This window comes from Schistocerca nitens, chromosome 1, assembly GCF_023898315.1.
Source record: "Schistocerca nitens isolate TAMUIC-IGC-003100 chromosome 1, iqSchNite1.1, whole genome shotgun sequence".
NCBI classification, from domain to species: domain Eukaryota; kingdom Metazoa; phylum Arthropoda; class Insecta; order Orthoptera; family Acrididae; genus Schistocerca; species Schistocerca nitens.
Genome location: NC_064614.1, coordinates 716505034 through 716577122, shown reverse-complemented (window position 1 = coordinate 716577122; position 72089 = coordinate 716505034).

Below are 72089 nucleotides of genomic sequence, written 5' to 3'. Positions count from 1 at the left end.
TCCAGCAACAGTGTAGTGGTTTGACAGCTCCATGTATGATTGGTTGTGGGCGGCAGTATCTTCTACGTTGGTGCGGTGAACTCCTTGTTATGCCCCGGTCGGATGAAGTGGAAGTTATCTTGTCGGTGGGTCCGTTGACTGTCGGTCGGTTGGGTTGTTGTTGGATCGTGAATGCTTGGCCCAACTGCTTGTCTCACCTATGCGAACGTTAGTGTTTATATCCAAGCCGGTCCTCGAACATCTGAGCGCCCTTGGGTGTACTGCCTTTTTTTTATTTGTTCTTGTTGTATGTATTTGTATCGCCTCTAGACGATTTTTTTAAAATTAATGTTGTTTTGCCCTTAAGGCGTAAGATTCTTTAGGCCTTCAGCCCAATTTAAGGAACTGTTTCATGTAAGACCTTTGGCATTTTAAAGGTTTTAATGTTATTGAATTTTAAGTGTTAGACCTTCAGCCGATTTGAATTTAACTTGTTTGCTCTTGAAGTGTATCATTCATTGGACCTTCAGCCTAACAAAGGAACTGTTTTAAGATAAGGTTTTACCTTCTAAATTAATATTTTGGTTGAGTTTGGCCTAATTAAGAACTGTTTTACAATGTTCGAGTTTAACTGACAGACCCTTATTTTGGCCCCTTTCCACAATTTAAACCACCTGTCCTGCCCTGCGGGTTAAGCTGGGCGTTTCTACTACTTTTCAAACTGCACAGTGAAGAAGTAATGATACAAATAAAATAAAAGCCCAGGTGTCAGATTTATATTTGGGATCAAAAAATAAGTTTCGCCAAAGACATTGCTAACGTTATGAAAGTGAAGAAGAACTGTAGGATCTGTTGAATGGAATGGTGTAATCAGTAGACTCTAATGTGGCGAATGTAATGAGGAGTAACAGGAAAAACCTTAGAGAAAAACTTTACATGAAAGTTGGTCATCATAAAGCAGAATACATGAAGGAACTCTGTGGACTTTGAAGCAAAGTAACATACGATGGATTAAGCATAAAGGACATAAAATCAGATTAGTACTGGAAAAGAGGTCATTTGACAAGAAATATCTGGGATCGTACATTCGTGCACAGTGCTTTATGGTAGCGAACATGGTCTGTGGGAAAAGAGAAAAGAAGAGAATCGAAGAGTTTGAGACGTGATGCTATGGAAGCATGCTGAAAATTAGGCGGACTGATAATATGACTGATAAGATAAGGAATAAGGAGATTATTCTGTGAGGTTTAGGGATCGTAGCCGAATCATGTTGTCTTCTTGCCACAATATTTCTGCTGGCAACCATTCAGCCATCTCCACGTGAGTGTTCGCCAATGCGCATGCGTCTCCGCCGCCAGTTTTTGCCATAAAGCCGACACTGAGAATTAGCATTTTCCAGTGGCAGACACTCATCTGGAGATGGCTCAACGGTTGCCAGCCGAAACATTTTGTCAAGAAGTCAACATGATGCGGCTGCAATCGCGAAACCTCATAGAATATTCAGTACGCCGGGAAAACTTCAAGAATGACAACGAGAAGATTCTCCACAAAATCGGCGACGAAAGGAGCACATGGAAAATACTTACAAGAAGAAGGAGCCGAATGACAGGACATGTGCTAAGACATCAAGAAATAACTTTCATAATACTTGAAGGAGCTGCAGAGTGTAAAAAACTGTAGGCGAAGACAGAGCCTGGAATACTGCCCATAAATGATGTAAGAAGCTATGTGCCTAAACAATCTTTTGATTTTTCACACAGCATTTCTCCGGCTTCTCTTCCTCCAGTTCACTCCAACCTCAAAGTTTGTATCACGTGGCTTTTACATTTTTCCCTCGAATGATGACAGAACTGTTCTAGTGTAATCAGACTGGTAGCGTCAACCACATGCTGCGATTTCACAGCATGATTCACTTCTTTTTTTTTTCTTTTCTCAACCACTTTGTCGATGGCAACAAGTCAGTGTACCGAACTATTTCAAAACACAGATAACTCCACTCAGCTAAATACCCGTAATGAGTTCAAAATTTTCCACTTGAAAATATACTCTTCGAGGCAGTTTGGCAAACTACATTCAGTACATCAGCTATCGGATCATCGAAAGTTGCGAAACATTACGAACGCAGCGATAATATGTGTGCTAAAAATTAGCATGACAAGCGTGTGATACGGTACACTTTAATAAAGAAAAGTACGCTGAATGATGTGTCATGGGTGACACTTAGCAGGTGTGCTACCCTTTCCCATCCAGCATTCAGCGCGAGTTGTGATATAGTCGCATCAAATATTTTATTCACCGTGATGCAAGTGTAACATTTATATTGGTTCCAGTTACAGACCACGATATAATACAGTTATGTAGCATTTCACTCATAGTGTTCAGTGTAGATAGAAGATTGAATGACGGAAATGGAAGTAATGTTCAAAAGTAGGATTAAAATTAGCTGTGAAAGAATATCAATGATAAGATTCGCTGATGACGTTGCTATCCTCACTGATAGAAAGAAGAAATACAGGACGTGCTGAATGGAATGACCAGGCTAATGAGTAGAGAATATGGACCGAAAGTAAACCGATGGAAGGTGAAAGTAATGAGGACTTGATGAAACGAGATTAGCGATAACAACAAAACTGGGGGCCGTGAAGTTGACGAAGATACGGAATTCTGATACCTTGGAGCCCGCCGGGGTGGCCGAGAGCTTCTAGGTGCTACAGTCGGGAACCGCGCGATCCCTACGGTCGCAGGTTCGAATCCTGCCTCGGGCATGGATGTGTGTGATGTCCTTAGGTTAGTTAGGTTTAAGTAGTTCTAAGTTCTAGGGGACTGATGACATAAGTTAAGTCCCATAGTGCTCAGAACCATTTGAACCATTTTGATACCTTGGAGGAAAAATGACACATGGTGGATGAACTGAGGAGGACATAAAAAGCCAACTAGCATACTCAAGAAGGGTCATTACCAGTTTGCCAGGATCAAACATATAGGCCTTAATACAAGGAAGTTGTTTCTGGGAAAGCAGATGACAGCATTGTATGGTAGCGAACTCTGCACCGTGAGAACACTGGAAAAGAGACTTGATACTGTAGAAGGATGCTGAAGATTAGGTAGAATGATGAGATAAGAACTGAAGAGGTGGTCCACAAAGTCGGCGGAGAAAGGAACGTACGGGGAACACTGACATGAAATGAATTTATGCCGCGGCATGCTCTTTCGGGGAGTTTGCGTTCTTGGCGGAAGCCTTCGTATCTGACGCCACTTCGGCAAATTGGAGCGTGGAGATGAAGAAGGCAACACAAGTGTTAGGTAGCGAGCGAATAAAATCTCCGATCAGGAAGGGAATCGAAACAGGGGCCCCGTGATCGAATGACAGCAACTTTAATCACAAAAGGAGCTGCAAAAACAGACTTGAGACGGTAAACGATGATAAGAAATGTATTAAGACATCGGCGAGTAACTTCCGTGGTACTAGAGGAAGCTGTAGAATTATAAGTCGTAGAAATACAAAGAGATTTTAATACATCCAACAACAATTGAGAACAAAGGTTGTAAGTAACACACCGCGGTAATGTGTTTGGCACAAGAGAATAATCAGTGGCGGCCCGCATCGAATCACTCTGAAGATGACCGTAAATAAAAGACAAAAAATTGTCATTATATGGGGACGACCTTCATTAACCGAGTACACACAGTTTCTCAATCAAATCGAGCAAATATATATAAATATGGTACAGTCAGAAAGTAGTAAGCCGAAATAGCAAACAGAATATCAGTCCAGGTTGTGATTAACTTCGTGACAGTACTGAGAGTTCAGTGTCCCTCCATACTGTGGATCAGACATTGCAGTTTGGTTCGAAGATTCCACTATTGGCCCTTAGTGAACCGTGGCGCCATTGAATTAGTAGACTGTTCTGTCTGGCGCCACTGGCACAGGTGTAGTATCGACCATCCCTCTTGCGGCCCCATTGGCAATGAGTAAGAGTTGGTATCTGTAGGTTGTGCACGTAGAAGGGCTTTGCTTACCCATATGTATATTCGGTCGCCCGAGAGGGAGGCACGAATTTTGGGGATTGGTGGTAGCGTCGCGACAAGAGATGCTCACGAGGTCCGAGCAGTCGAAGCCACGAGCGAAGATACCGGAGTACTTCACGGGTCAGCGTCGGCTACAAGCAGCAGGACGACATCCCGTCGGTTGGTTGGCAACATTCTTGTGGACGACCGCTCGAGGCGTGAATGCCCTCTTCTTCCCGGCTTTCATCGGCACCACTCAGTAACCAGTGCGACGCACTGTGAATACATGGAACTGCTTGCTGATAAAGGGGAGTAACATTCCGTAATCCTCGTGCTGATTTGTGTCATTTTATACCCGCCTTCTTATTATTTTCTAGTCTGTACCCGACCCTCAGAGTTTTAATCGGTCGGCTTTTTGGTCGTAAATAAAGGCCGTAATATTGTACTAAGACACTAGTTGTCGTTTCAAAATTTGTCCCGCTGTTATATTGCCTTTCCTTTCTGGTTTGTACCCGATCATTAATGTTCTTACGCATCAGCTCCCGGCTGTAAATACAGCAGGCACATTTGTACTAAGGCATAGGTTGCCGTTAAACAGAGAGGGACTTTGCGGTTAGATTTAGATACTAACTGGTTCAATTCTTTGATTGTAATTGCGTTTCTCAGTCATTAATTACAATCTGAACAACCTGTTGTACTAAGCTGATCGTTGCTGTTTTTGAAGGACTGCGGCAATATTGATGTATTTTAGCTAAATCTTGTGGTTCCACATAGTGAGTTCTCTTGTAATAAGTGCTGGCAAGTAACGTTTTAAGACGTTCCTTCGAGCGGTCATAATAACTGACGATCAGTTTAAATTTGAAAATATTAACAGCTAACTGTCACCAGCGCTTTTGAAAAAAAAATTGTCAGAAGAGTCGGGTTGGGATCCAGTCGCACCTTGGTTGTCGATTGAATTTAAGAGGTTGGTTACTTTGAAGTAAGCCTTATCACTGTCATATTGTTTGCTAATCTGTTTAACCTCCAAACACAGGTGCTTATCTTAACCACGAACCTTTCGACATACAGCTTTCAAATTAAAAGTTGCGTCATCTGTTTCAAGCAAATGAATCACTCTTGTCATCACTGTGTTTATATAGTTTTCATGTGTTGCAGAAGAGCACTTACTAAGAGAAACTGTATCCATCGCTGTAGTAAACACCGCTGTATCACCCGATAATGGGCGGGCAGCAGGTCCGGCTGTCTTGTAATCATTGTCACATCGTTTACTGTTTTGCAATACAGCACTTCAGACTTCTTTTGCCAAAGGTTATTCTACTGAAGGTTTAAGGTCGAAAGAATTTTACAAAGCTGTTCATTTTGTTAAAGAAAACTTTATGATTGTATGTATTGTTAAATAAACAGCTAGTGTGAAAATAAAGTTACGTTGGTGGGTCCTCCTTTGCACGTTTTCCTTAATTCCAGCAAGTACCACGTATCACTTTGGAGGACTTCCTATTGGGGGGTAGTGGGCGCTATTAAACATGAATAGTTAATATTAATGTGACAGTGACGGCTAACTACCACTTACTACTGAATCAAAAACGATATTGTAAATAATTTGTATTTATTGTAAATTACCTCACGATAGAAATTAGATCATATTGAACAAATCATGAATGAAAACATATTAAACAAATTGTACACTGTTCTTAGATATACTGCACTGGTAAGATTGGCTCTCAGCTCTTAATGTTAAGATGATGCGAAGTTAGATTTAATTATGCCCCTGGATAAGCAAATGGTAAATGCGATCTGACTGCGTTCCTATAATCTCTTTTGCGTCTGAAATAATACGTACTTCGGACACCACCACCAAGAAACAAACCAAACAACATGCAAAATGACAAATAACCAATAACGAATCGTAAGCAAAACTACACAGATGTTCAGTGGATGGCAAGAACACGATCCAACAACTACACTCCTGGAAATTGAAATAAGAACACCGTGAATTCATTGTCCCAGGAAGGGGAAACTTTATTGACACATTCCTGGGGTCAGATACATCACATGATCACACTGACAGAACCACAGGCACATAGACACAGGCAACAGAGCATGCACAATGTCGGCACTAGTACAGTGTACATCCACCTTTCGCAGCAATGCAGGCTGCTATTCTCCCATGGAGACGATCGTAGAGATGCTGGATGTAGTCCTGTGGAACGGCTTGCCATGCCATTTCCACCTGGCGCCTCAGTTGCACCAGCGTTCGTGCTGGACGTGCAGACCGCGTGAGACGACGCTTCATCCAGTCCCAAACATGCTCAATGGGGGACAGATCCGGAGATCTTGCTGGCCAGGGTAGTTGACTTACACCTTCTAGAGCACGTTGGGTGGCACGGGATACATGCGGACGTGCATTGTCCTGTAGGAACAGCAAGTTCCCTTGCCGGTCTAGGAATGGTAGAACGATGGGTTCGATGACGGTTTGGATGTACCGTGCACTATTTAGTGTCCCCTCGACGATCACCAGTGGTGTACGGCCAGTGTAGGAGATCGCTCCCCACACCATGATGCCGGGTGTTGGCCCTGTGTGCCTCGGTAGTATGCAGTCCTGATTGTGGCGCTCACCTGCACGGCGCCAAACACGCATACGACCTTCACTGGCACCAAGGCAGAAGCGACTCTCATCGCTGAAGACGACACGTCTCCATTCGTCCCTCCATTCACGCCTGTCGCGACACCACTGGAGGCGGGCTGCACGATGTTGGGGCGTGAGCGGAAGACGGCCTAACGGTGTGCGGGACCGTAGCCCAGCTTCATGGAGACGGTTGCGAATGGTCCTCGCCGATACCCCAGGAGCAACAGTGTCCCTAATTTGCTGGGAAGTGGCGGTGCGGTCCCCTACGGCACTGCGTAGGATCCTATGGTCTTGGTGTGCATCCGTGCGTCGCTGCGGTCCGGTCCCAGGTCGACGGGCACGTGCACCTTCCGCCGACCACTGGCGACAACATCGATGTACTGTGGAGACCTCACGCCCCACGTGTTGAGCAATTCGGCGGTACGTCCACCCGGCCTCCCGCATGCCCACTATACGCCCTCGCTCAAAGTCCGTCAACTGCACATACGGTTCACGTCCACGCTGTCGCGGCATGCTACCAGTGTTAAAGACTGCGATGGAGCTCCGTATGCCACGGCAAACTGGCTGACACTGACGGCGGTGGTGCACAAATGCTGCGCAGCTAGCGCCATTCGACGGCCAACACCGCGGTTCCTAGTGTGTCCGCTGTGCCGTGCGTGTGATCATTGCTTGTACAGCCCTCTCGCAGTGTCCGGAGCAAGTATGGTGGGTCTGACACACCGGTGTCAATGTGTCCTTTTTTCCATTTCCAGGAGTGTATGTCTGAACTTTACTGCCGCTGCTGCAAGTTTTACTATACCGTCTACCAGCGTGCTGGCTCCGTCGATACTGCTGGGCCGATGACTGCAGCTGCGAAGTCGCTGAATTAAGATCAGTCTCTCAAATATTTTGAACAGAATAAACTACTCAGAAACTGCTAATGCCACAAGCCCTATATTTTCTCTAAATGGTACACAACGCTTTCAAGCCTCGCTCAACAACATTTAAGGTGCAGCCCAGTCTGTCTTGTACTAACGTGCAATACCAGTATGATAGCTCTGTGCACTGCTTGACTGTGTATGTGTGTGTGTGTGTGTGTGTGTGTGTGTGCGTGCGTGCACGGCAAATTTAATAATGTAGGCTACTGCTTAAAATAGAGATGATTCCGTTGTAAATGTCGTCATTTTTTACATTTAATGTGGATTCCGGTTGTTTCTTTGGTGTTTGTATATTTAGAGTGTGACAGTTTTCTGCCTTTAATTTGGATGCGTAGGATACTGATATTCGTGTTGTTGACATGGTGTTTTGTTTCATAAAGGTGGCTAGTTATTGCTGATGTTTGGTATTTTTTGCTTTTTAGCACTGCCATGTTTTCTTTGAATCCAATCTCAAATACTCTACACGTCTGGCCTGTGGAGAAGCAGTCACAGACTAAACGTAAGTTTGTACACAGCCATTTGATGAAGTGACGCAGCTGTTTTTTTAGCGCCGGCCGGAGTGGCCGAGCGGTTCTAGGCGCTACAGTCTGGAACCGCGCGACCGCTACGGTCGCAGGTTCCATCCCTGCCTCTGGCATGGATGTTTGTGATGTCCTTAGGTTCGTTAGGTTTAAGTAGTTCTAAGTTCTAGGAGACTGATGACCTCAGGAGTTAAGTCCCATAGTGCTCAGAGCCATTTTTGTTTGTTTTTTTTAGGTTCTTCTACCCAGTTATGTTGCCACTGGAAAAGGATATGATTATACCTTTCCGTTTGAAGACACTGGAAATCTGATATGTAATACTATCTACGAATGGGGTTGTATAGAAGATATTATTTTCTTCTTCGTTTTTGTCATGTGGTTACTTTACCACTATCGAATGCTGTAATATATATACTATGTAGCTGTTATAGCCATTTGGAATAGCTGTTAGTTTTATTAATTCAATTTAACATTTTTCTGGCATTTTTAATTCGTCTGGGTAAAAATCAGCCAAAATCATACTTATGTGAATATTAACCAGTGAGCTAGAAGCTTTTAAAGATGAAGCTGCCGGCATTGTTCGTGGAACACCTGGTTGTTTTAAGGGTGTTACACAGTCATTAGCACGCAAATGCCACTTGTGTATTAATGGGCGATGGTTTCAGCAACATCTCTAAAACATTATTCATAACTGGGCATTTTAACACCGTCACTGAACATCACTGGCGACAAAACCTGCATGGGCTCCTAGCGGGCAGACGGAGCTTGAGAGCCATTTTTGTCACACGAGAAACTGTTCCTTTTTATGTCTCATAAACTCGCTATGGTTTTGTGTACGTAGTTTCGTCGATCACTAAATAATGCCGCATAATTTTTTTCTGATTACTTATTTCTTCTTAAGAGTTAGAATTAATGACAATACCATCAACATTTCTTGTACATGTAATATGTTTTCGTATAGTCGATTTCGCTAGCGTTGCGTAAGAGCACTTATTCCCGGTTAGGCACAGCTTTCGTCCTATACTCACAGCCACGTTTTCGCTTTATAAATTACGCTTCCATCATCTTCAAAGTGTGCCCCAAGAAGAGAATCATTAAGTGGCACACACAAATCTAAATCCGAAAGTAGTAATTGTGTCTGGTGTATACGGCAGATGAGGTAACAATGTTCAGGCCAATCCGGCGACGTGTTTACTGGTTCTGTGAGTTGCCACTGGGCTGTATGTCGAGTTGGGGCTACATTTCTTTTTGATTCTTGCAAGACAATTCGCAAAAAACAGAGCTTGGGTTTTTACAGGGTCACCACATATTCCATCACATCGACGAGAATGACATTATCACCACCCATCAGGACTTCATCATGATTTTGCTAGCAGGGCTGGATGCTTTGACTTTATTTCTTTTTTGTGAGTGGTGAGATTCCAGTGATTGCCTTTTAAAATGATAATTCGTCACCTGTAATGATCAATGACACCAAGGACGTTCACTTGATTTCAAACTGCTCACCATTTCAGGAGGTGGATTTTGTTTCTAATCTTCTATCTTATGGTGAAAGTTCGCCGAACCCATAGTGAGCATACCTTTGAGTATCCGAGAATCTGTCACCGTACACATATTTCCAATGCTCATCGAATGCCGGGCTTTGATGTGTCAGTCTCCACGAATAACGACATCTGCAATATTCGTGCGGGAGCAACGGCTGTATCATGACGTCCGGACCTTTGGCAGTTATGAATCTCAGTTAGTACTCTTCCTGACTCTTCAACTGTCTTTACCTATCGCCCAACAATACTCCTATCAATTGATTCAAACCATACACCAGACACAAACATATTGGATGCTCACCACCTTTCCGCAATCAATACATGAGTTACAGTATGATCCTTATAGGGAATGACTTGCTTTGATGCCAATTTGATGTTTCACTAAGGGTTTATCATCATCGTAATTTTTGGAAACTTCGCTCGCGTGCAAGAGAAACATCACATTCAAACACCTGAAGGGCCGTTTTTCTACACATATTAAAGTCCGACCACCCTACAAATATTAGGGTGTTTTAATGTCCTTACATCAAACGTTAGGGATGGTGCATCACGTCAGGACCGACAACTTTTGATAGGAAGTAAATCTTCCCTCACCCTTTTCGGCGACGCTAAGCGTCCTCTGTTTTGGAAAACCTTACTCCAGTCCCGATTCAGGTCAGCCGTCTCTTGAGAAAGTAAAGGAAACAATCAATTATTTGAAAAGCAATCTCTGAATAACAATAAGTGTCTTGGGGAACACGGAACTATAGCACAAATACCAAAACTAAATGATAGTAATCTCACACTAGATACTCATTCAGTTATGTTTGACTGCATGTGGACATGAAAAGTAGAGGTTTGTTCTTCAGATATTTTGGTGCTGCTCAGCGCTATTACGCCTGACACAGTAGTTTGGGGAGTCATCGTGTATTACGAGGGGCTTTAATCAGTAATGCAACACTTCTTTTCTCGGCCAACGTAAGCTAAAAAAATGTAAGTTTTGTTGTGGGACATTGTGGAATATTTCCTCTGCAGCATGTGTAACGCAGGTGCGTTCCAAATAGCGATCTGTCATTGAATTCCTTTGACTGAAAACCTGAGCATCGGAAAATATCTGGGGAAAAACTCGTAGTGACAAAAAAGCGCAGTGAGTCTTTGTGCGAGGTGCTTGTCGTCATCCCGACAAGGTCGCATATACCTTTCTGATCTCCCGCGTGGTGGCCGGCCACACAAAGCTGTGACTCCTACAATGTTGGAACGTGCAGACACTGCCATTCGAGGTAATCGATAGATCGCAATCGAACAGCCTGCTGTACATCTGGACCTCTCTGTTGGTAGTACTCAGACACTCGTCAACCAGTTGGTTACTCAGATGTGTGTGCCAACTGGGTTGCCTGCCACCTTGCAAAAGAACTCAAAGAGGAGCGAAGGACCATCCGTGCGGAATTGCTTGCGCGTTTCGAGGCTGATCGTGACAATTTTTTGTCTAACGGAAAAAGAAACAGCAATCCATGGTGTGGCGACACACCATCTCTCCTCCGCAGAAATAGTTCAGAGCCGCACACTCGGCGGGTAAATTCATGGTGACGATCTTTCTGGGACTCTGAAGGAATTATTCGGTTTGATTTCCTGCCTCATGGTGCGACGTTAAGCTCTGAAGTGTATTGTGTATTGTGGAATTACTTCAGCGTGTTCGTTGCCACAAAAATGCCATTTAGCTTCTCCTTCTTTATGATAACACAAGGGCTCACACAAGTGCACAAAAGGGAGAGGAACTCACAAAACTTCATTGGACTTGTCCTTTTTCACTCCCCCTATAGCCCATATCTCGTACCTTCCGACTTATGTTTGTGTGGCCCAATTAAAGTTGATTGGTTGACTCAGGGGAAACGACGAAACAGCGAGGTCATCGGTCCCATCATATTAGGGAAGGATGCGGAAGGAAGGCCTTCACGTCCTTTCAAAGGAACCATCCCGGCGTTTACCTGAAGCCATTTAGGGAAATCACAGAAAACCTGAATCAGGATGGCCGGACGAGCGTCTGGACCACCCCCGATGAAGGATGCACTCTGTGGGAAGCAATACGTGGGTGATGCAGAGGTTATTAATGCAGCAATCCGTTGGCAGTAGAGTGATAGTACCTGGGTTTATAGGGTCTTCGATTAAGGTGATGTAAGGCCGCCGCACTGAACGGAGGCTGTGTTGAAAAATAGGGTTTTTTAACCAAAATAGTGAGGAAGAATTTCGTTTATTGGGGTCCTGAATAAAACCTAACTGCTCTCAGAGAAAAAGTAATGTTTCGTAGCACTCAGTCGTCTGCTGACAGATGCACAATCTTACTCTCTCTGGCACGTTATCGTCTGACTGATACCGACATCCACGCACGCTTTCTTCACGTCGCCAAAGATTTGAAATCACACTGTGAACAATCCGGGCTGTACGGTTCTTCGTCAGACTGGCAGTGTGAGGCCAAGAGAATGATTCCGTCCAAAGGCATTCCTGGTCGTTTTGACTTTATTGCGTGTTGCAGTTTTGCACCATAATATCCGTTCAATGCGACGGCCTTACGCCACTGTACTGGAAGGGCGTGTATGCCCGTATAGTATTACCCTACTGGTCCAATGTCTTGTTGCATCAATAGCCTCCCCAACACTCACGTACTGCCTCCCGCTGAGTGCATCCTTCGTTGGGCCTGACTGACGAAACTGGGAAGGCGCAAGATCCGAGGTGTAAGGTGAATAGCAGAGAACAGCCCAATGAAGTTTTGTGGGCCTTTCGGGTGCACAGACTTGTTGAGGCCTTGCGTTGTCATGGAGATGCCGAAGTATTTTCTTCCATTTCCTGAGGGTAGCACAATACATTTCCGGATTGATTGCTGCACCATGAGGGAGGACAACGTACATAACAAACCTTTCACAGCCCTAGAGACCCTCACTTTGACTGTACTGGCTGAGAGTGTGGCTTTGAACTTTGCTGCGGAGGAGAGAACGTACGGTGCCACTCCACGGATTGCCGTTTTGGTTGCGGTTTGAAGTAATGAAAACGTTTTCAATCGTCTGTGACGATGTTCGACGAAAAATTGTCACGCTAAGCATCGTAACGCATCGGAAATTCCGCACGGATGATCCTTCGTTGCTCTTCAAAGTTGGCCGGCCACTGTGGCCGAGCGGTTCTAAGCGCTTCAGTCCGGAACAGCGCTGCTGCTACGATCGCAGGTTCGAATCCTGCCTCAGACATGGCTTTGTGTAATGTCTTTAGGTTAGTTAGGCTTAAGTAGTTCTAAGTCTAGGGGCTGATGACCTCAGTTGTTAAGTCCCATAGTGCTCAGAGCCATTTTTTTCCCTTCAAAGTTGTCTGTTACGCAGCGAGGAACCCAGCGGGCACAAGCCTTTGAGTATCCCCAACCAGTGGACGAGTATGTAAGTACTGCCAACGGGGATGTCCAGTTGTGCAGCGGGGAGTTTCATTGTAATCTGTCGATCATATCGAATGAGAGTGTCCGTATGTTCCGATACTGCAGAAGTCACAGCTTTGTCCGGCCGGCCAACATGACAGGTTTGCGCGACCTTCTTGTGATAATGACAGACACTTCGCCAGACGACTCACCGTGCTTTTGTCTACCGTCATTTCTCCGCACACATTTGGCAACCTGCTAAGAATATGTGCGATGCTCTTGTTTTCTGCCAAAACAAATCCAATTACAGCTCTCCGTTACAGACGCTATTTTGAAGATAACATATAACGCCGCCACCCATCGGAACTTCACAAAACTATAGTGACTAAAGCGACAATATTCCACTATGACCGGCAGCACACTCAGCATTTTTAAACCGAAATTTTCCGAGAGAAAATGTGTTGCACGACTTATTGAACGCCTCTCGTATATCGTCAGAGATGCAGCATTCGAAAGCTGCCGTTTCTCTGCAGTTCACCGGATACTGTAATCAATTGTACGACGGTCAGAAGACCGCCTGCTCCGTGGATTCCGGCGGTATTTCGTCTTCTCATCGACTCCCAAGAAGATAAACAGAAGAAATGCACTGCTAGGAACAGCAATGTTCTTAATCAAAATATCCACGGGTGTGCTGCCGGTCTATAGTGTCCAACGGGCACAATATTTCGGCGATCATATATGTCGCCATCATCAGGTGAACTGACGGACTGAGCTCCTGTGAACGTGCCGGCACGGAGATCCGTACGCTATGGCTGCTTAGAGGGAACTAGGTTCGGTCGCGGCGGCGGCCGATTTAAATACCCTCCGCCCGCGGGGCGCTCCCTCCGCCGTCCGCGCCCCGCGCCACGTTCGCGCGGTGGAACAGATTGCGACGGCGTCTGAGATGACGTCGGTGTGATGGCTCTGTGCGCCGTGGTCGTCACAACTATACGTTTGCTCGATTTACTCTTGATTAACCCAATCGCTGGTTCCCAAGCCTTGCTAAGATTATAGCCACAGTCACGGTTTATGAGGTCGTCATTGGTGCGAATTTCGATGGCCTCTCTAACAACGCTGTCCCAGTATCTCGACGTCTGTACCAGAATCCTAGTGCGGTCATACTCCATGGCGTGATTTTCCGACAAACAATGTTCAGCGACCGCCGACTTGCTCGAATACATCAGTCGAGTGTGCCTCTGGTGTTCACGGCATCGATCCTCGACGGTACGCATCGCCTGACCAATATACGACTTGCCACATTGACACGGAATCTGGTACACGCCGGCCTTCCTCAAACCGAGGTCATCTTTGGCGCTCCCCACCAGTGCACGAGTTTTATTCGGAGGACAAAACACAGTTCCGACCCGGTGTTTCTTCAGAATGCGGGCGATTTTCCCCGAGAGTGCGCCTGTGTATGGAATAAATGCAGTGCCTACCTCCTCCCTCGTGACTTCATCCATCTCAACAGGTTGTGCTGCAGTGGTTGGGCGGAGAGCACGTTGAATCTGCCACCCATTTTTTCGAAATACAGTTCTCAGATGTTCCAATTACTGGGGTAGACTTTCTGCGTCGGAGATAGTGCGCGCCCTATGTACTAGAGTTTTAAGTACCCCATTCCTCTGTGAAGGGTGGTGGCAGCTGTCTGCGTGCAAATACAGATCAGTGTGCGTTGTCTTCCGATACACCCCATGACCTAGGGTGCCGTCAGCCCTTCTCTTGACCAAGACGTCAAGGAAAGGTAATTTACCCTCCGTTTCAGTCTCCATAGTGAATTTGATGTTGGGGTGTATGGAGTTTAGATGTGTAAGGAAGTCAAGGAGTTTATCCATACCACGTGGCCAGATGACGAACGTGTCGTCCACGTAACGGAAAAAGCAAGTAGGTTTCCATACGGATGACGACAGGGCTTCCTCCTCGAAGTTCTCCATGTACAAATTCGCTACCACCGGCGAGAGTGGGCTACCCATGGCGACTCCCTCCGTTTGTTCGTAGTATTCTCCATTAAAAAGAAAATACGTGGAAGTCAAGACATGCCTAAAAATTTCAGTGGTCTTCTCGTCAAACCTCTGACTAATCAATTCTAGTGACTCTCGCAGGGGTACCCTCGTAAACAGGGAAACGACGTCAAAACTCACCATGATATCTGACTCATCCAACCTGAAGCTATCAAGGCGTTTAACAAAATCCACGGAATTACGGATGTGATGAGGGCATTTACCCACATAAGGACTTAATATTCCCGTCAGGTATTTGGCCAACAAATATTTAGGTGCCCTGATGTTGCTGACAATGGGGCGTAATGGTACCCCCTCTTTGTGAACCTTCGGGAGTCCGTATAGTCTAGGCGGTACCGGACCTTGGGGTAACAATTTCTTAGCGTCACCATCCGGTAAATCTGCGTAAGTCTGCGGAAGGTATTTAAATCGGCCGCCGGCGCGACCGAACCCAGTTCCCTCCGTGCAGCCATAGCGTACGGATCTCCTTGCCGGCACGTTCACAGGAGCTCAGTCCGTCAGTTCACCTGATGATGGCGACATGTATGATCGCCGAAATATTGTGCCCGTTGGACACTATAGACCGGCAGCACACCCGTGGATATTTTGATTATCAAATACGCCGGGATAAACTCAAGAATCACAGCAATGTTCTTGTTGGTTAATCGTAGCCGTGGGATATGGTACGCTGTCGAGCGATCACGCAATCTCATTTAATGTTTGTTCGCTCGTAGTTCTTCCTTCTGAGCCGACAAACTACGTGACAGTAGTGCTCGTGTTCAACTTCTGACTCCCCTTGGGGCGACTGTGTCCGAAATGAAATATGTCAAAGACCTGTTCACATGTAACATCATCCTAAGAATTTTGCGATGGCATTCTGCCTCCGTATGACTCGAGTATGTTGTGCCAAGTGGGCTGAACACAGCATCACATTCATTATAGCCAAGATCCCAGTTCTCGCAACTATATGGGGCCCACTCAACAGTGGTGTTAGGGTCATATACAATGAGGTGATAAAAGTTATGGGATACCTTCTAATATCGTTTTGGACCTCTTTTTGCCCGACGTAGTACAACAACTCGACGTGGCATGGACTCAACAAGTCGTTGGAACTTACCTGCAGATATACTGAGCCATGTTGTTTCTATACCAGTACATAACTGCGAAAGAGTTGCCAGTGCCGGATGATGTGCAGGAACAGACGTCTTGATTATGTCACATAAATCTTTCGTGGAATTGACGTCGAGCGATCTGAGTGGCCAAATCATTCACTCGAATTGTCCAGAATGATCTTTAAACCAACCGCAAACGATTGTGGCCTGGTGACATGACGTCCACAAATGACTGAAAATGGTCTCCAAGTAGTCGAACTTGTGGTAGTCGAATTGTAGTAGACGAATTTCCAGTCAGTGAACGGTTCAGTGTTTCCATGTAAACGCAGGTTACACCATTATGGAGCCACTACCTGTTTTCACAGTGCCTTGTTGATAATTATGTCCATGGCTTCGTGGCACCTGCGTCACACTCGACCTCTATCAGGTCTTATCAACTAAGCAGGCCACGGTTTTCAGTCGTCTAGGGTGCAGTCGATATGGTCACGAGACCAGAAGAGACACTGCGGGCGATGTGTCGCTGTCAGCAACGGCTTTAGCGTAGATCGTCTTCTGGTATATGAGATTAACGTCAGATTTCGCCGCACTGTCCTAACGGATACTTTCGTCGTAGGTCCTATACTTATTTCTGTGTTTATATCACGTGCTGTTGATCGTCTGTTTTCACTGAAACCCCTACCCAAACGCCGCTGTCTCGGTCGTTAAGTGAATGCCGTCTGTCACTGTATTGTTCGTAGTGAGACGCACTGCCTGGAATTTGGCACTCTCGGCACAGTCTTAATACTGCGAATCTCGGAATAATGAATTCCCTATTGAACCCGAAATGGAATGCCCAATAAGTCAATCTCCAGCTACCATTCCGCATTCAAAGCCTTTTAATTCCGGTCATTCGGGCAAAATCATGTTGGAAACCTCTTCTCACGAATCACCGGGCGCAATCGACAGTTCCGTCAATGAACTACCGTTATATACCTTGTATACGCGATGATACCGCCATCTGTGTATAAGGGTTTCGCTATCCCACGACTTTTGTCAGCACAGTGCCAATTATATCTGTTCAAATGTTCAAATTGTGAATTCCTAAGGGACCAAACTTGTTAGGTCATCGGTCCCTAGACTTACACACTACTTAAACTAACTTAAACTAAGAACAACGAGGGAGGACTCGAACCTCCGGCGGCAGGGCCCATGCAGACCATGACATGACGTCCTAAACCACGCGGCCACTCCGCGCGGCAAAATTATATCTGTCCACAGTCTAGCCTGCACAGCAACATCACTGCGCAATGGTTTTTACGTATCTCGAAAACCATTATCCCATGGCTATAAGTACATTTCATGATGTATGGACCAGTTTTTGTCCCAGCGCAAGGCAAATAATTCAAGTGACCATCAGAACTTCATTTCATCATTAGAGCTCCATGAAAGCAATACCAATCTAAAAGCTGAATTTCTAGGTTGAATATGACAATTTATCTAGTCTACATCAATAAAAATTAACTAATGTTCCTTGGAAACGCATCAGTTCTGAACGACGGGACCGATTTGGAGAATTTTTTTAAAAATCTTCGTAATTCTCCGTATAAGATTTTTATTGGGAAAAGGTGCCTGGAAATTGGGAAAATTCGGGAAAACCTGAAAGTGCTGTTTCTACGAGATTTTTGTATGAACGTAAGATCATAACTCACGATGCGTAATTCTTTTTTTTTTTTTTTTTTTTTGTTAGTTATGGTCCTGGAAATAGATTTTAGGCAAAAGAATCGGATGAATTACAAGGTAAAGCTGAAAAATTCACACAAACTACAATCATAATTTTTGTATATTCTCAATCATAACTGACGATAGGACCGACAAAAAAAAATGGTTCAAATGGCTCTGAGAACTATGGGACTTAACATCTGAGGTCATCAGTCCCCTAGAACTTAGAACTAATTAAACCTAACTAACCAGGCAGGATTCGAACCTGCGACCGTAGAAGTCGCGCTGTTCCGGACTACAGCGCCTAGAACTGCAGGCCACCGCGGCCGAGGACCGACAGATTTAGTTGATTCTGTCTTTTTATATCGTTATGCACCCGACATGGGATTTGAATAAAAAAAATATGGAAAAACGCATTTCTGCATCAATTAAAATGAAATTACATTGACGATGGTGTATTGTCTGTGTTGTTGAGAAGAACGTTACGATGTTCTTTCGGACACGCATGCTTGTCTGAAGGAATAGGTTCTGTGATGACAAAAGCCGTTATGAAATAAATTAAATGTATTGCGAATACCGATAACCATCAATCGTGTAAAGGAATGATGACAATGAAACTTTGTACCAGACCAGGACTTTACGCAAGGGGTCGCCTTAACAGCTTTGGCTATCGGTGCAGACACACGGTCAGATCCAAAATTCCATACGTCGTCTTTCATGCGTCGCATCCTGCAGCCGTAGACACATTATGAAATTCCCGTTCAGGAGGGAAGAGGGGGGAATTTTTATTGAAAGTCACTGCCTGGTATGGTAGGACGAATACGATTCTGCAGTGCTTGTGTCGTTGGGAAGAGCGGTGCTGTCCTTCGGACGTGCAAGCATGCGAGCAAATTACGTTTGTTTTTTCAAAGTTGCGGTATGCTGCAGGTATAAAGAGGTCCGCAACTTGTTTTATAATTGTAATTAATGTTTGTAGCTCTAACGTAAGTTGCATTAAGAAGTATCCCTTTTTTTCTTGATGGTAACTAGTTTCGGATATCTGCGTCGATATTCGTATCGTAAGAGTGACATACAGGCGACAGCCTGCGTAGACAAACTGCCCTACAGTGATGATCTACGATATATTGTGAGTTTTTAAGTGACAAGCGGTTATACAGTATCAGTGAAGCGAATCAGCTGTCCGTTTTCAGTTGAATTGTGGTTATTCGTGCCGGACGTTGTGTCGTAAGTTGCACAACTAAAATGAATTGACACAATTTAATTACACTGCAATCCCGCCAATGGGACGGGCAATGTAGGTCGCAGAGCTCGCAATACTACAAACCGAATAAATTTTCGATCTAATCGAACTGGCGAGCAATACGAAGAGCGAAGTGAAATTTAAGCCGCACGATTATCACGAACACATTCACCACGTAGTACACAAGATGAAAGAGAAAAGATCGAAGATGATAGGCATCGAATGAGACACCATCGATCAACAAAAACCAGCCGCACGACAATGGATCTGAATAGTCGTGCAAGTAGAGAAAAAATTGTTGCGCTGAGCACCCATCGGGCTGCATTCCGTTACAGCTGACTGTAGTGCAGGCCAATCTGTTGATGCTCGATCGATCTTGGCTGTCTGCCCATATGGTAAGCCATTGGAGTACAGAAATGAAACCCCTGGATTATATTTTTCCAATGGTAAAGCCGGATTGGTGCCACTGGTCCCACCACCAGAGTCATTGCGCCGATTAGTTTCTGGAACAGGAACAGCTTCCACACATTTCCTAGCACAAATCCTAAAATACAACAGTCGCTTCAAAACGATTTCATCTGGCGCAGCAAATCTGTTTCGGGACAATTTCATGTTCACTTTCAAGGTAACTGCAATACAGTCATCTTTCACATCATATGACATTTCTACGTGGCCGTGCGGTTCTAGGCGCTGCAGTCTGGAACCGCGAGAGGTTCGAATCCTGCCTCGGGCATGGATGTGTGTGATATCCTTAGGTTGGTTAGGTTTAACTAGATCTAAGTTCTAGGGGACTAATAACCTCAGAAGTTGAGTCCCATAGTGCTCAGAGCCATTTGAACCATTTGACACTTCCACATAACACACATTGGCATCATTCGACACTTCCACGCAACATGATTATTCACCAACGCTATTACGGAACGATGAGCTGCAGTGCGTACAGACACGCACCGATCATGTGATGTGTTACTGTATTCCATCATCTTTTGTCGAGGAAAGCCGGCCGCGGTGGTCTACCGGTTCTAGGCGCTCAGTCCGGAACCGCGCGACCGCTACGGTCGCAGGTTCGAATCCTGCCTCGGGCATGGATGTGTGTGATGTCCTTAGGTTAGTTAGGTTTAAGTAGTTCTAAGTTCTAGGGGACTTATGACCACAGATGTTGAGTCCCATAGTGCTCAGAGCCATTTGTCGAGGAAAGACGGTTATCATTTCGCTGTCAAGGTGATTATACCGCTTACGGGTGAGCAGCACATTCATATTCTTTTGTAGTAAGATAAATTCGTTTCATTGAGAAGAAAATTTATTCACAAGAGCTGAAACGAAAAAGAAAGTCAGTTCAATCAACTGTTATTCATATGTGGTTCGTGAAAATTAGGACAATGACACATGAAATTTCTGCATCTGTTAAATTGATATGTCGTCGATACGTTCGTCAAAGTAGAAAGTGAGCGATTGACGGCCATCACTTTGAACCGGACATAACTTGTTCCGAGGAGTGTATTTACCTTCGATATGTTATCAACGCTGATGGAAATCCACGGAGATTCGGCGGAATGAGGATTCTTCCAGCAGTGTTCGTCGAAAGACCGCGACATTTGCGTGAATACCCTCAAGGCGCTTTATTTGTTCGGCATAACGGCACACCATATTTGTTCACCACGTTCACGTACAATCCGCAGTGCACAGAAATCCGACCAGAATTATGCCCTGGTGGCAACTACACATCGCTCACCGTGAGATCTCTGCGAGTGTCCAAACAAAAATTGAAATTGCTGCTGGATTTCATTGTGAAGCATCGTGTTTTCAGCGAGACGCGTTGCTGGATTTACTCAGTACAGTGGAAGACTCTGATTGCCACACGCACGCCCATATTCTCCGTTGGTTGATTTAGAAGATAAGACCGAATGAAATCGATGATCTGATATCAGCGGAAAATCTCGACGAAGATGATCCAGGCTCGTCTGAGGTTGTTACTAAGAACGTGATTCCCTCCCTTGTGAAACATTAAATAACAAGTCTGTGTGTATGGTCGATGGAAAATTTCGAAGTGTTGTCCACGGGAATTAGCAGCAGGTACAACTAACAGAAATGAAGATTGCAGAGCGACTGCCGACAGTGAAATATCAACAATTACACGAGTAAATCAACAGGTCATTGACAATGGTAATCGTTGTATTGTTCAGTCAGTATTCGCCATTACTCTCGAAGACATTGATAGCGCGGATGTCGATTCGTGCCATTCCATCAAATATATCTGCAAGTATGTGACTGAGGGAAGTGACATGGCTGTGACTGAAGTTGGTGTAGAGAATTCCAATGATTAAGTCACTCAGTGTCTCATCGGCCGCTATTTTACCAGTAAAGAAGTAATTCAGCGCATTTTTTCATTCGCTGTTCATCAAAGACATCCCACTTCACTTGGTCGTACACCTGGAGAAAGGTCGAAGAGTGTACATCATTGCGGAAAACATATTTCAACGATGTGATCAACCGCTGACAATACATGAACCGTATGTTTTTTCTTTTTTAAGTGTACCAGGCTGACGAGTTTGCCTGAACGCTGCTTTACTCCGAAATGCCAAAATATTAACCTTGGACTCAATCGTCAAAGTGATTTCAACGACGGAAGGAAGGAAATCCAGCCCAAGTTATCTAGCGACGCATTAGGTCGCATTCATGTAGTTCATCGAAGGAACGACGACTTTTTTATTTGCATCTGCTGTTAGTCAATGTTAGTGACCCAACATCTACGAATTGTTGATGGTGAATTTTGTGGCACATCTAAAGAAGACTGTCAACGTTTACGATTGCAAGAGAATGTCATTCATTGGAATTCCACCCTCAGAGATACTGTGATTCCGTCGAATCCTCATCAAATACGATTAATTTTTTTTATAATTACCTCAACATGGTACTCATTCACACCGATTAATTTGTAGACTCAATACGAAGATGATATGTCTGATGATGTTTTGCATCAGATGTGTGATGGAACTTCACATCCCAAATTGCAACTGAGAGACAATATTCACAACGAAGCATTGATATTAAGTGAGAACATGTGCATGACAATACAGAACGAGATATTACCACAATTAGGCAGGACAGCGCCCAATCGTCCGTTGCACAACGCATTTAACCAACGGTTGAAGGGAGAAAAACAATATGATTGCGATGCATTGAAAAAATCAGTTTGAAAGAACGTTCCTCTGTTGAATATAAGTATGTGTACGACACTCTTGTGAAAGTCATGAACGATGGAATTGGAAGGGTTTTCTTCTTGGACGCTCCAGGTAAAACTGGAAAAACGTTTTCTATCGCATTTATCTTAGCAACGATTCGCTCGCGGAATGAAACTGAATTTGACTTGCGTCATCAGGAATCAAAGGTACGCAGTTGGAAGGAGCGAACAGCTCCTTCACAACTCAAGTTGCTGATTAATATGCAAATCCATGAAACTCCAACGTGTAACCCGTCAAGGATCTGTGTGATGGCTAAAGTTTTGCACCAGTACAAACTGATCGTTGCTGCTGAACGTCTGGTGGTGCATAAAAAGTTATTGGAGGCATTAGACCAAACGATGCAGTATCTACGAAACAATCAAAACCGGTTTGCTGATGCGACGATTCTATTGGAGCCGATTTTCACCAGATTTCGCTAGTGATTCCACGGACAACGCTAGCAGATGATCTTAATGCTTGTTTCATGTCACCCGTTATCGAGCAAGGTTGCGCAGTGGTTAGCACACTGGACTCCCATTCTGGAGGACGACGGTTCTAACCCACGTCCGGCCATCCTGATTTAAGTATCCGTGATATCCCTAGATCGCTTCAAGCAAATGCCGGGAAGGTTGATTTGAAAGGGCACGGCCGACTTTCTTCCCCATCCTTCCCTAATCCGATGACCTCGCTATTTGGTCCCGTCCCCCGAAACCACCGATCAAAAAGGGTTCAAATGGCTCTGAGCACTATGGGACAACATCTGAGGTCATCAGTCCCCTAGACTTAGAACAACTTAAACCTACTTAACCTAAGGACGTCACAATCATCCATGCCCGAGGCTGGATTCGAACCTGCGACCGTAGCAGCAGCGCAATCAACCGATCAACCAATCATGTCATCCGTTGTTGAGAAACTTGTCAAGACATCCAAATAAAGTATGACCATGCGTGTAGAGTTGAAGAACGTCAAATGTCAAGTACTTTCTAAACAATTGCTGGGCTCCGGCAATGGGAAAATTCCCAATGACATTTAGGCTGGCAGCACTACATTCTCCGTTGCTTTTTGTCAATTCACCGAATAATAGTCCAAACTCACTTGAAAAGAGTTCCCAAACATTTCTCAAAACTACGAAAATCATGTTTGGTTGAGCAGAAGTGCTATACTGGTTGCAAAAAACAAAAATTTCGACGAACTATATTTCAAGATTCAGAATTAAATTGCTGGCGAATTGATGGCGTAAAAATCGTTGGATTCTCTTACTTGGCAAGATTATGTGAACTACACAACCCAATTTTTATATTCGTTGGCATTGCCCTGATTTCCGCCTCACGATCTATCCCTAAAAGTCGAATAGATGATCATAATGTTGCAAAATGTCAATTAACCATCTTTGTAATGAATCCAGTTTCCTGTATAGAAACTGATGAGGAACGTCGTCGAAGTAAAAGCTCTTAAAGCAGAGAGGAAAAGACGTTTTGACACTATGCACCCCAACTATTCCAGCAGATATGCCAGTCTACTTTAAACGCTTCCAGTTTCCAGTGCGGTTTGCATTCGTGATGACAATAAGCAAATTGACTGTTGGCGTCTTTAACCTTGAAAATCCATCGCGTAGTCAGTTGTATATTTCCTGTTCCCGTGTCGTTTGTTTGTTTACGTGGCAGACAACAAGAAATATCGTCTATCATAAAGCACCACAATGAACGAAATGATGATGTCACAGCAACCAATCCAAAGAAACCAATTCTTTGTTTTCATCGTTTATTTGAACATCGATCTTGAAGTCGGAATTGAATTGTAAATGAACACCTTGAGAAGGATTGTGATCTCATATTTAACGTAAGAAAATCAATCATTGGGATGACTAAAATTCTAACTTAAATTCTGGAAAAAGAAACACATTCCAGACGCATCACACATACCCAGTTTTTCAGCGTTGCAGTGCGGACAGAATTCACTCTGCATCTAAACTTTCCATTGGCGTGCTCCATAATGCATTCCTCTTCAAATTGACTATCACCTGCCACATTCGTTATTACATACAACGCTCACTCAAAACTACATTTTTTCTCATTTTTACATTGTTTACACATTTCCAATAGCTATTAACGAATTCGCAAAACGATCACAAAAAAATGTGGAGGTTTGGACATTTTTTCGGGTCAACTAGCAACAACTAATCCATTTTGTCTGTTTTTGTTTTGTTTTAACGTTACTTTTTGTGGGTGTCATTATTTCTCCACACTATTCATGTAAAGAAAGAAAGAAAGGAAGATTAGGGTTTGACGTCCCGTCGACAACCGGATTATTACAAACGGAGCAAAGAGTCGGACTTTTTCAAGTAGAGGGAAGGGAATTGTCTGTGTTCTCTCAAAGGAACCATCCCGGCAATTGCCTGGAGTGCTTTAGGGAAACCACGGAAAAAATAAAACAGGATGTTCGAAGACGGACTTAAATCATCGTTCTCCAGAATGCAAGTGTAATGCGTTAACCACTGCACTACCTCGGCTGGTATCCATGTAGAGTGTTGCGGAAGGCATCCGCAATAGGGAAAGTGCTGTCAGAAAACTCCTCAGCAAACCTGAAATAGCTAAACGATACCGCTTCTTGCAGCTCCTTCTGGAGAGAAACTTATTTACTCAAAGACGTCAATTTCTTAACTTACACGTAAGTTATAACTTTGCCAATGCCAAGGATGAAAGTGATACGCGTAAGATTACACAGCAAAGTAGCGCAGAGAGAGAACTTCAGGACCTGCATGCAAAATGAAAGTGATGAAATATTGTACGCTTTCATTGGCACAAGCTCTTTTAAATGCTTTTAATTTCGTTAATGGTCAGTAAACTTTGGTGTTTTACAGCTTTTAATAATGCATGAGTATTTATTTTTTCGTGCAGGATTATTTAATCATATGTGACAGCCCCCATAATAAGCTACGGGAAATAAATCTCACTTTTCCAGAGCAAAATAACAGATTATCGCCCCATTAGTAAAGAGGTACTCCCACAGAGTATGTATGAATTTTTCCGAGACTTAAATGACGTTTACTGAATAAATGCAACTTGCAGCTGTTATTTACACTTTATTATGATGTGAGAGTACAGTGAAAGAAAATCTGATTGTAATACGTGCACGTGTAGCAAAATACCTCTGCATGTGGCCCTTTATAATATCAGATTACGTATACGAGAAAAATACTCGTATTAAAGAAGAATTCAAAGCCCTCCCAGACACTTTATAACGCAGGAACTATCCAACTAAATTTTTCTTCACCTTTTCGTAGTTTATACGTTCTTGCGGGAGTAAGGTGTTTTGGATCAAAGGCCACAAGTAATAATTTTACAAAATTAAGACACTTGGCAGTGTGATGAAGTGGATGTGTCCATAAGTTGCCTTTATGGCGCCTTGAACTGTTCAGAGGGCACGTTAAAGGGGGTGTCTGAATGTCTGTGGAGTAGAGATAACCCCTTCTTCCTCATGAGTTGTAAAGACGGTAGTGACTTTGGACACGGGTCTAGAGCGATGTCGACGTTCTAGCTCATCCCAAACGCATTCCGCTCCAGAGTGAAAATTTCATTCCGGAAACATCCCCCAGGCTCTGAAATATCCTTTCTTCCAGAAGTGCTAGTTCTGTAAGGGTCGCAGAAGAGCTTCTGTGAAGTTTGGAAGGTATGAGACGTGGTACTGGCGGAAGTAAAGCTGTGAGGACGGAGCGTGGGTCGTGCTTTGGTAGCTCAGATGGCACAGAGGTAAACGTCCCGAGTTCGAGTCCATGTCCGGCACAGAGTTTAGTCTGCCAGGAAGTTTCATATTAGAGTGGACTCCTCTGCAGAGAGAAAATTTCATTCTGTAAAACGAATTCACAGTGTGCTGTGGTTGTCACACCGCTTGAGGTTGGCACTACTTCTTCCTGCCAGTCATGCTACATCGCCGGCGAGCGAGTTGTCTATCTAGCGAGCGCGAAGCGGGAAGTGAAGATTGACAGCTGCGGGCCGGACTCGGCGGACATGCGGCGGCTATCGCATCAGTGTGTGGTTCGCGCCCGATCCCACTTGCGGGTTTTGGAGGCGTGAGTGGCTTGTTATATGCTAAGGCGACCACGATATCAACGCTTCTCCTGGCGGAAGATTATTCTATGGTCAAACGGTGGAAGTGGCTGTACTCAGGTGGTGCTTCGTACTAATACTGGTTTACAGTTTGTGGAATAAGCGTAAAGTAGAAGCTTTTGTGAAGCTTGTGTTCTGAATGTTGTAAAACTGTGTTTCCCGGAGGTATCAAACTCCAGTAAAGCTGATGCATTAGGGTTTCCATAATGTGCTGAATTTTAGTCTGATTCAGCTCACGTATTTTACTGTGGTTTGGGCTTGTATCAAAAGGACATGCAATATTGGAACCAATGTAATGTGATGTGGTGACTGTGGGCTAAACAGGTCAGTCCATCAGCGACGCCATTCGAGAAGACAATTACTAAAGGTGCTATCTTGATGGACTTGCTGAAGCGTCTGTTTTAACGATATTCACGTTTATATATGTGTGGAAATCGATCACCTGTAAGAGATAAAACTAGTGAGTTGTTACTGACTTGACACTTAGGCAAGATGCAATTGCAATAGTTGATTGCTAAGTTACCCATATTTTGTATCCAAGGTTCTCGGGTGTCCAGCCGGATCCGATCGTCGAAGTTCCACGATATTTCGGCGAATAACCGTTCCGCCATCATCAGGTGGTGCAGGTGGTTCATCACCTGATGATGGCGGAACGGTTATTCACCGAAATATCGTGGAACTTCGACGATCGGATCTGGCTGGACACCCGAGAACCTTTGGTACAGCACATTCGCCGGGAAAGCCTCAGATCACATACCCATATTTTCTTCATTCTTTATCTGAAGGCAAATTTATGCGACTGTGCAAAGTAAACCTCATCCGAAGATTAGAAAAAAATATTTCGCTTTATAGAAGGGAGTATTTTCCGTTTGAAATGTATCTGACCACGTGTATAACTGAGTAGAGTGTGATTGTGAGTTGTATGTCTGCGTACATACCGTTTTGATGAATGTGACTTGTAATCATCCTGAACATTGTGTGCTCATGTTAACTTAGCTGTTGCAGAAATTTTATTAGGCGATGTGACGCCATAATACAAGTATGATCATAGTCAATTGTAACGGTCATCTTTTACGGTTTTTAAGCTCTGGACGTTCGCTATATATTCGGAGCTCACATCCAGTTATGATTCTGGAATAAACGTACCAGTGTTTCTCTTATTCGTCAAATTTAAAAACTTTATATTTATCAGCTCACAATAAGTAAATTGTGTTTAGACTGCCACCCAAGCTGCCACAGCTGCTCCACCCTTTCCTTAGTTTAGCATCCTGTTCCAACACTTTTCCATATTTAGCCTTTACTTAAGTGCAATTTGGGGAGCATACCCTAAGCACGAAAAACACCCCCCATACCATAATATTTCCCCTTCCGTGATTCAATGCTGGCACTACACGTGATGCGAGGTAACCCATCCATCGGATTTCCCCTGGCTATAGCGTGATCTATTACTTCAAATCAACCATTCACTGCTGAGTGACATCAATCGTTACGCCACCTCAAGCGTCGCTTGGTGTTGACCACAGAAATGTGTGGTTTATGAGGAGACGGTCGACAATTTTAGCCCATTCCTTGTAAGTCACTGTGCACAGCCCTTAGCCCGACTGCTAGTAACACTTTGGAACTCGTCAGTGCATGCTTCTGCCGATTACGTCCTCCCTCCTCAGTGCTTACGGCCCATGAGTGCCTGTACATGAGGCCTTCCTGATCTTCTTCTAGCAATTACGTCACCAAGAGTCCACTTGACAGCTTTAGAAGGCCACTCATGTTTCTCATGGAGTTTTTACTCGGGTGTCATCCAATGGCAAAGTCACGTTTGAAGTCATCGAGCTATCCTGACCCACCAGTTCTGCTTTTGCTGCCTCTCTACTAACGTCACTGTACTCGACGCCTCCTTCTGTATTTTGTGGGTCCACCTGGCTGGTCAATTCTGCATTTCATAAGGGTATCCGGATAACTTGATCGGACGGTGTATTATTTTTATCGCTTTAGAAATCAGTTTACTTATAATATCTCGTTTTGAAAAATGAAAGAGGTACGAGTATATTAGAGTAAGGTGGGAATAATTACGATTGTAATCGGTATGGAAAATATGGAGTTGAAAGTCAGGTGGACATGGTTATACTGCCGCGGCGTCATCGCAGAGTTCTCGTTACCTATTGTGAGTCACTTTTCAATCAAAGAACTTGATAAAGTATACCATTTGTTTGAGGAGGTATAGGACCTTTATCAGCTTTAAAGGGTATTGGAGGGAGACTGGTAAATGAATACAGAAAATGAGGTAGGCTGTATGACGTTCAAGAATTTTTAACAAACTGGTTCACATGACTCTGAGCACTATGAGACTTAACATCTGAGGTCATCAGTTCCCTAGAACTTAGAACTACTTAAACCTAACTAACCTAAAGACATCACACATATCCATGCCCGAGGCAGGATTCGAATCTGCAACCGTAGCAGTCGCGCGGTTCCGGACTGAAGCGCCTAGAACCGCTCGGCCACCGTGGAAAGCTTCAAGAATTTTGAGTCGGTGAAAACTGGGAATGGGTGGATATACGTACAACAACCGCTTGGGAAAGGATGAGAAGTAACAGTTGTCTGAAAGAATGCATAATAGTCGCAGGAAGTAGTCCCATGTTCGCTGGGTTAGTAGTCTCAGGCTACGGTGGGCTTTCTTGTGGATGATTTGTAGTGTAATGGAACTGGAAAAAAAATGTTCAAATATGTGTGAAATCTTATGGGACTAAGGTCATCAGTCCCTAGGCTTACATACTACTTAACCTAAATTATCCTAAGGACAAACACACACACCTATGCCCGAGGGAGGACTCGAACCTCCGCCGAGACCAGCCGCACACTTCATGACTGCAGCGCCATTAGACCGCTCGGCTAATCCCACACGGCAATGGAACTGGTATCGTCCACATTTATTTTGATTTAGAAGTAACTCAATAACGATTTTTGATAGAAGTAATAGCAGTTTATTAATACTATAATAGTGTACTTCAAATTAATCAGAACTCTGTCACAGATTAATGACATTTCATCTTAGGTTTATTATTCACTTATTAGAACTAGTACTGTAAAAACGGGCAGTTTAGTGATGAATGATTTTGTGACAACATCTATCTCAACTTTTTTTCCTAAATACTGTAATTCGATTTTATTAGGTTTTACTCCATAACGAAACAGATGTGGCTAGCTAATGTATTCATTTCGAGTAGTGAAGGGTACAGCAATCAATCGCACTGACATTTATCGCATATCTTGATTTCGACCACTGGGTGGCCATCTTCGGCGCAGGAAATGTAGTTCTTCATTTGTGTGGCCACAGTGTCCATAGTTGCTTTATAATGCACAGTGCTGCAGAACATCGAAAAGTTAGACTAAAATCATCAGAAAAAAATTTGTGAATCTGTGGTAAGATCTAATAGGACCAAACTGCTTAGGTCCTCGGTCCCTAAGCTTACACACTACTTAATCCAACTTGAACTAACTTACGCTATGCACAACACACACAGCCATGCCCGAGGGAGGACTCGAACCTCCGACGGGACGGAGCCGTGCGGACTGTGACACGACGCCCTTAGACCGCCCGGCTACCCCGCGCGGCCGTCAAACACAGAAAACATCAATGTGCTAGCAGACCGCATTTGCCGATGTAAGAGAGAAATCAACCGAAAAAACACCACCACTGATGATGCTTTACTTCAATAAAGCGAAACGCGTCCGATGAAAAAATCACGCATTTTTGTAGTTGCAACAAAAGACCAAAAATACCCTCAAGAAGCAGGACGTGTAAGTTTAACATTAAAAACATCTATATGTGCACATAGTCCGAACTGGACTACTCGTTTCAGAGGCTGAGTTCACTCTGTGATATGCAACAAAAATTCTTGCGTGTGACTGTTGTATCCTTTACCACTTGCACTAATGTTCGGGTCAACATGCAACATACAGGGTGGTCGGAAATTCGCGTTACAGCTTCTAGGACTTGTAGAGGGGAGTGAGTACATCGTATTTTGAATAGGAACCCATGTCCCGTAACGTCATCCAACGAGACTACAGAGCGTCAAAGTTATAGGCGCGGGCGTCTGTAAATGTACGTATACACGGTGTGACTCCGTGATGACGTTACAGACTTTCTAGGATGGTGGAGAACGATAAATGTATTAATTTTAAGTAAGGATCCCTGTACCGGAAATGTCCAAAAAACGTGGGCTCTAAAGTGCGTACCTTAACAGCTATGAACACGCTCAGTAGAGGAGATGTGTTTCACATTAGCGAAGATGAGCGAATGGTCATAGCTCATCAGGTATGCAATTTACAGCCCACGTTTATTGGACGTTTTTCTCGTTTTTGTCCACACCGCCACCACTGAAAGATACCAGCCCTACACTCTTCGCAATATAAGAACCGGTACATGTATTCAATTATCAGAGGTTTCAGAACGGCTTTCGGTTATAATTTTCGAATAGTTCGTCTCCGGTACAGGGATCCTTACTTCAAATTAATACATTTGTCGTTCTCCATCATCCTGGTAAGTCTGTAACACCATCACGGAATCACCCCGTGTATACCTACGTTTACAGACGCCCGCCCCTATTACTTTGACGCTCTGTTTCCGGACATGTGTTCCTATTCAGAAAACGATGTACTCACTCTCCTCTACAAGTCAAGTCTTTAACGGGAATTTCCGACCACCCTGTATAGCTCTGCTGCAGTGTGATCTTGCATAGTACTGCCATTGCTGTTAGAAGCTACAAATACGTGCATTACTCGTCAGCTGGTCAGAAACCCGTCTTGCTGTCTGGTGGTAAAACGTTATCGTAAATTTCTTGGAAGCTTTTTGCCAATGTCGATAACTTCGAAGAGCTGACTTTACTGAACGTAAATTGATGTAAATAATATGCACGAGTAAGTGCATATCGTTCTGTATAAAAGTTAAATTTCCCAAAAATTTTCTCAAGCCACTAGAAATCGAAGAACATTATTTCCACAGATTATAGCTGTAACTTTATGACAACACACACATCTGTAGAAGGAAATGTGACACTATGTAGAAAACAATTCTCGTCATTGAAACTGGGGACATTTGTAATGGTCTGATATACAAGACAAAGTTTTATTCCTCCTTATTCATTTTTTTCTAAGTACAACATAGAGTTACTCAGAATGTTTTGCTGAATGTGTCATGACGTTGGTTTTCCTTATTGATTTGATCTGAAAAGGGAGGTGAAAACAACAGCGGTCCTAGCCCACTACGACCGCACAGAAACAATATTTTCTTTACGGTTTTGTTCTCTTTGGTTCTAGTAAAGCAAACCAGCAGCCTTAAAGGGTAGTACGAGGCTCTTTACTAGATCATTAATAGATATAATTTCTTCAGGACTTGACGACCTACATATTCTGTGTCTTTCTATCTCCAGCGCTTCGTGTTCGAGGATTAGCTGTGGTGCGGTTTCACCATCCTCACCGAATACCCAAAACACAGCGGCTTCTTTTTTTATACCCATCGCGAGTACGTGTTTGTTAAGGTACCCATGGGCAGTCAGTAGCCCTACCATGAGCTTTGTCTCTTGCTGAAGTCCAGGACTACATAACCTCTCTTAAAATATTGACTTGGCATCATTAACTTATCATTAGCTTTCCATGTTTTTTGTTTTTTAATCATAGTCCAACATTGTACATTCTGTTTTCTAATCCAGTTCCTTAGTTTTGACTTAACCATCTCCTTAGTGAAGGCTAGGACAGGTTCTGGTTCAATAAATGTAGCCGTCGCACCTGCCCCGCTCAGCTTCTCAGCTTGTTCATTGCAGCCGATTCGTGAGTGACCAGCATCTCAGAGAATGTTTACTCTACTGCTTACCCGTAGTCTCACAAGATTCATTTAATGCGGTTTACTCTATTGTTTTCTCCTAGTCTCATAAGAAGTTAGACATTTAATGTTACTTGCATCATAATCTATTTGACTGTACCACAAAATAAATTATATGGACCATATAATGTTGGAGAGAATTTTCACCTTATGCAAGATGAAGTTTTAGTTCTGTTTTCACCTGCAGATTTCAGCACTTTTGTGGTTTTCGTTTGCCGTATTGTTGTTAAATCTTAATCTTTACAGAAACTTTTCGCATAAATATTTACATTTGTAAAATGAGCAATTATTGTAAAAAATTTAACATTGTTTGCATACAGTACATATATAAGACATGTAGCACTCAGTTAAGGCATTCTATGTTGTTTATTTACGATAATTCTAAAATTCCAGTTTTGTAGAACATTTGGAAATAATAAAGTAGTTTTATACATTTTTTGACAAACTTAACATGAAGCTATGGGATGTTTATGATAGTAGCTTTAGGCCTACTACGCAAGCCTACAGCTTGTCATCTTGAAACAGTAAAATATTATTTTATTTTTCTGTTTATTATGGATTTCCCACTGAAAATCACTATACATTGTGTTATTTAGAGTGTTACCCACAGTTTTGGATGTAGTGGTGTTCTTACTTTGTTTGTATCGAGTTAACACATATTTCTTTCACTTATGTCGTTACACATGCATTTTCTGCGGTTTGTTCGTCAAGCACAGTCTTCGCCACCCTTACGTGTTGTGCCTCTGTTGTGTTCTTTTGTTTCGTGAAATGTTTATTTGACATGTGGCCACCGTATTTGAGACGTTGTTGACGTTTGTGTTATTTAGTTCATGTGTGTGTGTGTGTGTTTGCGCGTGCGTGTGTTTTTCCAAGGCAGAGAGAGAGAAAGAGAGAGAGATAGAGAGAGATGGGGGGGGGGGGGGCAGAGGGATGAATTTGTGGTTGGGCATCTAGAGTGAATGGTGTGCAGTGTTGGGAAAAGGGAATTTAACTTTAGAAGCTGATCGTCTGCAGTTTAGGGGTGAGTGATATTTAAATAGTTCTTCTATTGTGGCAAAGAAGGTGTTTGATACTTTCAGTCCTTAGGCTCTTCGTTTTTGAATGTGTTAGTTTTCTTTGGTTGTTAATTTTTTGCATTGGCTGAACTAAACATCACAAACGTCAACATTTCAAATCTGCGCGCCCATCTCAGACAAACACGCCACGAAACAAATGAACATTGCAGAGTCACAACAACACGTAATGGTAGCTAAAACTCTGCACTTTACGTAAAAGTCTTATAAAATGCGTGTGTAACGACAAAAGCGAAAGAAATGGGCGTGATACCTCGAACAAGAAAAAATTAAGAACACCATAACATCAAAAATCGTGGTTACACGCTAAATAACAAGAACCATAGTGATTGTCGGTCGAACCTAAGGCTGATATCATAAACGTCCAACAGTTTAATGTGAGGTATGCAGTCAGATGCACACATCCACTAATTCCAAATGTACTACAAAACTAGAACTTCTAGACATATGGTAAATAAACAGCGTAGAATGACCTAATTCAGCGATGCATGTCTCAACTGTGTACTGTATGCTAACAATGTTCAATTATTTGCAATAATTGCTCATTTTACTAATGTAGATATTTGTACCAAAAGTATTTTTTTAAAGGTTAAGAAGTAACAACAGTTTCGCACATGGAAAATGAACAAATAAACACACTGAAGATAGTACAAAAAGCGCTGAAATATGTCTGGGTGAAAACAAAAGGTGTCTTGCATAAAGTGGAATTGCTCTGCAACATTAATGTTACATTAGCAAGCACGGAAATAAGAAGGAGTGCAACATTCACAAGATGATAATACGATTGAATGAAAGGAAAGTATATACAAAATGAAAATTAAAATACCGGAATATGGGGACACCATTAATGAGGACTCACAATACGTAGCTTTCTCATGCAGCTCTACTCTGGTCTCTTTACAGATAAGACGCTTTAGTCTCCAATAGTCTGAAAAGGATGAGATTTTGTGAATTTCGCAATGCTAGCACTATTTGAATGTCTTGAGAACTAAAATTTAAGGCTAATTTGAAGGTAAGATCTGAACATTTTATTAGTTCCAACAAGTTATCATAAAAAAATGCAAAGAACCTTTCGGAGCAGGAATAATTTCTTGGGCACTTGAAGAATCGAGGACAAAAATGGTTCAAATGGCTCTGAGCACTATGGGACTTAACATCTGAGGCTATCAATCCCCTAGAACACAGAACTACTTAAACCTAACTAACCTAAGAACATCACACAACACCCAGTCACCACGAGGCAGAGAAAATCCCTGACCCCGCCGGGAATCGACATCACACACAGCCATGCCCGAGGCAGGATTCGAACCTGCAACCGTAGCAGCTGCGTGGTTCCGGACTGAAGCCCCTAGAACGTCTCGGCCACAGCGGCCGGCCCAAACGGGTGTAATTTCTAATATTTCCGTGACATGATCGTGTGTACCACTATTACAATCCCATTTATTATTGAATTCGAGAAAAGTACATGTGAAAAACGATTGTTGGTGAGTCTCGATATGAGCGCACTAACTTTTATAATTGACATTCATGGTCTTTTCATGGGATGTGCGTGGGAGGAAACAACGTATTGATTGAACCTTAATATCATTTGCTCTCGGAATTTCAACATTAAGCCACACCGTAATGCACAAACCTCTCTTATAGCGTGTGCCAGTGGAGGTGTTTGACGTTCTCCATAAACTTCCGTGCTTACTAACTCTTGACGGAACGTACTGCTCTTCCTTGGATCTTCTCCATTTCCCTTGTCAGTCCTATCTATAACGCATCCCACATTGTTGAGCACTATTTGAGTAGTGGTCGAACGAGACATTTCTAAGGTAACACTTTCGAGGACTGAATACATTTCTTAAGAGTTCTTTCAATGAATCTGTCTGACGTCTGAATTACCTGCGATTAGTATTAAGTGAGCTTTACGCTTTAAATCGCTCCAAATCCCAGATATTTAATGGACGTGAGTTTCTCCGTCGAATGTTCTACAATCGTGTAATTGTGCAATGCAATAGTTGGTCTTTCCGTCTGTTTATCCACACTAAGTTACATTAGCTTATGTTGACGGTAAACTGCCAATCCCTCTATTAAACTTGAACGCTTTACAGGGTTTTCTGCTTTTCACAACAGTTTTCTATCATCCGCGGATACCCTCATCAACTAAGTCGTTTACATATACTGTGAAAAGTTGTGGTCGTATAGCATTCTCTTGGGTGTACCCTAATTTAACTTTTTGTCTCCATGAAGAATGATATACTATGTCCCGTTTACTATGAACTCTTCGGTCCAGTCATAAAACTCATCCGCGATTCCGTATTCTCACATTGTATTTATTAGGCAATCGTGCTAAACTATATCGATATGTCGTCATACGTGAGTATAAAAGTGTTTCAAACTTCTACAAGAGAGTGGCATCAAATCCATAGCTCCGTGCGATTGTTCGACGACGTTTTTTAATACCCACGCGTGTTTTAAGTCACTGGGAACGCTTCGGTCCAATGATGTACGGTAGATTGCTGGTAGAAGAGGAGCAAGTTGTTTCCCATATCTCACACAGAATCGTGTAGGCGTCCCATCAAGACCGTTCACCTTTCCTCCTTTGAACAATTTCAGTTGATATTCTAGTCCACGATTACTTATTTCGATGTCATTTTGACGTTGGTGTGACTGTTTAAAAGAGAAATGGTCGTATGATCTTTCTCAACGAAACAATTTTGGAAAAAGAAATTTAGTAGTTCACTCTTTTGTCTCTCGCCCTTCGTTTCGATGCCATTATGGCCACAGAGAGTCTCAACAAATGATTTTCAACTGTTTACTGACTTAACATAAGTCTAAAACTTTTTTCATTTTGTGTCAAATCGATGGATGGAATTTAGTTGAACGCGTCACGCTTGGGTTTCCTGGCACTGATTTTGACGTATGTCGGCTACTATCTGTACAAGAGGATTTATCTGCGTTTAAAACTTGCGGTAAGGCTCTGTTTGCTTTCGCAATAGCTGTCTAACGCGGCAGGTCTTTTTCATCACACACAACTTTGCTCGCCAGCATACTGTTGATATTTTCCCATTTGTACCCAACACTTTCAGTCTCTCAGGTGAATGTTTCACGTTGAGCGCTCAGGTATTCTGAAATCGTCGCACTTACTAAACAGAAAATAAATAAGGCCACTCACCGAAAAGGAGAGGCGTTGAATTATCGATAGACACACGCTAAAGAAAGAGATCTAGTTAGCCTTCGACGTTATGCTTTTACGAGCTAGAGTAAAATACATGAAAGAAACTCACACACACTTACATACACATACATCTATGCATTTTATGGTGTTTTCGTCTATTTTAATCTAGATTGTAAGAGGATAACTCCTAAAGCTAGCAAGTTTTCTCTCTTTTTGTGCATGACTATAGACAACTCAACAGTACTGCTTTACAATGAATGGTGCCCCTTAATCAAAAAGTAGTTATATTCTACGAGAATTGTCCTACATCGTTCCTAACTTCTCTCCATTTCTTTTTCCTTTATTGTTATTTCATGCCTCAGCTGAGGTGGGCCGGCTGTGGCCTACATAAGCTGCTCTTCAGCCAAGAAACACAACATAGAGACATGGAAGACAGAGAAAACATAAAAAGCATGGTAAATACATAGAGAAAATTGCACAGTAAATCTGAAGTCGTTCGACAGAAGGAACTGTACATGAAGGGCGTCACTAGTTGAATAGACGAAGACATCCAGCTGGAGACGAGAACGTAGTAGAACACCGATGGAAACACCGTACACAGTGGAGAGACACTGACTCATGGTAAACACTGGTGACGATCATTGGCGAAGCACTCACACTGACAAAGTGGGGGGGGGGGGGGCTGCCTCCAGGTGGAAGCGAGAGGTAGGAGTGCAGGAAGGAGGGAGGTGGAGCCAGTGGGAGAAAGAAGGGAGAGGGGGGGCAGGAGAGAAGAGAGGGACTGGAAGCCCGGGCAGTGGGGTTAAAGCAGGAGACGTGGGAGAGAGAAGGGGGGAAAGAGGAAGGTGAGGAGGGAGAGAGGGAGCCCTGGGGGGAAAGGGGGGAATGGGAGGGGAAAGTCCGAGTTGGTAGGAGGGCTAGACAAATGGGAGGGGGAGTTAGCAGAAGCCACCTTGGGAAAGGGTATGGGGGTTGTGTAGATGGAGAGCAGGTGGGATGCAAGAATACATGTGAGGCAGCGTGCTAGGATGGGCGAGGATGGGATAGACAAGTTGGTGTGGGGGGTCGAGCTTAAGGGAGGTGTAAAGGATACGTATCTGTTTGAGGAAAAGGAGAAGGTGCGGGAAGGGAATCAAGTTGTACAGGATCTGCATGGGGGATGGGAGATGGATCTGATAGGCGAGGTGGAGTGTGTGGCGTTCAAGGATTTGGAGGGGCTTACAGTAGGTGGGAGGGGCGGAAATTTCCAGGCGGGATAGGCATAGCAGAGTATGGGGTGGATGACGAATTTATATGTGTGGAGGATGGTGGAGGGGACCAGACCCCATGTGCGGCCAGAAAGGAACTTGAGGAGGCGTAGTTAGGAGCGTGCCGTGGCTTGGATCGTCCAGAGATGAGGGGTCCAGGAGAGGCGACGGTCAAGGGTGACACCAAGGTACTTGAGGGTGGGGGAGGTTGACAGGACGGCCATAGATGGTGACATAAAAATCAAGGAGGCGGAAGGAAGGGGTAGTTATACCTACAATGATCGCCTGGGTCTTGGAAGGATTGACCTTGAGCAGCCACTGGTTACACCAAGTGGTGAACGGATCAAGATGGGATTGGAGAAGGTGCTGGGAGCGTTGCAGGGTGGGGGTGCGGGCATGGAAGGCGGTGTCATCGGCGTACAGGGGAAGGTGTAGGGGGGGGTGGGGGGGGGGGTGAAGGCGGCGGCATGTTCGCCGTGTAAAGAAGGTAGAGAAGAGGGAAGAGGACTGAACCTTGGGGCACACCAGTGGGGGTGTAGAAGGTGTAGGAATCCGTGTTATGGGTGGTGACATAGGATGGACGGTGGTAAAGAAAGGAAGCGATCAGATGGAGGTAGTTAACAGGAAGGACGAAGGTTTGGGGCTAGAAGAGGAGACCGGAATGCCATACACGGTCCTAGGCACGTTCAAGGTCGAGGGAGAGGAAGATGACGGAGCTACGGGTTCTCCATTCCTATTTTCTTTCCTTTATTGAATTTCGATTCCCCCCCACTGCTTGGGCGCCAAACTGTAAATATTGTGCAGATAAGTCGATATTCAATTCGAAGACTTCACGTGAGGCGCACATCGTAGGAGAATCGTTCGCTCTCGGCAGTAATCTGTAAAGCTTGGCCTGTGAGCGGATCGGAGCACTCTAGTAACCATGAAATACGAACTAGATCGCAGGCGCGGACGCGCGCGCCAACTGGCGGTCGCAACGCGAACTGACCTTTTCGCCCGGTAGCGCGCGGCCGATTACCATGCATTAGCCGTTTATTGGCCGGCGTTTATCCCCGCAGCACAGCAAGCGGGCAGTAAGCTAAAAGTTCACAGCCAACCCTGCCACAGCAGCTGTCGCACTTTCGTTGCATTATTCATGAGTGCCGCCCAGTCCAAACAAGCGTGCGTCGTCGGCACGCACGCTCTCACGCACACGCAGACACACACGCACACACACACGCACACACACACACACGTTGCCAAAGGTATGCGTGGCGTACATCGTCCGTAGCCTCTTGACACAGACTACGTTTTATTTTACGAAATTACGTACGCAAACTGCATAGCACGGTTAATTACTTTTATCAGATAAATTCTGCCAGGCAGAATATTCGGAAGCGCTAGAAAGCGCCTATAATAGCATCTACGTTAAATACGCTTTCGGTAGGTTAAGAGTAATTACAGTATAATCTCATCACATGTGCAATATACTACCATTATAAAATGCAACACTCCTGCATTCCATTTTAAAATTAATAACGAACAGTATTCTTAGAAGGAACTGTTATTAGGTATCTAGGATCTACGTTTTTAGTATAGAAAATATGACACATGGAATCTCGGAACCTGCTATCAGCCATGTAAAGGGTTGTACTTCACTAAATCGATATGCATAATTTGACTGAAGAAATAAATTTTCACAGTCTATTTTATAATTAGGACAACCGCAGCAGTTGAAAGGCATAATGTCACGAAGAACTCCGCTTGCAACTGGTACAATTGTTGTTCATTAAAACAAGGCCGATTTCGCGGCTTCAAGCCGCATCGTCAAGTGAACCTACACGATAAACGCCAAAGTACAGGGTCACCACATTTTGTCAAAATTAATAAAGGAGTGACTAAAATATACCCGTAACGTTGAAAGATCATGGTATACTCGTCGCTCCTAGTCCAAATTTACTATTCAAAGAATATCGTCAGTACTATGGCGAGGGAAAGGTAAAAAAAAATCATGTTCCATTCTTTAAAATTTTCCTGCTTCTAAAAAAAAAATTATTTTATAGCGAGAAGAGGCTCAATTCTTTTTAAACAAAAGAGGTCGGACTAGCGATAAAGAACTGTCACTGCTAACATGCTCAGTACAGGGCAAGGCAAAAGCGGCCCACCCTAACGATAAAAAGAGACTAAATGGCTAGTGGAACGGAAGCTTTCCATGTGGTCAGTGTGACGTCATATACTCATGACTAGGAACGCTCGGTCGTTACTTTTACAAGAGGGAATAATACAGAATAAGTGCGCGGTTTATGCACATCACGCGGTGAGGGCCACAGCATCGGAAGCCCTTCAGAAAAATTACAAATACGTCACAAAAAAGAATAGAAACATAATTTTGAACATATTAGAGAGAGTGGAAAATTTTAGCCATAAAAATGAAAACACACAGTTCACGTTGAATAACCGACTGGAGTTAAAGCACCATAGCATTGTAGCTCATTTTGATTGTTTGTATGATTAGGAGTTAGTATGTAATAAAGTTCTGTATTATTCTCGCTAGTAAAGGTAGCGAACCAGCACTCCTAGTCATGAGTATGTTACGTCACAGTGTCGGCAAGGATAGTTTCCGTTCCGCCAGCCAGCTAGTCTCCCTTTGTCGTTCGTGCGGGCGGCCTTTGCCTTGCCCAGCTTCCACCTGATACTTTCCACACAGTAATTTGCATCTCCTTCAACTAATCTTGTTGGCAGTGACAATTCTTTATCGCCAGTCCGGCCTCTTTTTTTAAAATATTTTAGCGCCCGCCCACTGCAAAATATTTTCTTTTTTGAAGCAGGTAAATTTTAAAGACTGAAGCACGTTTTCTTTATCTTTCTCTCGCCATAGAATTGACGATATTCTCTGAGTATTTGGGATCCGTACCAGATAGAGTTGATAAAAGAGATAGAGAAGATCCATCGGAGAGCAGCGCGCTTCGTTACAGGATCATTTAGTAATCGCGAAATCGTTACGGAGATGATAAATAAACTCCAGTGGAAGACTCTGCAAGAGAGACGCTCAGTAGCTCGGTACGGGCTTCTGTTGAAGTTTCACCGAGGAGTCAAGCAGTATATTGCTCCCTCCTACGTATATCTCGCGAAGAGACCATGAGAATAAAATCAGAGAGATTAGAGCCCACACAGAGGCATACCGACAATCTTTCTTTCCACGAACAATACGAGACTGCAATAGATGGACAATTGATAGAGGTACTCAAAGTACCCTCCGCCACACACCCTCAGGTGGCTTGCGGAGTATGGCTGTAGATGTAGAATCGCAAATTGTGACCAGATGCGATGGCTACGCCTACGATCTTTCAACGTTGTGGGTACATTGTAGACACTCCTTTATTAATTTTAAATTTTCACAAAATGCGGTGGCTCTGTACTTTGCCTTTTACCGTGTAGGGTCACCTGATGGGGCTTGAAGCCGCTAAAACCGGTAGTGTTTTAATAAAAAACAATTTTACCACTTGTAAACGAAGTTCTTCCTAACGTCATGAAATATATTTTATCTAGACGAGCCCAGATAACCGTGAACGTTAGCTTGGGGTTCGTGGGATTCGGGGCGACACCCCGGCCGCGGCCTGCTACTCACCCGGCGGACTAACGACGAGACGCTATCTGTCGGCCGGTCTGGATGTGGCTTTTAGGTGGTTTTCCACATCTCACTAGGCGAATGCTGCGTTGGTACCCATAATCTGCACGATTTACAGTACACTCGGAAGCTTTCATATGTGATCACATTGGACACAGGTAGTTGGGCTAAACAAATTGCCCCACGGCGGGGAGGGGCCACAGGGGAAGCAGTGGCGACCGGAAAGGCACCCAGCCACCCTCTGCCACTAACACTGCCACATACAAGAAGCAACATAACCTGTGCACATATGGGATAAATCCAGGAAAAAGAGGGTAAAAAAAGAAGAAATGTATATTATTAAGTTAACAAAAGCGAAACAAATATTTATTTATTTTACCTGATGTGATTTGCGCCATCACACTCTCTCTCACATTGGACCAGGGTCTCACACATAAAGAACCTTTCTTACATCGTAGTTTCCTTAGCTTTAACCTGACAAATAGGATTTAAATGATTTGGGTGTGTGGAGTCGCAGTAGGAGTAAATAATACTGACAAAGAACTAATAATTCTTGCGGTACATGTACTACTGCACGTGCTGTAACTATTAGTGTTTAATAACAATAATATGGTCAATAATAACTATTATGATAGCGACCCATATAAAAAGAATTTAAGATGTACCGAATAGACGGTTTCCGATATAGCGAGTTATCGGTCAGGCAGGATACTAGGAAAAGAGGATGATTTGATCGGCAAAAGGGATGTATGAGAGTAACCAATGCGTACAGGGTAAATATTAATCCTTTTTGTTGCTTTATTAGCTACGTCATTAACTGTCTTCTGAAGCTGAAGACGCTGTTCAGCTCTCTAATGTAATGTGAGAGTTTATTCCATGGTCGGGTTTCTGCTACTGAGAAGGATTTCGTGAAAGCGGAACATGGAGTAGGACAGAAACGATTTTGCTCTCGTGGGAACGGGCGTTTCTGCCATGTTGTTCAGATAAGGGCGTTAAGGTCGAGGAGAGATGTGAGGTACAGTGTTCATAGATAAGACAGTAGAGAAAGCCGAGGGTACGGAAATCTTTGCGCTTGTCTGCATGCAGCCAGGGTGCTCGTGGGTATGTTAAGTAAGATCGAAGAGTCGAGCATTACAGATATAGCGCACACAGGCATTCGTAACCAGTTGCAGGTGCTGTGAGCCTCCATAAGAAAGGCCTTGCAGGATAACAACGTGTAATCAATATTTAAGACTATAAGTGTCGGTACAAGGTCAAGAGGGAATAGCTTTTCATATTTTTGCAGTGTATGTGGAGAAAGTGATATGGAAAGATACTGATGCCTGAGATACTGAGATATTTAAAGTAGTTGTGACAGTATATACTGAATGAAGAAGTGAACAGAAATCAAACAGTCAATAAAACAGACTTGTGCTCAATAGAGTTGTCCAGTTATATACGTTAAATTAATATTCGTAACCCGAAGGTAATAGATCTTAAACAGTTGTTGAGTTGTGAGAAAAGGGCAACAAGAGTTAAAAGTTCTCTTTATTAATAGTTTTGCAAAAATCTGTTACATGTTTACATCCGAACCAGTTTAGTGTTCGGGTGAATGGAGACGTGGAAATGCGATGGAGGTGCAGAGACGTAGTCTAAGAACAATGGGCATGATATACGCAACCAGGCGTTGTATTCCCAAGAATAAAAAAAAATATAAGATTGTGATATAGTCAGTAGTTGCACTCTATTCAATCTGAACAGACATTTTTTATAGTTTCGCCTGGCCACGGCTAGTGCAGTTATCACTGATATATCTGGAGCCGTTTAGGATGAGGCATAGTGCATACAATAATACTGGAAAAACACATAACATTTTAAAAAACAATCATGTATAGTTTAAAAAATGAACTAACGTGAATGTGTACGCGATTTATTTTCAAATTATTTTCCTCCTTTTACAATTTTTGAATAATGCCTGAACTAGAATCATTTATTCCGTGAATTAAGGTGTTGTATTCACATTCTACTGCAGCCAGAGGGTAGATTTAGGACTTTTGTTATGAATTTATATTGCGAAAAAGAAATTTCGTAGGGAATTTTTGATTAAGTCCCTTCCTTGTTCACCGGAGCGAAATTATATGAGCTATCATTTTTGCTGAACTTCAGCGTTGGGGACTGAAGACTATGCCGTAACATGTAAATAAACTTTTCCCCCTGGTAAGAAACAGAACTGTCACCAGGGGTACTACAACATAATAAGTGAAAAAAAGTACGGTACAAATAATTACAACAAAAGTAAGTGGTAAATTCAATGGAAAAATTAATGTACGCCACTGAAATACTGAAAGTAGTTGTGACAGGAATAATGTTGCATATAGAAAATTACAGAAAATACGTGACACCTGTTGAACTAGCGGGTAGCGTAAAAACTGCGTACTGTGAAAAAGGACTGAGTTCACTGCTGGCTGCAACACGTGTTCTTCGCGTTTTGTCGTGACTGCGTCCGTTGTTACACTCGTCGTTTTGTTGTGTGGAACATGCAGTTTAGTTGATCAGCAGTTTATATCTTCCTGTACATAGTGGGTACGGTAGCTAAGCAAACGGAGCAAGTGAAGAAAGCTTTCTATAACGAAATAACCCCACTAATCCAAGATTTTTATCGTCCCACAGGCGGCACTGAAGTTGTTACGTAGATTGGGTTTCTGGAGGCCAATTTGATTATCTTTGTTTGATTATTTTTTCTTCTTTCTCGAATTTGACGTTATGAAACACACTAAATCATTATGTTGTCTCGTCTTTTCTCCTTGTTTCCTCTCATGTATAACTATTGAGTGCGATCCCCCTGTCGTGTCAATGGGTGTCGCCTGGTCCTCTCTTCTTTCTCAAAATCTCATGTTCGCCTCATCTTTCTAATAGAATTTCGGTCCTTTAAATTTCTTGATCTTAATTTCTTAAGACCTTTCTCCACTAGTTTGTACATGTTGTGTCTGATATCTGCCACCACGCTGAGTAGAGGAGCGGTGACCTGACAACATTTGATACATAGGGTTCACACTCTTTACTGCAATGAGAGCCTCAACCAAGAACCTGAATGTGTGAGAATGGCATTCCGGGAAAACGGATACACAGTGTGGCCAATTCGGTATTTCTACGTCGTACACCAACTGTACAATTTTCTTCTGACCACCAGCTGAAACACAGGGGCTGCTTGGTAGTATCAAGGACGATCCTGTTTTACGGAAATCTGGGGTGTATCAGATCCTGTTTCCAAGGGAACATAGGTCAAACGTTGCATACTAGATTAGATTAGATTAATACTTGTTTCATAGATCATGAATACGACACTTTGTAATGATGTGGAACGTGTCAGGTTAATAAAAGATGTCTGTACAAGATATTACATTACACAAAATATTGCATGACACTAATGTTTAAGTTGTTGTTGTTTGTTTTTTTCCCTTAATTTGTATCTAAAACTTCAGCAAATGAGTAGAAGGAGTTGTCATCTAGAAATTCTTTTAATTTAGTTTTTAGATGTTAGTTGGCTATCTGTCAAGCTTTTGATTCTGTTTGGTAGGTGACCAAAGACTTTTGTGGCAGCATAATTTACCCCTTTCAGTGCCAAAGTCAGATTTAACCCTGCATAGTGAAGATCATCCTTTCTCCTGGTGTTATAGCTATGCACACTGCTATTAGTTTTGAACTTGGTTGGATTATTAACAACAAATTTCATAAGTGAATATATATACTGTGAGGTTACTGAGAGGATCCCTAGATCCTTAAATAGATGTCTGCAGGATGACTGTGGGTGGGCTGCAGCAATTATTCTGATTACACGTTTTTGAGCAATGAATACTTTTCTATTCAACGATGAATTACCCCAGAATATGAAGCCATACGAAAGCAGTGAATGAAAGTGGGCATAGTAAGCTAATTTACTGAGATTCTTATCACCAAAATTTGCAATAACCCTAATAGCATACGTAGCTGAACTCAGACGTTTCAGCAGACCATCAATGTGTTGCTTCCAGTTTAACCTCTCATCAACTGACACACCTAAAAATTTTGAAAATTCTACCTTAGCTACAGACTTCTGTTCAAAGTCTATATTTATTGCTGGAGTTGTGCCATTTACTGTACGGAAATGTATATACTGTGTTTTATCAAAATTTAAAGAGAGTCCGTTTGCTGAGAACCACTTAATAATTTTGTGAAAAACTTCATTTACAATTACATCACTTAGTTCTTGGTTTTTGGATGTCATTACTATACTTGTATCATCAGCAGAAAGAACTAACTTTGCATCTTCATCAATGTGGAATGGTAAGTCATTAATGTATATCAAGAACAGTAAAGGACCTAAGACCAAACCCTGCGGGACCCTGTACTTGATAGCGCCCCCCCCCCCCCAGTCTGAGGAATCAGCTGTTGTTTTAACATTACATGAACCACTTATTTCAACTTTCTGCATTCTTCCAGTTAAGTATGAATTAAACCATTTGTGCACTGGCCCTCTAAAACCATAATGATTTAGAGAATTCCATGATTTACACAATCAAAGGCCTTTGAGAGATCACAAAAAATATCAATGGGTGATGTCTGGTTATTCAGAGCATTTAATATTTGATCAGTGAAAGCATATATAGCATTTTCTGTTGAAAAGCCTTTCTGAAAACCAAACTGACATTTTGTTAGTACTTTATTTTTACAAATATGGGAGACTACTCTTGAATACATTACTTTCTCAAAAATTTTTGATAGAGTTGTCAGAAGAGAGATTGGGCGGTAGTTGTTGACATCCGACGTATCCCCCTTTTTGTGCAATGGTTTTACAATGGCATATTTCAGTCTATCGGAGAAAACACCCTGTGCCCGCATCTCGTGGTCGTGCGGTAGCGTTCTCGCTTCCCACGCCCGGGTTCCCGGGTTCGATTCCCGGCGGGGTCAGGGATTTTCTCTGCCTCGTGATGGCTGGGTGTTGTGTGCTGTCCTTAGGTTAGTTAGGTTTAAGTAGTTCTAAGTTCTAGGGGACTTATGACCACAGCAGTTGAGTCCCATAGTGCTCAGAGCCATTTGAACCATTTGAAAACACCCTGCTCCAAAGAGCTATTACATACGTGGCTGAGAATCCTACTTATCTGTGGGGAACAAGCTTTAAATACCTTTCTGGAAATGCCATCAATTCCGTAAGAGCTTTTACTTTTCAGTGAGTTTATTATTTTACTGATTTCAGAGGGAGAGGTTGGTGGAATTACAGTTGTTTCAAACTGCACAGGTATGGCCTCTTCTACTAGTAGCCTTGCCTCTTCTAGTGAAGATCTAGATCCTATTTTCTCCACAACATTTAAAAAATGATTATTGAAAATATTTTCAATTTCTGGTTGTTTGTTGGTACACTTGTCATTCAGTTTTATGGCACTTAAGTCTTCCTGTGCTCTTGGTTGCCCTGTTTCCCTTTCAGTAATATTCCAAATTGCTTTAATTTCATTATCAGAGTTACTGATCTCAGACATGATACACATGATTCTGGACTTTTTAATAACTTTTCTTAGTACCGCAGAATAGTTTTTATAATATTGAACAATTTCGGGGTCAGTACTCCCTCTTGCTGTTAGATACAGTTCTCTTTTACGGTTGCAAGATATTCTTATTCCTTTAGTTAGCCAAGGTATTTTATATGTTTTCTTGGAATTATGTTTAACTATTTTCTTGGGAAAACAATTTTCAAATACCCTTAAAAATGCTTCGTGAAATAAGTTATATTTCAAGTTTGCATCGGGTTCCTTATACACTTCATCCCAGTCTAGCTGCTGTAGGCTTTCCCTAAAGTTTGCAATATTTAGATTGTTAATCGAACGCACTGCTTTGAAAGTCTGATTTGATATACTGCATGGAGCTATGTCATGTACTGTAACTAGCTGCGCACCATGATCTGAAAGACCATTCTCAACAGGATAGTGTTGAAGATCATGCCGACAATACCAGCAGCACAACAGACTGCTGCAGCATAAGAAGCTAACACTAGCGGAATTGCACGGAACGGATTATGACCGTTCTAAGGATCTGACACTTGTCCAAGTTCTGGGAGTGTGTCAGTATGGAATAGATAGAGATTCCAATATGGGAACCGTAGATCAACAGTAGCTACATCCTTAGCAAAGTGCCACGCAGGGTAGCCGCGCGGTCTAAGGGCGTCCTGTCACGGTTCACACGGCTCCCCCCATCGGAGGTTCGAGTCCTCCTTCGGGCATGGCTGTGTGTGTTGTTCTCAGCGCAAGTTAGTAGTAGTGTGTAAGCCTAGGGACCGATGACCTCAACAGTTTCGTCCCATAAGACCTTACCACAAAATTCCAAATATTTCCTTACTAAGGTCTGGCAGCCCATATTGAGATTAATGAGGAAGAGAAAGAGATAACCCATAACGAACAGATTTCAGGATCAGGCATGCTATGGGTGTGAAACATGGACTCTCGGGACGGAGGAACAGCAGAAGCTAAATTCTTTTGAAATGTGGTGCTATAGACGCATGCTCAAAATAAAATGGATCGACAAGGTCACAAACGAAGTGGTTCTGGAAAGAGCAGATGAGAAGAGAAGCTTCTGTAGTTTCATTGTTAAAAGAAGAATGCAGTTTACAGGTCATCTACGTATTAAGACATAAAGGACTCTTGAACACAATCATAGAGGGATATGTCGAGGGAAAAAGACCAAGAGGAAGACCACGACTGAGGTATATGGATCAAATCGTGAAAGATGTGGGATGTAACACCTATAAAGAAATGAAGAGAAAAGCTGAAAGACGCACAGAATGGAGACAAGCTGCCATTGTAGCTGTTACAAACCAATCCTTGGATTGAACACTACAGAAGAAGAAAAATTGTTATTTAACACCTTACATAAGGTGGGCTGGCAGCAGCACAGTACGCTGCTCTACAGCCACAGGTTTTACAAAAGAAAAAACAATGGAGACACAGAATATACAGAACATAGTGGGGGACAAAAAACAGTAGACACAGGAACGAAAAAACAAGAAGCCGTACACACACGAAGACAACCAAAGAAACTGTTAGTACTGAACACGGACCGTCATGATGGAGACGACACGTGAACGATGGAGCGTGGGCGGCGGAAAACGCTGAGGCACAAACACAACCGCACACACACTAAACCGATGGCGATGATCTCCGTCGCGCGAATGTCCACTTAACGTGTGCGAGTCCGTGGACCTGCCAAGAGGGGAAGAAGGTGGTGTGGGAGGAAGAGGGGAGAGCAGAAATGCCAATGGGAGGAGGAATGAAGGTATGGGGGGTAGGGGAAGCCTGGCGGAGGAGGGCGTCAACTGGCGAGCTCATAGCGCCCCTTAAATGCACGTGAACAGGCAACCATTCCCCTTTCCCACCAGAGGGAGACACCAAAGCTGCCATTGCCACAGCGGCGCCACCGCCAGAAACGGAGGGCGACTGCTTCACACTACACGCTGCGGCGCCCTCTTCAAAACAGCAATTTTTACCACGGCTCAATGTTATTCAAGAACACCTTTGACACGACAAAGACGCCATTATCAACCTCTCATTGAGTTTCAACGAAGTCGTGTTCTGCTATATTTCAGAAAGACTTGGTAAGAATGTAACCACTATACATTATTGCTGGCAGCGGTGGTTACGAGAAAGTACGGTCGGAAGAAGACGGACGGCAATGTCGCACTACCGATAGGGTCGACCACTGTGTTCGGCGTATGGCTCTGGCGCATCGTACTGCATCTGCAGCAGCAATCTGAGCAGCAGTTGGCTCCACAGTGACACAACGAACTGTTACAAATCGGTTATTTTAAGGATAGCTCGGCGCAGATGCCCCGTATCATGCGTGCCGGTGACCCCAAGCCACCGTAATTTGCGACTTCAGTGGTTTCAAGCGAGAGCTCGTTGGAGAGGAGAGGTTTTCTGCGTTTTCTGATTATAGCTGGTCCTCAGGGTTAGTAATGGCCGTGTATTGATTAGAAGGAAGACAGCGGAGCACGTGCAAACAACCTGTCTGCATGCTGGACACCCTGGATCTACACCTGGAGTTATGGTCTGGGGTGCGATTTCATGTGGCACAAGAACTACTCACGTCGTTACCCCATGCATCCTGACTGCAAAATCGTACGCCAGTCTGGTGACTCGACGTGTTGTGCTGCCATTCACGAGCAGCATTCAAAATGTTCAAATGTGTTTGAATTCCTAAGGGACCAAACTACTTAGGTTATCGGTCCCTAGACTTACACACTGCTTAAACTAGCTTATGCTAAGAACAAGACACACACCCACGCCCGAGGGAGGACTCGAACCTCTGACGGGAGGGCCGCGCAATCCGTTACATGGCGCCTCTAACAGCGCGGCCATCCCGCGAGGCGAACAGCATTCCAGTGAGTGTTTCCCAGCAGGATGACGCTCGCCCACATACCGCTGTTTTAACCCTGAATGCTCCACAGAGTGTCACCATGTTGCCTCGGCCTGCTCGATCTTCAGATCTGTTCCCAATCGGTAACATTTGGGACATCTTCGGACGACAAGACCAGAGTCATCTACAAACATCATTAATCGCATGCGTGTAATCAACATTCAGGCCTTTACAGCTGTTATTAATGTACCAGCATTTCACATTTGCAATGATATTTCTCACTCTTACATCAACCTGCGATCTTGCAATGTTAATCACTTAGATGTGTTACCTAGACAAATGTATTCCGGAAATTTCATTACGCTATCTTAGAAATGTACCTTAAACGCCGCATAAGGGGGATTTTGAAGGTGCAGAACATGTCCAGTTTATGTAAACCGATGTGTATTGTAATTTTGTGACGTAAAAATCATCTGTGTGCGGTATATATATGGACATGACCATTTGCAGAAGGTGCTTAATGTTTTTTAAAGTTTTAGGTATGACAAACCGTTAACAATTTGCTGCGTCTATCAACAAGACAACTTGAGTGAGGTCCAATTTAAAATGCCCACGTTTCATAACAAAAACAATTTTAAGATCTTAAGAAGACAGCAAAGTCTATCTAAACCGGTTGCTTTAGATATAGAAATATTTATGTGATCTTGGCTTTAGAAAGTTTTTAGTATGCTACATTAATTACGATTTGGTGTTACGATTTTTCTTCCGTCATTATGTTTCAGTCTATTCCACTCCATAACGTCCATTCCTATTTTTCGTGATTGGGCTGAAGTAATCTTTTTTACGATAGTGGATCTCAATCAGGATTATTAGTCAACGGTACTGACAAAAGAAGCTAAGCCACTAGTCACCTCCGAACGGACTGGAAGTTATATGAATTTAAGGGGCCTCCGTTCAACCTCTTGTCAGCAGCGGCAGTTCTACTGTATCTTTTACATAACATTTTGTAGGATGTGAGGTTTAGATTAGTATATCATTATTTATTCTATTTAGTTATAGTTAGTGAATGCTTTGAAGAACCTTTAAACATCTGAGATAGTTCTGAAGGAAGTATCTAGGTGACCGCGCCAACTCGTCGTCACAGACTTGGTTCAGTTTATGGTGTATGAACCAGAAACGAAAGTGACAGAAGTACGAGCTCCATATGGCCAAGCGTTTGGAAAAAAATTGACAAATGGGGGTGTGACTCGCATTTTGAGGGTTCTGCAGAAGCCTTATTATTTATTATTTATAAACGAGTAGATGAAAATAACAACGTCATGTGGCTCAATGGCCCGGTGCAAGTCTTCTTGTTGCACGCCACATGGGCCACTTGAGTGTTTCTTCATTTATATACCCGGGGAAGGGGACCTATAGTTTATCACTGGACATCCAAAGACGTATTGTTTCGGGTGACTGCTAACATCGTTGAGAGGACAAAACTACGTCACAACGAAGACCGAAAGAGCCGCCTTCTGGCCGAGATTCGATGCCACGATCTCTCGGTTTCCATGCACACTTTTTACCGCTAGACCACCGGGCCGGATAGGTAGTTGTATGTTTTAATGAGTGAGTTGGCGAATATCGCATATAGCCGTATGTTTTGACTGCATAGACATAGAAGTTTTACACCGCCAAGGGGTCGTCAATCGTGGTATTTGAGATAAACTTCAGATGGATGTCTCTACCCATTCGTAGCAAAAGGGCAGATGGTCAAACTGATGGACAACAAGTGGTATAAATATTTTTTATGTGATGTAATTACATATTAACAATTTTCGTTTTTTTCCTTTACTTATAGTGTAAAATCTGACTTCTTGCAAAATTTTATTATTCTAGATCGGCGAAAGTATTCTTTACGTTTTGATGAATGAGTTTGCGAATATCGGAATAGGTTAAATAAATAGCCATATATATTGGTTAAATTGACTTAGAAATTTAGTATGTGACATAAACTTCAACTTGCTACCTCTAACTGTTTATGAGAGAAAGGGGTCTTGACTGTCGAGCAGAAAGACGGACGAACGACAAAGTGATCCTAAAAGGGTTCCGTTTTCACCAATTCAGGTACGAAACCCCAAGAATGTCAGTTTTAGCGTGGGTCGGGAATGGCTCCACCCATTTAATGAAGCACAGTTTCCGAGCAGCTGTTGGCGCAGAGGAAAGAGTACAGATCGGGTATCAGGGAGTTTTAAAGTCCGTATGCGGAGACATGTTTGTATTTTACATTATTTACGTTCAGAATAAACCGAAATAGTGCTCAGTCTACTGCATTTATTAACATTTGCATGAAAAACACGAAAGGAGGAGGTAGAGGAAAGTTCTGCATTCGAAATAAATTTCCTGGGTAGGATTGTAAGGTGCACACGAAAACTTCTTATGTAAAATTAGAAACCTTTATTACACTCCTGGAAATGGGAAAAAGAACACATTGACACCGGTGTGTCAGACCCACCACACTTGCTCCTGACACTGCGAGAAGGCTGTACAACCAATGATCACACGCACGGCACAGCGGACACACCAGGACCCGCGGTGTTGGCCGTCGAATGGCGCTAGCTGCGCAGCATTTGTGCACCGCCGCCGTCAGTGTCAGCCAGTTTGCCGTGGCATATGGAGCTCCATCGCAGTCTTTAACACTGGTAGCATGCCGCGACATCGTGGACGTGAACCGTATGTGCAGTTGACGGACTTTGAGCGAGGGCGTATAGTGGGCATGCGGGAGGCCGGGTGGACGTACCGCCGAATTGCTCAACACGTGGGGCGTGAGGTCTCCACAGTACATCGATGTTGTCGCCAGTGGTCGGCGGAAGGTACACGTGCCCGTCGACCTGGGACCGGACCGCAGCGACGCACGGATGCACGCCAAGACCGTAGGATCCTACGCAGTGCCGTAGGGGACCGCACCGCCACTTCCCGGCAAATTAGGGACACTGTTGCTCCTGGGGTATCGGCGAGGACCATTCGCAACCGTCTCCATGAAGCTGGGATACGGTCCCGCACACCGTTAGGCCGTCTTCCGCTCACGCCCCAACATCGTGCAGCCCGCCTCCAGTGCTGTCGCGACAGGCGTGAATGGAGGGACGAATGGAGACGTGTCGTCTTCAGCGATGAGAGTCGCTTCTGCCTTGGTGCCAATGATGGTCGTATGCGTGTTTGGCGCCGTGCAGGTGAGCGCCACAATCAGGACTGCATACGACCGAGGCACACAGGGCCAACACCCGGCATCATGGTGTGGGGAGCTGTCTCCTACACTGGCCGTACACCACTGGTGATCGTCGAGGGGACACTGAATAGTGCACGGTACATCCAAACCGTCATCGAACCCATTGTTCTACCATTCCTAGACCGGCAAGGGAACTTGCTGTTCCAACAGGACAATGCACGTCCGCATGTATCCCTTGCCACCCAACGTGCTCTAGAAGGTGTAAGTCAACTACCCTGGCCAGCAAGATCTCCGGATCTGTCCCCCATTGAGCATGTTTGGGACTGGATGAAGCGTCGTCTCACGCGGTCTGCACGTCCAGCACGAACGCTGGTCCAACTGAGGCGCCAGGTGGAAATGGCATGGCAAGCCGTTCCACAGGACTACATCCAGCATCTCTACGATCGTCTCCATGGGAGAATAGCAGCCTGCATTGCTGCGAAAGGTGGATATACACTGTACTAGTGCCGACATTGTGCATACTCTGTTGCCTGTGTCTATGTGCCTGTGGTTCTGTCAGTGTGATCATGTGATGTATCTGACCCCAGGAATGTGTCAATAAAGTTTCCCCTTCCTGGGACAATGAATTCACGGTGTTCTTATTTCAATTTCCAGGAGTGTATTTTATAGTTGATGGTATACTAGTGGTTGAGTGATTTTCATTGTAAAAACAGGGGAGACAGTAATTTTCCCGCCGATTGCACATGTTCTAATCACCTCATTTTTACAATTACGTGACTGAATTGAAGTTTCTGTACAAAAAAAAAATCGACGTTTATATTCATAAGAGGTCCTCTCTTAACCCACACTTTAGCAACAAACCACGCGTAACGCATCAGTTGGTCAAATATTGGCGAGGATAGTTAGTGATATGTGATATACATGCGGTAGACGAAAATACGGGAACACCAAAATACAACACATTACCATCCCTTGTACTGATTCTCCTGGGTGGACTGTGGTTTAAAAAAATGTTGTACCATGGGATGGATTTAACCTGCCAAAGTCCTATAAATCTTTCCAGTAGTTGCGATCCTGCAGGATCCAAGGAGTAGCTTGATATTACTGTCCAAATCATCACCGAATCCGCGCCACATTCGCTCTTAGGACTAAATTCGGGTAGAACTCGTAAACAATGTGAGACAAGACTTATTCGAGCAGATGACCTTCTTCCGTTGCTTTACAGCGCAAGTTCTATGGTTTCGAAGCCACGTTTTTGCGTTACGGGCGTTTGCATCACTAGGAGCGGATTTGGAATCCACGCTCGCCATGTAATTCCCTGACTGTGGACGACCGTTCGTGTTATTTTGGCGCTGACAGCGATAGCGAGTGCAACATTGTGTTCTGCAGAGACGTTTGCTGCTGTCGTCCCATTATTTTTCGTATAATCCTCTTCAATAACCGCCTTTCGCGATCACTCGCCACACGCTTTCGTCTGCGTTGTTTCCGCTTTACCTGTATGCTGTATAAATCTTCGATATGGTGCTTCTTCAAACAGCAAACACTTCGCCTCCATCGGGTACTGAAATCATGCAACACATGAGCATCCGTTACTTAACCACGTTGGAATTCACTTAGCTCCAACACAGAAAAAATGACCAAGACTGATACCTGCAGTGTTCAAATGGCTCTGAGCAATATGCGACTCAACTTCTGAGGTCTTTAGTCGCCTAGAACTTAGAACTAATTAAACCTAACTAACCTAAGGACATCACACACATCCATGCCCGAGGCAGGATTCGAACCTGCGACCGTAGCGGTCGCTCGGTTCCAGACTGTAGCGCCCAGAACCGCACGGCCACTCCGGCCGGCATACCTGCAGTGTACTCAGCAAGTTTCACAGGTGTCGTTCATGGTCAAATTCAACAGGGCAAACAGCAGGCTTGGCTGACACCTGTATGTATGTTCAAGTATGCACTTCTCGTGGTGTCCCCACATTTTTCTACAGCCGCTGTATGATGGGATAATTTTGATGCAGTCTTCTGTTTTCTTTTTCTCTCTTCACGAGACAAGAGCAGTTAAAATTCTTTGCGTGACAATAAAAACCGATACAGCAGCGTTTCAATAGTTTCCAAGGGTCGAAATAAAACTAGCGGAATACTAAGTCATTTTCGCTTTAATTTCAATCTCTTCTTGGAAAGTTGCTTGCAGAGTCCTCGTGGGCATCTTCTTCCTTGGAAATTTATTTTCAATCCCAAATCTTCGTCTGTATTTTCTTTTCATGCTTTCTATGAAAATACCAATAAATACATTATATGAAGCATATTTTCGGTTTAGCAGTGTAATTAAAGTAACACTTGAAAAAATGTTCCCGCAGAAGTAATCCAACACACGACTCTCGGATTACCGTTCTGCACCATATCCGCAGCACCAGATGGCTCATGATTCAGCGACCACCGTCGTAAATTATATTTTTTTTCTTGCCTCGTGGCCATCTAGAGTTCACCCTTCTATCACTTTCTGGTCAAGTCCTGCTTATACCAATAATTTGAACTAAACCACTGATGACGGGTAGATGCGGTCCCCCTGTAAGAAAAGCGGAACAGATTTTCGAACAGTCCAAGGATACGTTTGCAAGTCAGAAGCAATTTTAGTAGGACATCCCAATATCCTCATGAGGTACATGCTGACTGTGTACCCGTACTGCCTAGGCATGGTATGAAAGAAGGCGCTGAAGAGATTGCAGGGGTGGTCTCTTTGTAAATGAATGTACCCGGACAACGTAATTGAGAAGTGCAGCGTTGGGGTTATTGTGACTGCGAAAATTTTGGGCTGAAATTATTTTTTGTTAATCCTTCAGTTTCCAATTCCGTAATTACTTGGATAGCGGTCTTCGGAATCGGACGAGACGTTCGACAATCCAGCGTTCAGTGTCAAGATCTTGGTCATTTGGCAAGATATTCCGATAAACAAATAGTGATTTGCAGACTTTGTGCGAAAGAACGCCGTATCAAACTGGGCGATTGTACGTAGAATGCGACAGCACATGTCCTGAGGTATACACAGCACTGCGCACAGAAGTAAAAGAAGATTTACAATTGCAGGACGTGAATATTCAACAAAAACGGTACGAGACTCAGAACTTTACAGGAAACACACCCATTGCAAAGAAGTAAACAATGAAACACAGACCGGAACAGATCCGCGACAGATTTATGAAAGCATAGAAAATGTTATGCAACTTACTAGACTGGAAGAGCCGACGACGCTTACTACAGCCTTAAGGCATCTAGTAAGTAAGAGAGTATATTACTTTTTCTGTACCTGATTTCGTAGATAGAATCCATCTCGGAGTGAACAATCTGTTAACAGACGTGAAAAAACTGGAGGAGCAATTGAAGCAGGTTTCTGCCAGAAGAAGTGAATCATTCTTCTTAGATACGTTCTACATTCACTTCGGGATGACGCAATCGATTACAAGCGACTAGGGCAAGACTGTCGAACACATCCGTCACCCCTGCTGGAGATAAAAAAGGATAGCTTAACGACATGATAAGTGTCAGCGTATTGCAAGAGGCTACAAGAGAGGCAGAAGATTGGCAGTTAAATGTATTGTGCCTCCAAGAACCTTACACGAAGGCAGGAAAGATCCCTAGTATACCAATAAATGCCCAGGTAGTCGTACAAGGGCAATGTCCTATGGCAGCAATAATAGTACTTAAAAAGGTCATAAAAACTAAACTATCCTCCACCCGAACAGGCCATAAAGGCTCAACGGTACCGACCGGCATCACACCTCAGCCCAGAGGCGTCTCTGCATGCGGATATGGAGGGGCATGTGGTCAGAACACCTCTCTCCCGGCCGTATGTACGTTTACGGCACTGGAGCCGCTATTTCTCAATCAAGTAGCTCCTCAGTTTGCCTCACAAGCGCTGAGTGCATCCCGCTTGCCAAATGCGCTGGCCAGACTGGATGGTCACCCATCCAAGTGCTAGCCCACCTCGGCTGCGCTAAACTTCGGTGTTCTGATGCCAATCGGTGTTATCACTGTGGTAAGGCCGTTGGCTTACAAGGCCATCACAAAAATTTCACAATATTGTTCAGAACGCGTAATATGTGTAGAAATGTTAACCGGAGGGGAGAGTTGCACCCGTATGTCCATGTATCTTCAGTCTAGTGATGAGATCGACAGTTATCTGCTAAGACTAACGGATATTAGTCACCTAGAATGTAGAAAAATATATCACTAGTGGTAAGATAGATACTGCCTACAGGAAAATTAAGGAGACGTTTGGAGAAAAGAGAATCACCTTTATGAATATCAAGACCTCAGATGGAACACCATCTGAGCAAAGAAGGGAAAGCGGAAAGGTGAAAGAAGTATATAGAGGATCAATACAAGGGAGATGTACTTTACGGCTACGTCATGGAAATGAAAGAGGACGTAGGGGAAGATAAGGAGATATGATACTGCGTGCATAATTTGACAAAGCACTGAATGATCTAAGTCGAAACAAGGCCCCTGGGAGTAGACAACATTTCGTTACAGCTATTGATAGACTTGGGAAAGCCAACCATGACAAAACACTTCCATCTAGTAAGCAAGGAGGGTATAAGATGTATCAGACGGGCGAAATACCCTCAGACTTCAAGAAGTTTATAATAATTCGAATTCCAAAGAAAACAGGTGTTGACAGATGTGAAAATTACCGAACTATCAGTTTAATAAGTCATGGCTGCAAAATACTAACACGAATACCTTACAGAAGAACGGGTAAACTTACAGAAACCGATCTCGGGGAAGATCAGTTTGTAGCCATAGAGAAAGCTTTTGAGAGTGTTGACTGGAATACCCTCTTTCAAATTCTAATATAGGGTGCGACAGGCTATTTACAATTTGTACAGAAACCAAATGTCGAGGGGCACGAAAGGGAAGCAGTGGTTGAGGAGGGAGTGAGACAGTTTTTAGCCTATCCTCGATGTTATTCAATTTGTATATTGAGCAAGCAGTAAAGTGAATAAAAGAAAAATTTAGAGTAGGAATTAAGTCCAGGGAGAAGAAATAGAAACTTCGAGGTATGCCGATAACACTGTAATTGTCAGAGACAGCAAAGGATTTGGAAGAGCAGTTGAACGGAATGGACACTAACTTGAAAGGAGGGTATAAGATGAACACCAACAAAAACATAACGATGATAATGGAATGTAATCGAATTAGATTAGGAAATGAGACACTTAAGGTACTAAGTGAGTTTTGCTATTTGGGAAGCAAAAAACTGATAATGGTAGAAATAGAGAGGATATAAAATGTAGACTGACAATGGCAAGAAAAGCATTTCTGAAGAAGAGAAATGTGTTAACACCGAGTATAGATTTAAGTATTAAGAAGCCCTTTCTGAAAGTATTTTTTGGAGTGTAGTCATGTATGGAAGTGAAACATGGACGATATGCAGTTTAGACGAGAAGCGAATAGAAGCTTTTGAAATATGGTGCTACAGAATAATGCTGTAGATTAAATGGGTGATTGTGTGTCTGAATTCCTAAGGGACCAAACTGCTGAGGTCATCAGTCCCTAGACTTACACACTACTTAAACTAACTTATGCTAACACACACACCCATGGCAGAGGGAGGACTCGAATCTCCGGCAGGAGGGGCCGCGCAATCCGTGACTTGGCGCCTCAAACCGTGCGGCCACTTCGTGCGGCGTTAGACGGGTAGATCACGTAACTAATGAGGAGGTAATGAATAGAATTTGGGAGAAGAGGAATTTGCCGTACAACCTGCCTAAAAGAAGAGATCAACTGTTAGAACACATTTTGAGGCATCAAGGGATTACCAATTTATTACGGGGAGTAAAAATCGTAGAGGGAGACCAAGAAATGAATACAGTAAGCAGATTCAGAGGGATGTAGTATGCAGTAGTTACTCGGAGATGAAAAGACTTGCACAGGATAGAGAAGCATGGAGAGCTGCGTCAAACCAGTCTTTGGACAGAAGACCACAGAAACAACGGGACGAACTAAACCTCTTGTGTACTCCATGGATGAAAATGCGAAGTTAGTAGTGTGGCATAGCCGCCTGACTGACGACGGCCGCGCGGTATTAGCCGAGGCGCTGCACTCATCGACTGTGCGGCTGATCCCGGAGGAGGTTCGAGTCCTACCTCGGGCATGGGTGTGTGTGTTTTTGTCCTTAGGATAATTTAGGTTAATTAGTGTGTAAGCTTAGGGACTGATGACCTTAGCAGTTAAGTCCCATAAGATTTCACATACATTTGAACATTTGACTGACGACGGTGGTAAAAACTATAATAACCCATTATGGAACACAACCTACAGATTTCGATGCACCTCTCAATCCGCCAACCTACGAATGGAGTGTCGGAGCAACGTTAAATACTGACGTCACTTTAGCAAACACGACAGCGGTACGCCATATGAAAAACTGGAAAGTTGCGAGTGGAATGACATCGAGTGATCACAATATAGTACACTACACCATCACTGGAATGGAAATCCAAGAAGCCACAGAAAACATGTGTACAAGGCCCAAATATAAGATCAGGGACGCTAACTGGGAAGAATGCAGAAGATTGTGCCAGTGTCCAGAAAGACAATCGCCGGGTAAAAATGTAGATGTTAAAGCGCAAGATCTGACAGTGGCATCGAAACCTGTGAGCGGAGGTCATTCTAAAGGAGTACCTTGCATCTGTACCGAGACGCTGCGGAAATTAAGATGCGAAACAAGAAGAGCCAGGAAACTATGCTAGAGCAGCTTGATTCAAGAAGAAAGAGCCGGAAGGTTGCATAGATACAGGTATGTTAAACAATGTTTTAAGGAAGAGTTGTGGAAAACAAAAGTGGAAGGAAGGAAGCAATTCGTGGAGCTTAACTTAGATACCGGTGTTGCCGAGCGGTTCTAGGCGCTTCAGTCCGGAACCGCGCGACCCCTACTGTCGCAGGTTCAAATCCTGCCTCGGGCATGGATGTGTGTGATGTCCTTAGGTTAGTTAGGTTTAAGTAGTTCTAAGTTCTAGGGCCTCAGATGTTAAGTCCCATAGTGCTTAGAGCCATTTGAAGTATTTGAAGCTTAGATAACGATCCATGGGCTATACCATATAAAATAGTCTCCGAAAAATACTATCATCAAAGGCTCAAAAGGCATGATGGGATGGTACCAGAAAGTTGAGAACAGTCAGCAGCCATGCTAATGGAAAAACGTCTTCCTGACGGTACCGCGGTGGCCACGCGGTTTGGGCGCTGCAGTCCGGAACCGCACGACTGCTACGGTCGCAGGTTCGAATCCTGCCTCGGGCATCGATGTGTGTGATGTCCTTAGGTTAGTTAGGTTTAAGTAGTTCTAAGTTCTAGGGGACTGATGACCTCAGATGTTAAGTCCCATAGTGCTCAGAGCCATTTTGAAACTGACGATGGAGAAGAAGTCGAGACCGATGATCAGCGCAGGTTACGGGAAATGTTATGTAAAGAATATAGAAACTGTAAACTTGGGTACCCCTCCGCACAAGAAGAAATTAGGCAAATAACGACTGGACGGCATTTCTGCTGTAGTAATACAAGCCTTCTGTTAACCAACTAGATTGTTACTTGTGTGAACTGTACAATGAGTATCTCTTGCAAGGAAGGGTCCCTGCACCGTGGAGGAACGCTGAAGTGGTAATAACTAGTAAAGGGCAAGAAAAGACTCAGTGACACCCAGATCCTACAGAGTAGTTTGTCTTTTGAAATTGCTCAGGAAGATATTTGAAAAACTATTATGCAGAAGACTACGAGATCCTAGAGTGCTACACGGGATGGGCCCTACCAATACGGTTTAGAAGAGGCAAGTTAACGGAAGACGCAATTAAAAAGGCGTTTCCGCTAGCGACAGATACTCATTCTACTAGCGATAATCATTGATGTAACTGGTGCTTTCGATAACCTATAGAGGCCGCCTTTGTTGGGTCGCCTCAGGGAATTGGAGAGTCCAGAGGCGCTTTATAATCGTCTGAGAGACTACTGCCACGGGCGACATGCTTCTTTAACGTGTCCAGCAAAGAAAATAACGAAGAAAATAACAAAAGGCTGTCCGAAGGTGTCAGTGTGTGGTCCGGAGTTTGGGATGTAGCACTGTAGCCCATACTACAAAGATTACATTACAGCGGTAAGGACTGTTCATATTTGCAGATGAAGCGCTGTTCGTTGTAAGTGGAGACTCCACAAGAATTATAGAAGACAAATGTAACGCGCCCCTCCACGACAATGAGGGCCGGTGTCGATGTCTTAAACTCCTGCTGAAAGAAAATCTAATAAGAAACCCTACAGTAAAATTAAACTATGTAACGATTAGGAGAAGCGCAGTAACGAGATATCTAGGAATATTTCCGGACGAACGTCGTATCTTTGCACATCATGTAGAGGTAGCAGGTAGAAAAGGTACAAATCTATTGAATAAAATTATGACCACTGCAAATAGGTAATTTTGCTTCCCTTGAAGATAATCAGAGTATACCAGCATTCTGTATTAGGATCAGATGTAGGATATGGTGCAAGCGTTTGGGGTGATGTAAAGCAGTTAGTGAAGCCAGCCTCAGTAGCAAGAAGAGTTCAACGTGATATGATACTATGATTAACGGGGGCTTATTGTACTATCCGGAATGATGCGTTGTTAGTAATTACAGGAGTAAGCCCACTATATTTGGAAATTAGGAAAAGTTGAGGCTTCTGCTGGTTACAGAAAGGTAATCAAATGGATATACGGAAGGTGCTTGGAAGTGAAGCCATTTCGCAAAAGGCGTCAAATGATGGCATATTACAACTGTGGCAAAATGAATGGGACACTTCAGGACGGAAAACATACGAATTTCTCCTTAACTTCAGGGAGAGATTAAAAATGAGGTTTCTCAGCCCATCGAACGGAATGATACATTATCTGACCGGCCATGGACTTTGCGCGACGCATCTGTACAAAATCAGAAGACAGATGAACGATAGTTACGCCTGCGGCAGTGTGGGCACAGTAGAACCCACATTGTGGGACTGCACACTCTATGAAAATCCAGCGGGTAATGGATGTCGGGTATTAAGGATACTGGATTCCAAACAACACTAAGGAGTGAGTCGACTAGGCGCATATTGGACGATGCTGCAGCCATAGTATCGAGAAAGGGCAATACTTCACGAGGCATTCAACCATAAGTCATCATGCTACCATCCAGGCTAGACAATATACTCTGCAGATGGAGATAAGATAACTGAGGTGAGCGACCAACGAGTGAAATACTGTCCCACGAATCTATATTGCGTTTATGTAAGTCATCACGGGAAAGTGGACTTTAAGAAGGAACAGTGAGAAATGTGGACTTCGAGAAGAAACAGTGATGGGTGGAACTACTTTGCAACAGTCGAAACGCTGCTGACGTGCCACCCGACTCCCCAGGAGTACAGAAGATTATGGCTGTTGACTGGGGTTCTATCGGGGCGGATCCAGTAGCGGAGACCACCATCTACAAGTAAAATGCACCAAAATTATATATATATATATATATATATATATATATATATATATATATATATATATATATATATATAGCCGGCCGAAGTGGTCGTGCGGTTAAAGGCGCTGCAGTCTGGAACCGCAAGACCGATACGGTCGCAGGTTCGAATCCTGCCTGGGGCATGGATGTTTGTGATGTCTGTAGGTTAGTTAGGTTTAACTAGTTCTAAGTTCTAGGGGACTAATGACCTCAGAAGTTGAGTCCCATAGTGCTCAGAGCCATTTGAACCATATATATATATATATAGTGAGTCACCTAACATTACCGCTGGATATATTTCGTAAACCACATCAAATACTGACGAATCTATTCCACAGACCGAACGTGAGGAGAGGGACTAGTGTAATTGGTTAATACAAACTATAAAAAAATGCACGGAAGCATGTTTTTTAACACAAACCTACGTTTTTTTTAAATGCAACCCCGTTAGTTTTGTTAGCACATCTGAACATATAAACAAATACGTAATCAATGCCGTTTGTTGCATTGTAAAATGTTAATTACATCCGGAGATATTGTAACCTAAAGTTGACGCTTGAGTACCACTCCTCCGCTGTTCGATCGTGTGTATCGGAGAGCACCGAATTACGTAGAGATCCAAAGGGAACGGTGATGGACCTTAGGTACGGAAGAGACTGGAACAGCACATTACGTCCACATGCTAACACCTTTTTATTGGTCTTTTTCACTGACGCACATGCACATTACCATGAGGGGTGAGGTACACGTACACACGTGGTTTCCGTTTTCAATTACGGAGTGGAATAGAGTGTGTCCCGACATTTGCTGCACACAATTGCAATCTCTGACGTAATTAATGTCGTACACGCCGCAGTACATCTGGTATAATGTCGCCGCAGGCTGCCACAATACGTTGTTTCGTATCCTCTGGGGTTGTAGGCACAACACGGTACACATTCTCCTTTAACGTACCCCACAGAAAGAAGTACAGAGGTGTAAGATCAGGAGAACGGGCTGGCCAATTTATGCGTCCTCCACGTCCTATGAAAAGCCCGTCGATCATCCTGTCAAGGGTCAGCCTAGTGTTAATTGCGGAATGTGCAGGTGCACCATCATGCTGATACCACATACGTCGACGCGTTTCCAGTGGGACACACCATACTCCACCTCGTAATTGAAAACGGAAAACACGTGTGTACGTTTACCTCGCCCCTCATGGTAATGTACATGTGCGTCAGTGAAAAAGACCAATAAAAAGGTGTTAGCATGTGGACGTAATGTGCTGTTCCAGTCTCTTCTGTGCCTAAGGTCCATCACCGTTCCCTTTGGATCCCTACGTAATTCGGTGCTCTCCGATACACACGATCGAACAGCGGAGGAGTGGTACTCAAGCGTCAACTTTAGGTTACAATATCTCCGGATGTAATTAACATTTTACAATGCAACAAACGGCACTGATTACGTATTTGTTTATATGTTCAGATGTGCTAACAAAACTAACAGGGTTCCATTTAAAAAAAACGTAGGTTTGTGTTAAAAAAACATACTTCCGTGCATTTTTTATAGTTTGTATTAACCAATTACAGTAGCCCCTCTCCCCACGTTCGGTCTGTGGAATCGATTCGTCAGTATTTGATGTGATTTACGAAATATATCCAGCGGTAACGTTAGGTGACTCATCCTGTATATATATATATATATATATATATATATATATATATATATATATATATATATATATATAATATGTAATCTATTACTATCCGAGGAAATGTGATTTGTATAGCCTATTTTAGCTGTTTAGGTAACTGGCTGTAATTATGAGGAATAAATAAATAAATAAGAATAACAGTTTCCTCAGAGCGAAATCTGCGCCAGACGTCAGCACTTGGTCCAGTCCGAGTCGATCACAACGACGGCGCGGACCTCGGAATCGCCGAGGGTGAAATACGAATGGAAGGTACAAGTGACTTTTTTTTCTAAAACACAGCTGTTGCTAACTAATGTGACCCGTGAGACATTGCCACCTCCTTCTCACTCCGACTAACACTCAGCTGGCAGGCAAAGATGATATTTAAAACACTCCAATAAGACATACAATCAGCCAACAATTTCTCATCATAAAAACATTCACTGATCAGAATACGTTCCACACTTCAACAAATAAAAATTCTGGCATGAATAAATATTGTCACCGCAGACAAAGTAATTCATGTAGTTCACACAGCTGATAATTGTTAACCTCCAACGTACACCAAACAAAGACAATGAATTGACTAACGATATCAATACTTGAGCGGGAATGCATCAAATAATCACCGTATATGAAGACTTAAACAAAAATCTGACTTCAACGAAAATTGAATGACAAAGGAAGCAATCCGTTCAAGTGAATATCATACATTTGGTAATTCTACCCGTATAATCAGTGTACCGCGCAATGATGGAATACCATCTGAGGCACTGGAAAACTTACTCATTACTTCAGTAGCCCGATTTACTGAAGTAATAAAATGTATTACCCATGAATGTGGCCTCAGTGTGTATTTACGACCTTTTTAATACCTTCACCTAAAATGTATAGCGGAAAAGAATGCAAAGACCATAGAAAATTAGTTTTCTGAGTTCCTGAACAAAGTCTGTAATGAGACTCATACTAAGGAGAGTTGAGAAGAAAACTGAGGAAAATACTGAGGAAGAGCCGGCCGCGGTGGTCTAGCGGTTCTGGCGCTGCAGTCCGGAACCGCGGGACTGCTACGGTCGCAGGTTCGAATCCTGCCTCGGGCATGGGTGTGTGTGATGTCCTTAGGTTAGTTAGGTTTAAGTAGTTCTAAGTTCTAGGGGACTTATGACCTAAGATGTTGAGTCCCATAGTGCTCAGAGCCATTTGAACCATTTTTTTACTGAGAAAGACCAGTTCGCTTTAGTAAAGGTAAATGAACAAAAGGTCTTACAGGCTGTCCGAGGATGGTCGGAGAAGAAATGATAGGAATGAACGAGGAGGTGTAGGCTATATTTTTTAACATAATGGGAAAAGGCTCTTATGGTGAAATAACGTTTACTGTTGAGAATTTGACGGTGTAGGCTATATTTTTGACATACTGGGAGAAGGCTCTTATGGTGTAATAACGTTTACTGTTGAGAATTTAAAAGATGTTGGTACATACTGGAAAGATAGAAGTTTAGTAAAAGTAAGTATCTATAGAAAGCAAAAAGTGACAGACTAGGAAATTAGGAGATGGAAGTGATGAACATTGGAAGGGGTGTAAGGCAAGAGTGTTGTCACTGAAACTATTCAAAATTTATGGGGAAGAACTGACAGGTAAGGCCATAGAGGATAGAAGAGGCGTTGTAAATGTAGAAGAAATTTTAAAGTCTATAAATTATGCGGATGATCAAGCAGTGTTGCCGGAATCAGACGAGGAGCTACAGAATTCATACGAATTCACTTTCACCTACCGCTTGATAATCCACTTACGCTGACCTGCACTAGCCATAGCTTAATATAGGTTTCCGTTTTAGACTGGGGGCTTAGCCCATTTATAACTAGACCGGCAGTAAACTGATTAACACAGACAGCCGAATACAAACATATGGCGATAGCCATGTTAGCACTAACGCCGAGTTTTCACTGGAGGCATTAGAACAAACAACTCTCGCTGTAGTACGTTGTGTTAGCTGCTCAGGAGGAATCGCGGTAACTATCATACGTTGTTACTCAGAAAAAATCTTCAACTGTTAACAGTGATCGACATGTAATGCCAAATTCACAGAGACAACACTCAAACGAGACACTGATCAATGCTAGACAACAGCTCCGATGCGCACCAGTATGTGCACTAGGCGTAGCCCACAAGATTAAGGAAAGTTCATAAAACACGGCCAGCTAACTTAACGCTCGCTACGACACCGATTTCGTAAACCACACGTCCTCGGACAATGTAAACAGAGACGCACCTAACAGAGTGGCCATTTATCCCATAATGGTACAGTCAGTATTAATTAAGACAACTTTCAAATACAGTTGCTTAACACACTAAACAGTACGACAAGCGAGACTTACATATCGTTTCCTCCCGAAAGATGAGTCGAATTCACTACCCATCAATGAACACATTAAGTGAATTATGTTATTACTGATACAGGGAATTAGTACAAGATCTCAATGAGATCACGAAACTTGATAAATCTCCGTAAACAACTGAATTGTACTCAACACCAGACAAAATTGACTATCGGCAAATGATACCTAAATCGATTTAAATGCGAAGTAAAACAAAACAAAACTTATATGTCCCGATTACCAACCACACTGATAGGCAACCAGCCATCAATGGTTGCTTGGGGAATGGGAAGGCTGGGCAGTGGAAACTGAACATCATTCATAGCGGGAGTAGCGTAGAATTCCAACAACTTAACAGTCTTAAAAATACAATAAAAATGTGAAATGCTCGAAGTATAAACAACCAAAACGATCCCCGGTGGCACCTCGCTACGCAAACACAGACACTTCTAAAACACATGTACAGAGTATCTTAAAAAATAAATCCAAAAATGCAAGTACACGAATCGACCCGCCCAGTTAAAGAACAATTTAAGGAAAACATAAATTTCTTCTACATTAATAAGATGCACAAAACTTTTTACTTACAAATTTGTGAATGTTGAATAACCAACCTGAAAGTCAGTAAGAATTACAAATTCAGGACCAACTTTTATTGTACGGAAAGGCGTATACTATTATCAAAACAAATTGTTAACACCGTACAAGGTAATCTTGCCCCAGCGGAAAATTTACGAGTAAGGACAAAATCTAAATATCCCACGAAAATTCATTATGAAACACAGAAACAGCAACACATTGATCATTTTCAAAAGCAAGAAACTACACTGTATCACGGAGAGGAAGGTGTTCCTCTTTAACCTTTCAAATATACAGGCTTCGGCCAACAGGCGTCAATAAGGCACATATCCAGCTAGGTGCTCGGGTACAACGATTTCAGTGCGACCGACACAGTCGAAGCAAAACAGACACTTACCTGGTACAGACCTTTGATAGGGATCTACTGGTGATAATTGATTCGGAAGATGTAGTGGGCGTTGTGCCATGGAAAACGATTCCATCCTCCATGGGCTATTCCCCCACGGTTACCAATTTCCAAAGAAGTGATACCATAATCGACGAGGTACACATTTGCTCACCGAACTCACGACAGAAATACTTAGATGTCAGCTTGTCAGCACTTTCACAGGAAATAAACGCAAAACTATAACTCGTACAATTTTACCAATACTAAACAGTGCTCCCACAATCTATGAGCTACGACGCCATGTGACGACGGTGAAAAACAACTGCAAGGCACTTCCGCTGCAAGAGAATATTGAGTAGTATGTAACTCCAAATTCACGTCAACATCTCTATCTGCAACACTTCTCGCCCCAGGTTTTCAGCTATTAAAACGCCTGACACCACAACTTTAGTATCCCATTGTGGGTAATGCATGTTATAAGAACAATAGAGCTTCATTAGTAACACAGTGAGTACACAAGCATACAACAACGTTTTGTTCTGCATATCAAGAAAGACAGTTTTTTTAATAAATGACTTAACTGAGAAGATCGTCATCATCTGATGAGAAGTGGTCTGATATAACACAATTCTTGAAGGTAAAATCTGAGTGCACAGTCGGCCACAGAAGAGTCATCACTCATCAATCTCATGACCTTTTTGATGTGGCCAGGCACCAATTCCTGTCCCGTGCCAAGCTCTTTATCTCGGAGTAGCAGTTGCCGGATGTATTCCGACTTCTGTCTTCCCCTACAGTTTTCGCCCTCTACAGCTCCCTCTAGTACCCGGAGGGTATTCCCTGAGATCTTAACAGGTGTCCTATCATCCTGTCACTACTTCTTGTCAGTGTTGTCTAAATGTTCCTTTCCTGACCGATTCTGCATAGAACTTCCTCATTCCTTACCTTATAAGCCTACTTAATTTTCATCATTATTCTGTAGCACTACATCTCAAATGCATTGACTCTCTTTCGTTCTGGTTTTCCCATAGTCCATGTTTCACTAGCATAGAATGCTGTACTCCAAATGCACATTCTCATAAATTTCTTCCTAAAATTAAAGCCCATGTTTGGTACTAGAAGACTTCACTTGACGAGTACTGCCATTTTTGTCTGTACTAGTGCGTTTTTAATGTCCTCCTTGTTCCGTGAAACATGCGTTATTTTGCTGCCTAAGTAGAAGAATTCCTTAACTTGACGTACCTCGTAACCAGCAATTTTCATGTTAAGTTTCTCACTGTTGTCATTTCTACTACTTCTTATTACATTCGTCTTTCTTAGGTTTACTCTTAATCCCAATTCTATACTCTTTAGGTGGTTCATTCCAGTCAAACACATACCGTAATTCTTCTTCACTTTCATCTTGAACTTTCAACCGATTCTGGAACCTTTCGCCGGCCGGTGTGGCCGAGCGGTTCTAGGCGCTTCAGTCTGGAACCGCGCGACCGCTACGGTCGCAAGTTCGAATCCTGGCTCGGGCATGGATGTGTTTGATCTCCTTAGGTGAGTTAGGTTTAAGTAGTTCTAAGTTCTAGGGGACTGATGACCTCAGAAGTTAAGTCCCATAGTTCTCAGAGCCATTTGAACAATCTTTTGGAACCTTTCGTTTACTTCCGTCATTGCTTCTTCGATGTGTAGATTGAACGTTAGGGGCCAAAGACTACACCCGTGCCTTACACCCTTTTTAATGCGTGCACTTTGGACTTGGTCTTACTCTTATTATTCCTTCTTGGTTCTTGTACATCACCCATCTTTCCCTATAGCTTACTCATATTATCCTCAGAATTTGTAAGATCTTGCGCCGTTTTACACTGAAGAAAACTTTTCCAGCTTCGATAAATCCTATGAAATCCATATATGCAGCACTAACGACGTCCTAGGTTCTGATTGGCGTGCCTTGCTCTCTGACTAACTGACATGCTAAGCTTTCAATGACGAGTGTGTGACGAGAGTGTAGGCTGAAACTGGAACTCACTGGAACACAGATTCTGAATCTCAAACACCAACTATTGGATGAGTTCCTAAACAATCTTTCACTACAAACTGTCCCAGTCTCCCTACACCACAACCCAACTCGGATAACACTGACTTGTTTCTCACAGTGTAGTCAGGGAGTGGAGTCCTGTGTCTTTGTGACTGAAGGTTTGATGACTAAAATAATCAAAACAGTCTCTTCTCGTTCAACCCTCAAATCTCAAAAGCACGTGTCTTTATGTCTTCGAAATCAAACGTGAAATTGTAACCACCAACGTCTTGAGAGTGAAACCTGAAGTGGTAGTCAGAACTTGACCAAGTTTCACCAATGCCACATCGATCACAGCGACGGCAAAACCGTGGAATTGCTGAAGGTAGACAACAGGTGGAAGGCACATGCGATTCTCTTCTGAAACTGAGAGCAGATTAACCAACGTGACATACCGGTCACTTCCACCTCCTTGTCACTCCGACAAACACACAACCGACAAACAATATTCATATTTAAATCTGCAGCAAGTAAGACGTACGATCATCAAACAGTTGAAATATGTCATCAGAAACCAATTCACTGATCAGAATTCATCAAACAATTGACAAAAACAAAATTTGGCATGAATAAATATTTTCTCTGCAGGCGTCGTAATTATTACAGCTGATAATTACTAATCTCCAACACGTACCAAGTAAAAACAATCATTTGACCAATGATATCAATACTTGAGCTGAAACGCATTCAGTGGTAGCTGTTAAAGAAAACTTCAAGCAGACAAAATTCTTACGTCAACGAAAATAAAAAAAATAAAAATAATGCATTTCCTGTCGATATCATACAGCTCGTAATTCTACTCACATAATAAATGTATGTCACTTCAAAGAAACACAGCCATCTAGCGACATTTAGAAACTCATAGGCTCAATGGTTATCAAAGGATACTTTTTACAAACTACATACATAGGGAAGTTAGCTACGTACATGGCTGACTGATTGTTTCCTCCCAAAATTCTTACCTCAACGAAAATTAAGAAAAAAAAAAAGCATTTCCTGTCGATATCATACAGGTCGTAACTGTCGTAATTCTACCCACATAATAAATGTATGTCACTTCACAGAAACACAGCCATCTAGCGACATGTAGAAACTCATAGGCTGAATGGTTACAAAAGATTGCTTTTTACCAACTACATACATAGGAAAGTTAGCTACTTACATAACGGACTGATTGTTTCCTCTCAACTGACGTGCAGAGTTCTTTGTCAATCAATAAATTCCCTAAGGCAGTCATGCAGTCAGTAATATAAGGAATCAATAGAAGATCTAAATGATATTGCACAAAGTGCCAGAACTCCACAAACAGTTGATAGTACCCAACACCACGTTTTTGTGCGAAACGTGAATGTAATTGTTAACCTAGGTTTCCGTGAGAGTTGTTTATAATATTTTTGTTAGGGACTAGTTTCAAACATTTTAGCTCAAACCTTTACCTACATTAGAAGGCACAATGTTATGAACAGAACATGAAATAAAAACTTTTCAGACATTTTGTTTTCTTAGATTACAGTACTGCAATAAACTGTTTATGAAATACATCCATTTGAAATGTTTCGTTGTACATAATAATTTGTTTTTACTTCAGATCAGCAAAACAAATTTTACTTGACAGTATTACAGTTGTCTTGGTACATTCAAAATTCGACAGGTGTCTATAACTGTTCACACATAAGAATTTGATAGGCTTCTTCAGTTGTTCAGTATGTGTTCACACACTCTGTCCTTCCACATCTGTCACCAGCTAACTACTTTACTGAAATCCTGATTTTTTGCAAAAAGAGCAAAAATGGTCATTTTACTTTCCACTAGATGTTTCCTACGATTATACCTCCACCATTAGGTTCATATTTGTCAGTTAGACATAGGTGTGCTGAATTGACGAATTTTTGATCAAGTCTTGTACGAACTTTAAGTGGTAATAGACTATTTTTCCGCTTGTATTTTCATCACTAAGCAAAGATTTAAGGTACGTAGTGTAAATAAACCGAAGTAACCTGTGGTCACCGAAAGAGAGTGCTGCAAGTTATTCAAAAGTTTTAAATACAGTACATCCACACAATATTAATGAAGATAAATCCTCACACCTGAAAAATTTCTCCATCCTGCACCCACTTGAAGCTGCATATTCTTGTCAAGCCTTGGTCTCTCTCAACAATGTTATCGTTCATTAAACTGTTTATCGTTATCTCAATTTGTGCACCATCAATGTACGCTTTATTTCCGTCAAATTGTGCCATAAATTGAAGGCTTGAAAGAAAAAGACTAAGAGCTAAAATCATGAATTTGCAGAAGATGAGTTTTAAGTGAGCTAGATAATAATGGGCATAATTGCACTGGTGTTTTGTTTGAAAGTGAAGCGTAGTATGGGTCCAGTTTCCAAAGGAAGTTACAAACACTCTATTGTTATAGCATGGAAAACTTACTGAAAGTGGAAATCCAATGAAAATCTCTAAGTGCCATAGTTCAATACTCATCAGAATGACAGTAAAAGTTCATTCTGCTTTTGTAAATCTGTGCGTGATCACTATCTGTCAGCTACTGCATCAGTTCATTAATATCTTTCTACTACTTTTGTAGGGTGAGTGGTCTGCATGA